Here is a 72,089-nt window from a genome sequence, read left to right as displayed (position 1 = left end):
GGTATGTGCAATGGTTGCTAGCTTACATCAAAAAAGTCAGCCCTTCTTGGATGCCCTCTATTCCTACAGCTGTGGTCGTGGGAGAGGTTCTCTATAGGGCGACCAGATGTACGTGTAGGGTAACACAGCAGAAAACAAAAAAATTCCGACCTACGCACCAGCCCAGGAGCACTATGGAGACTGCATACATGGTTTGATCTTTTTCGTTACCGACTCGTAGCGCAGCGGGAAGTAGAGTCGATGACGATCGGCGGTGCAGATCCCCGCAGCTAGGATTTTACAACCTCCCAACCGCGAGGATGTATACCCTCATCTGCCCCTCGGACAGCCCTCCGGGAGGTGGTCGAACAGTCCCCCAAACGGTGTCGCGGACAGCCCTTCGGGAGGACCTTCGAAACTCGGACGGTCACTCAGACAGCCCTTCGGGAGGACCTTTGAAACTCGGACGGTCACATGGACAGCCCTTCGGGAGGCACTCTCGAACTAAGACCAAAATTACAATCTCTCTACAGAGTTGCACACATACGGTGTCATCTATCCGGCAGGGCTTCGCCGTCCAGAACTAGTTCCTGCCGGAACCCAGACAGCCTTTCGGCTCTACGAAACTATTTCGCAGGGAGGGAGAGAAAAGCCAGATCATTGCAATGGCACTTGTATGTGAGAAAAGATTGAGTGTGGAGAGTGCCTCTCCACCTCTATTTATAGGAAAACCCAAGGGGTAGGCGACACATGAAAAACCCAAAAATGCCCACACTTTATGTCACACATAAAGGGCATAAAGGGATAACAAGTGGAGCCCCATGGAGGAGCAGCACCCTCCAACGTCCCACCTTCATGGGGGCCCCCAAAGGGGGTTCCTTGATCCCCAAGTCCTTCTAGAAGCCTTTTAGGAAAGGCCCCAAAAGGTGGCTTTCCATAAATATCCCAAAAAGCACTTTCACTATTCACGACGACATTTTTCAGCGTCCGTTCGAACTGAAAATATTTACGTGGGCTTAGAACATTTCCAGTACCCACTCAAATAATTTTCAACGTTTTCCGAAACAATTCCGGATTAGTGATTTTCATCTGCGAAAAGCATCTAAAGTGGTTCCGGCAGCTCCGGAGCAATTCCAGCTTTTATCCGGGAAAATTCCAGAAAGTTTCCAGAATGACTCTGGCACCCTCCAAGAATTATCAGGCATGTGCCGAAACCAATTTGACTTAATAGTATATCCCGAAACAACTTTTCGGTTTCACCGAAACTCATCCGATGACCTCTCTCTGCGAAACTTTTCCGCTGTCCGAAACTTTTTCGGTGATTTTCTCTCAGACTCCATGTCTAGTATTCAACAGATAGATGACCCTTAAGCGTGTGACCCTATAGGTTCGGTGAAGTATAGACATGACCCGGAACCCCTTCCGATCAATGATCAACATCGGAGCCGTGGACACCCATATTGACGCCTATACCCACACGAATAAATATTCGAGTGAACCTCCAGTTGCAGTGAGCTATTCCTGTTGCTTCACGATATGTCACAAACACCCGAGGTGAGATTTATTGCATCCCCGTGGACGAACAATTTGTCCACCATGCAAGTTACCTCGTTACCGGTTTTGTTCTCTTTTCTCGTTTCCGTGTTCCGGCATCCCAGTGATCAAATCACAAGGTGTCTGGCCAGACGATTATGGATACCGTAACACCGAGAGGGCCCGAGAATATCTCTCCATCGTCGGAGGAGCAAATCACAATCTTGAGCTATCAAGTTACTTGACATACTTTTCCATGAACCCGTAAGCCGCCGTAATAGCCACCCATTTACGGATGACGTTTAACAAACCCCAAAGTTCATGAAGCAAGCATGAAGAAACTCGATACTCTCATGGTCTAAGGAATCATGCAAACATTAACCATCTCTGTGTTATGTACCATTAACTTGTGACGAATGAATCTCATAGCATAACATCAATCCGGTTCGATTCAACACAAATGTTCTCTTAACATTGTGCCCTCAAAGTTGATGGCATAGACATGCCCATGATCAGGAAAACAATACATCATGCAACACTTGAGCTAGGCTTAGAGGCCAGACTAGGAATACTTCTTACCGTTTATTATTCCACACGTGCATATGAGTCTCCCTCCGAGCCTCGTGGATATTGCAGACTCGAGAATCATTGCAGTTATAGCATGGAACATAAACATAATTATGAACTTGGAGATAAATAATATCATTTATTATTGCCTCTAGGGCATATCTCCTACAGACTCCCACTTGCACTAGAGTCAATAATCTAGTTAATGCTAATGCACTTTACACCTATGGCATACCGGTGTAAAAAATGCTTCGCATGTGGTATAGCCTGATGTCCACCGGATCTGACAACTTCAGCTCCATGTGTATCTCTGCATATCCTCGCGTTTTCACGCTTTCACAAAATTCATATTTTGTGCGGACTTGGCTTTGTATATATGTGAATCATTGGTCGAAACCTGATTCCTCGGACTGAGTTATGGAGCAACTATCTGCAATAGTGTCCCATTGACCAAAGCCTTCTTGGAACCATACTAAGTTCATGAATGAACTATATGATTCAACATCTTTGTCTTTGTCGCTTCTAAAGAGGCAACATACTTCGCCTCTGTTATAGAATTCGCCACAGTAACTTGTTTGGAACAAATTCCAACTAACTGCACCACCATATTGTGTGTTACACAAAACCCTCAATTTAAATCGAAAATCGCATGGTGAAATGATGAAGATTGTATCGATGTAACCTTTTACAACGAACTCTTCATGATCTCCACTTGCGAGAAAATATGTCATCAGTGCTACTTTAGTACTCAATGATCCTTTTTCACTGTTGTCCCATGATCAGTACTTTTGATCACTTTGGTATCTATACTCGCAACAACTTGGGAGTATTGGACATATCTGGTTGTTTTACATACCATGGAATACATGATTAATCCAAACACATGAGTGTGTGGAATCTCCATCATGTATTTTGCTCATCAGTGTTTTGGGACACCGATTCTTGCAAAAATTCTTTCCATGTGACTTTGGCAAGAATCACTCCTTGTCGTTCTTAGTGCTGAAAGGTTTTAGCATCTTGTCAATATGTTTTTTTCCCAGCCCTATTACGTAAATTTATCTCCATAGATCATTATGCCTAATATCAAGGCTATTTAGCCCAAGCACTTCATCGAAAAACTATTTTCAAATGAAGTCCTAATTCATGTCAAGAAATTTATTTCCAATTAACAATGTGTCAAGCACACAAGGTTTTCAGAAATATTATTATGCTCCCACTTACTTTCTTGAAACCACAAGCATCTTCGTTACCCATTGATGAAGTCAAACCCCTTTGACCATTCCATCAAAAACGAAGATTCCTACTCCATTTTTCTCTCTTTTGTCCATTGTTGGAACTCTAAAGTTTGCATACTTACTAGCATACTCTGGACTGACAAAATACTTTGGATTGTATCACATACAAGTCCTAGGTTGTATTTCCATTTCATGGAAATTCTTTTGTCATCCATGTTTCATATCTCATGTTTGAAATATGTATTAATTGCTAGTTTAACCCGAACCGAATTTAAGCATTGCTATGGTGAGACAATCTCATTGTAGTCAACTCCTTGAACTTGTTCTTGCAACAAGTCGAGTTTAATGGATAAAACATTTTTATCCGTATCAGTTTTTAGTCCCATTACAATCCGTTAGACTTCAAGTCTTTCGGAGGGTTTATTAAGATTTAAATCTTGAATCATTTATGGAAACTAGCTCGGATTATATTGGCATTTAGCCAATTCTGGAGTCAGGGCCCATCAACGCTTCCTTGTGTATCATAGGTATACTGTTGTCTAACAACAATATCTTGTTTGCACACCTGAGAGGTTTGCACGAGCTTTGCCTACGTTGTTCAGCTGCAAGTTCGACCGAAGTCCATACATCTAATGTAGAGGCTTCCGTGTCAGTCGCAGTAGGAAACTCTGGAATCACTTCCAAGGTTCCTTTCCTTTAACGTGATGACTAAGATACTTGTTATCTCGTCGAGTTGCACTGTCCTCCCACTTACCCTTTTGCAAGAACTATTCTCTTTAAAAGCATACCGTTTTGTGGCAAAAATCCTTTGCCTCGGTATAGTGGTGGGGGAATACCCAATGACTTGGGATAACTTACAAAGTAGCACTTGTCTAATTTGGAATAGGTTTGTAACCTTTTACACAAGCTCCATATTCCAAATGTTAAGAAAAGATATAACATGGTTGGGCGTACCATACCATGCCATCATTTCAACAGACCTGATGGAGCTCTTTTCTGTGTAAAAGTCGCAGTCTCTAAAGCATTACTCTTTAAAAGTGATAATGGCAAATTTATTTATGTCATCTTTGATCTTACCATGTCATAAATGGTTTGATTACATCTTCACAGACATTCCACTCATAGTGGTGTTCCGGGAGGTGTAAGTTATGAAACTCTTTTCACAACTCATCAGACATTCGCTAAACTTGTAACTCAAATATTCCTTTCCGCAATCAAATTGTAGAAACATAATTTCCTTGTTACAATAACTTCTACTTCATTTTTGAAAACCTTTCGAATGATTTCAAAAGATCCAGACTTACGTCTTATCAAGCAAATATCCATATATCTACTTGATTCATTTCTGAAGATAGATTAATCCACTACTTGCAACAACATTTATTGAACTACACACATCAAAATGTATGATCACCAACAAGTTTGTTGCTCGTTCCTTATGGCCTGCGAATGGTATTTCAGTCACTTCACTTTTCGGAGGAAAGTTGCAAGTGTCAGATGATTAAAAATCAAACGACATCAAAATCCATCATGATGGAATTTTTCCGTGCAGGTTTCTCCAATGTGACCAAATGTAGTGCCACATATGTGTGGTATTCTCATAGTCTTGCGACATTTAGCGTCAGTGTTATGGATGTATCATTTTACCATCAATATTCATAACATGCATCCCATCTAGGATGGAAGCATGGCCCTTCATGTTATTCATAATACTGAACAACAATTGTTCTTTTATGAACAACCCTTTTGCAATAAACATTATGCAATGGGCTAGAGTGTAAGAAACTCTAAAATGAATTATGAAAGTAAACCCAGAGGTATTGTATTATTATCAATATTCATAACATACATCTCATTCATAATGAAAGTATGGCCCTTGTGTTATTCATAACATCGAACATAAAAAGTTCTCTTATGAACAACCTTCTTGCAAGATACCTTATGCAATGGGCTAGAGTTTGTAAAACTCTAAATGAATTATGAAAATAAATACAGACGGCAATACACCGATGGAAGGTATAGTAACATTTACTATGTTCCTTGTGTATACCTTAACCTCGTTTCTGGCTAGTCTTTTTAGGCCATAGTAGCTCTTACATTGATTCGCAACAGAATGCAATCAAGCGGGTATCTTTGTGATTAACTCACAATACCCAAGAATTAGTGATTAACATGTTTAACCATAATTCCCAAGAACTATATCTTTGACCAGCCTACTATACATCAAAAACTTGTATGACATTCATACATGAGCTGGATATTCCAGTCATCTCTCTTTCTACCTTTATACTTCTAACTGTTTAACTTTTAGTATTTCTCCTACTTGCAAAAGAAGCACCCAACTTAAGAGTGGCATTAGCCCCGGACTTCCTAGGCGTGTAAGTCATACTAACACCCTTTGGACACTTCCTTTCTCTTTAAGTTGTTGTTTTATTCACCTTTCATTATATGACAGGCGTTATTCTGGATCCCTTTCCCAACAGTCAAATGCATAGTAAACACTTTTACTAATACTTGCAAACAAACATTGCTTTGTTTGTATCTGAAAATAATTTTCAGTTCCATGAATATCATATAACTATCCCAACTTTCGAAGTTTGGGTTTCATGGAAGCAAACATATTCCATTTGACCGTAACAGAATTCTAGCTTTTGGATCGAAGGACGGGAGTCACATGATCCATAGCATTAGCGGGAGGATACGGAAAGCATGCGATAGGACAAAATCCTTCTCGGCACTTTTGAGGACAATCCTCACATTACATTACCAAACGTAAAGTTTTAACCAGATATTTAATAGCTATTCAATTTTAACAGGGAAGGTGGAAACACGAGCCATTATTCTACAACTATTTTGCAAGAAACACTTAGACAGTGTTCATAATTAATTGCACTGAGAATTAAACAAGTTATTTCTATAGTGCGCTCCCACTCAATTCAATATCTCTCATAATTGATTTAGAGTGATTCAAGATCCATATTTCTATTCGATGCCATTGACGGGTTCATCACTAATGACACGAATTTCAATCGGTAGGCCAACTTGCCGATCACATCTCTATGTGATTCTTGTTCATCTTTCGATGGGCGTGTTCCGAGCTCAGGACTCTCCTACCTGAACGTCAAAGACAACCAAGTGATCTTGCTGCGAGGTCTGACCTCACCTGCCTCATTCCTCTTGATTCGTTCGTGCTCATGTGTACATGGCGCACCCCAAAAAGATACGAATTTCAGAGGTGCTACACTTGGGTGAACACTAACTACTTTGATATTTTAAGTGAGAGATCACCCTAATAAAAAGCGACTACCGCGCAATCAAGAAGGGTGCATCATAAGGGATAAACATGTCCGGCAATTCATAATAGCATGATATGGTATAGCCCTTTCTGACGGGGAAGTATTTCATTCCTTCGTCTTCGGCATTCGCGTCAGTGTTCACCTTCACGAAGATTGCCACCACCTTCTCGATGCACCAGATAATATTGCTATCTCTATAGCTAATAAAATAAGTGCATTACTTAAGGTTGACACGCAGGTCATTAAAGTGACAATCATATGGCTCCAGCCATCATGCCGAATCATGACACGCAGGTCATGTTAATCAATTTACATCATATAGTCATCTCATACATAATGAAATTATTATGAGCACTGCTATACCACATCACATGCATATCCTGCAAAACCAACTTAGACGCCTGCAAAATTTTATTTTTCGTGGCTTCTAAGGTTTTGACTTAAACCGCAGCTACCAACGTTTTATCATCAAGTATGATTATTCAAGTTGCTAGATTAACATCTCGGGGTGTATGAAACACGAGATAATTAAATCTCGAGCCCCATACTAAACTTCGTCATACGCATGACCCCTGTGCAGATCATATCTGCAATGCCCTTTCATCTGCGAATTTCATCTTTCTTTTGACTACGGCAGAACCCAAAGAACTGATAGCACTTCCATGATCAATCAGGATCACGGATTGCCAGAACTTTGTCAAATTCCACCATGCTGTCTCGAGATTGAGCAAACGCAAATTCTAGGGAAGCAACAAGAACGTCGGGTAATAGATTTCATCTGTCACCCGCATAAATAATTTTCAGCAATAGATCTCATCTACTACCTAATTATATTATGCAATACCCATACATCTCCATGTATTCTAGATCGAAACCTGCATCTACGCATAGCACGGCTCTTGATGCCACTGTAGGGTAACGCAGCAGAAAACAAAAAAATTCCGACCTACGCACCAGCCCAGGACCACTATGGAGACTGCACACATGGTTTGATCTTTTTCGTTACCGACTCGTAGCGTAGCGGGAAGTAGAGTCGATGACGATCGGTGGTGCAGATCCCCGCAGCTAGGATTTTACAACCTCCCAACCGTGAGGATGTATACCCTCATCTGCCCCTCAGACAGCCCTCCGGGAGGTGGTCGAACAGTCCCCCGGACGGTGTCATGGACAGCCCTTCGGGAGGACCTTCAAAACTCGGACAGTCACTCAGACAGCCCTTCGGGAGGACCTTTGAAAGTCGGACGGTCACATGGACAGCCCTTCGGGAGGCACTCTCGAACTAAGACCGAAATTACAATCTCTCTACAGAGTTGCACACATACGGTGTCATCTATCCGGCAGGGCTTCGCCGTCCAGAACTAGTTCCTGCCGGAACCCAGACAACCTTTTGGCTCTACGAAACTATTTCGCGGGGAGGGAGAGAGAAGCCAGATCATTGCAATGGCACTTGTATGTGAGAAAAGAGTGAGTGTGGAGAGTGCCTCTCCACCTCTATTTATAGGAAAACCCAAGGGGTAGGGGACACATGAAAAACCCAAAAATGCCCACACTTTATGTCACACATAAAGGGCATAAAGGGCATAAAGGGATGAAAAGTGGAGCCCCATGGAGGAGCTGCACCCTCCAACGTACCACCTTCATGGGGGCCCCCAAAGGGGGTTCCTTGATCCCCAAGTCCTTCTAGAAGCCTTTTGGGAAAAGCCCCAAAAGGTGGCTTTCCATAAATATCCCAAAAAGCACTTTCACTATTCACGATGACATTTTTCAGCGTCCGTTCGAACTGAAAATATTTATGTGGGCTTAGAACATTTCTAGTACCCACTCAAATAATTTTCAACGCATTCCGAAACAATTCCGGATTAGTGATTTTCATCTGCGAAAAGCATCTGAAGTGGTTCCGGCAGCTCCGGAACAATTCCAGCTTTTATCCCGGAAAATTCCAGAAAGTTTCCAGAATGACTCTGGCACCCTCCAAGAATTATCAGGCATGTGCCGAAACCAATTTGACTTAATAGTATATCCCGAAATAACTTTTCGGTTTCACCAAAACTCATCCGATGACCTCTCTCTGTGAAAATTTTCCGCTGTCCGAAACTTTTTGGTGATTTTCTCTCAGACTCCCTATCTAGTATTCAACAGATAGATGACCCTTAAGCGTGTGACCCTATAGGTTCGGTGAAGTACTGACATGACCCGGAACCCCTTCCGATCAATGATCAACATCGGAGCCGTGGACACCCATATTGACCCTTATACCCACATGAATAAATATTCGAGTGAACCTCCAATTGCAGTGAGGTATTCCTGTTGCTTCACGATATGTCACAAACACCCGAGGTGAGATTTATTGCATCCCCATGGACGAACAATTTGTCCACCATGCAAGTTACCTCGTTACCGGTTTTGTTCTCTTTTCTCGTTTCCGTGTTCCGGCATCCCAGTGATCAAATCACAAGGTGTCTGGCCAGACGATTATGGATACTGTAACACCGAGAGGGCCCGAGAATATCTCTCCATCGTCAGAGGAGCAAATCCCAATCTTGAGCTATCGTCTCTTCTTCTCTTTTGGTGTATGCATCGAAGCTTTCTGGCATTGCCGACCGGTGATATGTGTTGACGGTACTTTTCTCACAGGCAAGTACAAGGGTCAGATCCTGACAGCCATAGGTCAAGACGGCCAAAATCAAGTCGTCCCACTCGCATTTGGTTTTGTGGAGAGTGAGAACATTGAAAGTTGGACATGGTTTTTTCAGGCAGTTGAAAATATCACTTGTGAAGGGGAAGCCCAATGTGTGCATCCTTCATGACAGGCATGCAGGTATACTCAGTGCGATAAGGACACTGACAAACCCAGGCCCTGAGGAACAAGTTCCATGGCCGGACTTGCAGAACCGTTGGTGCATGCGCCATCTGGGGGCTAATTTCTTCTCGCAGTTTAGAAATTAGAACCTAATGAATCTGTTCAAAAAACTCTGCAAGCAGAACCAGTTATGGAAGTACAATTTGATACGCGACAGACTTAATGTGTGCACGCAGAGACACGTGACGGACAGGAAAGCTGCAAGAGATGCAGCAGTTAGGGCACATGTTGAAGCAGTAGCTGCACAGTTGGCAACAGGAACAACGGCCGTGGAGGAGGAGCCTGTTGGGCTATTGGACCTGCCAGGCTTTGACCCACCTGGTACTAGGAGAAGGCTCGGGAGGTCGATTAAAACCTTCCAGCAATGGATAGAGCATGAGCCTCTGGAGAGGTGGTCTTTGCTACATGACACACATGGAGCAAGGTACGGTGTCATGACAACGAACCTCGCGGAAACATACAACTTTGTCCTCAGAGGAAACCGTACATTGCCACTTACAGCCATCGCTGAGGGTATTTTCTATGGCACCGTCAAGTATTTCAGAGATAGACGTCAAAAAGCATAGCAGCATATCTGCAACAACCCGAATACACGTTACTGTGAAAGAGTCACGAAGTACATGGACAACAAGATGCAAAAAGCTAGGTCACACACTGTAGTCGCCATCGGTAATCAAGAAAGAAGGTTTGAGGTCCGCTTAACCAACAACAAATTCGAATGTGCAAATGAGTTGAGGACGCATGAGGTGAAAATTGGTAATGAAGCCTGGCCAACGTGTGAGTGCACATGCAACAAACCAAAGTTGCTTCACCTACCTTGCTCACATGTCTTGCAGCTTGCGGGCAGCTTGGAATGGATGCAATATCGTTTGTGTCTCCATTTTTTCTGAAAGAGTCTGTCCTCAATACCTGGACAGGTGAGCTGATGGGTTTTCGATCAGTGGGTAACTTCAACAGCGTCAACCCCACTGAAAGGCGTTACATTCCAAACCCAGAGCATATGCATACAAGTAGAGGCAGACGGCAGTGTCAGCGCATCCGGAATGATATGGATGAATCTGAAGCAGGAGGTCCGACTAGGCAATGCATTCTATGCAATGAATTTGGCCATAGGGACACTAATTGTCCCACTTTCATCACTGGGCATGGACGAGGAAACCGGGGACGAAGAGGAGGTAGAGGAAACAAAGGAGTAAGAGGGAGAGGAAGAAGCTAAACTAGAAGTAGTATGTTCTGAATTTTTTTTTAAGTGTGGCACTATGTTCTGAATTTGTATTAAGTGTGGCATTATGTTCTGAATTTGTATTAAGTGTGGCACTATGTTTTGAATTTGTATTAAGTGTGGCACTATGTTCTGAATTTGTATTAAGTGTGGCACTATGATCTGAATTTGTATTAAGTGTGGCACTATGTTCTGAATTTGTATTAAGTGTGGCACTATGTTCTGAATTTGTATTAAGTGTAGCACTATGTTCTGAATTTGTATTAAGTGTGGCACTATGTTCAGAATTTTTATGTGCAGGAATATCGGGACTGTGGTTGCTGAATGGGGACATTGATAGGGGTCATCATGCTGCGATATGTTATGAGCGCAAGCTTGAGCCTCTGGTCACTCGCACTCCTAAGGAGCACTGGATGATACACCCAGGATGGGTTCAGCGGTGCGTGCTTTATTAATTTGCAAACTGACATGCATATTAATGGGAGACACTAGCTGAAATGTTCTCTGATGAAGGTTGAAATGGGCCGGACTTTTACCTTTCGCGCGTCTGGTTGAGTCTATCCCGGGTGAGAAACGCCTCACCATCGACTCCTCCTTGTTGAGTTGCTTAGTGGACCGTTGGAGGCCAGAGACCCACACGTTTCACTTTTGATGGGGAGAGATGGCTCCTACTCTAGAGGATGTGTCACTTTTGCTCGGACTACCGTTGGCAGGTCATGCCATAGGACCATTGGACGCACCGGCTGGTTGGGAGCGAGGTCTTACACAATGTTTTCATGTTGTTTTTCCGGATGCTCCGGATCCGGTATGGGAGCATCATGGACCTAAGTATGAGTGGTTGCTCAATTTCCAGGTTATTTCCCCTAGCTCTTATCTTCAAGTTATCGTGCATATGGTTTTACAGAAAATACCCGCGGCTAACTAAAACTTTCGCTTTGCTTAATGCAGATCCAGAAGTTCCGGGCGCCATTGAGTGTGGAACAGATCACTCGGAGCCTGGAGGCCTACTTAATGTGGCTTTTCGGAAAGGTGATGTTCACAGAGAACCATGTCACCACTATTAGCACGCTCTACATCCCCTTGGCACTTGAGATAGCGAGTGCTCAGACGGCAGATCAGATCAGACAGAGGAGTTGGGCTTCGGCGGTCTTAGCGGCTACATACCGAGGTATGTGCAATGGTTGCCAGCTTACATAAAAAAAAGCCAGCCCTTCTTGGATGCCCTCTATTCCTAGAGCTGTGGTCGTGGGAGAGGTTCTCTATAGGGCGACCAGATGTACGTGTAGGGTAACGCAGCAGAAAACAAAAAATTTCCGACCTACGCACCAGCCCAGGACCACTATGGAGACTGCACACATGGTTTGATCTTTTTCGTTGCCGACTTGTAGCGCAGCAGGAAGTAGAGTCGATGACGATCGGCGGTGCAGATCCCCGCAGGATTTTACAACCTCCCAACCGCGAGGATGTATACCCTCATCTGCCCCTCGGACAGCCCTCCGGGAGGTGGTCGAACAGTCCCCCGGACGGTGTCGCGGACAGCCCTTCGGGAGGACCTTCGAAACTCGGATGGTCACTCAGACAGCCCTTCGGGAGGACCTTTGAAACTCGGACGGTCACATGGACAGCCCTTCGGGAGGCACTCTCGAACTAAGACCGAAATTACAATCTCTCTACAGAGTTTCACACATACGGTGTCATCTATCCGGAAGGGCTTCGCCGTCCAGAACTAGTTCCTGCCGGAACCCAGACAGCCTTTCGGCTCTACGAAACTATTTCGCGGGGAGGGAGAGAGAAGCCAGATCATTGCAATGGCACTTGTATGTGAGAAAAGAGTGAGTGTGGAGAGTGCCTCTCCACCTCTATTTATAGGAAAACCCAAGGGGTAGGGGACACATGAAAAAACCCAAAAATGCCCACACTTTATGTCACACATAAAGGGCATAAAGGGATGACAAGCGGAGCCCCAGGGAGAAGCCGCACCCTCCAACGTCCCACCTTCCTGGGGCCCCCCAAAGGGGGTTCCTTGATCCCCAAGTCCTTCTAGAAGCCTTTTGGGAAAAGCCCCAAAAGGTGGCTTTCCATAAATATCCCAAAAAGCACTTTCACTATTCACGACGACATTTTTCAGCGTCCGTTCGAACTGAAAATATTATGTGGGCTTAGAACATTTCCAGTACCCAATCAAATAACTTTCAACGCGTTCCGAAACAATTCCGTATTAGTGATTTTCATCTGCGAAAAGCATATGAAGTGGTTCCGGCAGCTCCGGAGCAATTCCATCTTTTATCCCGGAAAATTCCAGAAAGTTTCCAGAATGACTCTGGCACCCTCCAAGAATTATCAGGCATGTGCCGGAACCAATTTGACTTAATAGTATATCCCGAAACAACTTTTCGGTTTCACCGAAACTCATCCGATGACCTCTCTCTGTGAAACTTTTCCGATGTCCGAAACTTTTCCGGTGATTTTCTCTCAGACTCCATGTCTAGTATTCAACAGATAGATGACCCTTAAGCGTGTGACCCTATAGGTTCGGTGAAGTATAGACATGACCCGGAACCCCTTCCGATCAATGATCAACATCGGAGCCGTGGACACCCATATTGACCCCTATACCCACACGAATAAATATTCGAGTGAACCTCCAGTTGCATTGAGCTATTCCTGTTGCTTCGCAATATGTCACAAACACCCGAGGTGAGATTTATTGCATCCCCGTGGATGAAAAATTTGTCCACCATGCAAGTTACCTCGTTACCGGTTTTGTTCTCTTTTCTCATTTCCGTGTTCCGGCATCCCAGTGATCAAATCACAAGGTGTCTGGCAAGACGATTATGGATACAGTAACACCGAGAGGGCCCGAGATTATCTCTCCATCGTCGGAGGAGCAAATCCCAATCTTGAGCTATCAAGTTACTTGACATACTTTTCCATGCACCCGTAAGCCGCCGTAATAGCCACCCATTTATGAATGACGTTTAACAAACCCCAAAGTTCATGAAGCAAGCATGAAGAAACTCGATACTCGCATGGTCTAAGGAATCATGCAAACGTTAACCATCTCTGTGTTATGTACCATTAACTTGTGATGAATGAATCTCATAGCATAACATCAATCCGGGTCGATTCAACACAAATGTTCTCTTAACATTGTGGCCTCAAAGTTGATGGCATAGACATGCCCATGATTAGGAAAACAAAACCATCATGCAACACTTGAGCTAGTCTTAGAGGCCAGACTAGGAATACTTCTTACCGTTTATTATTCCACACGTGCATATGAGTCTCCCTCCGAGCCTCGTGGATATTGCAGACTCGAGAATCATTGCAGTTATAGCATGGAACATAAACATAATTATGAACTTGGAGATAAATAATATCATTTATTATTGCCTCTAGGGCATATCTCCTACAGTACGTGTTAATCAGCCTATAGCCGCCATGTTTGATGCTGACGGCATCGACATGCCTACTTTTGGTATGTGTTGGACACGTCGCGAGGTATGTATCGTGTTATAGTTTAATGTAACTTTTGTGTGCACCAGAGATAGTTCAATGCTAGCGGCTACTAACATTTGTTTTTTGCAGAGACGCTTTGCTAGTGATCAGACCAGGAAGGCATACACGGCATTGAACGAGCAGTTCGATACGTACACTGGGGTCATCTGGAGCCCTACACGGAAGCAGCCATAAATGCGAGATACCCTGGTGGTATGTCTGTGCTATGCACAAGGGACCGAGATTACTGGATGACGAAATCGAAGATCATCTTTGATTTCTTCGTCGAGGAGATGGCATAACAGAGGGTTATGAGGCAATTTGGTCTTCTGCAGTTGGAGCTACCACCCCCTACAGAGAACCCGGTGCCAGCACACATCCACAGGTATTAACCAGTTTTTCAATGTTGCATCATCTTTCATATTACTCAATTCGAAGCATTAGGTAATGTTGAACACACGCCACAATTTTAGGACGACAAGGAAGGGCATGACTAGGACAACTGCTGACTGGCTAGTTAGACTAGAGCCGTATGTTATAGAATGGGAGATAGCAAACACACATCTATGGCACGAGAATCACAATTTTGATCTCAATGAATTCAATCTCTATTTGCGGCGCTACATGACCGGAACACGGTTACACATCGTTGAGAACTCTCACCCAGAGGAGATACATGATCCTACTCCGTCGGATATGTACCCGAGCTATGATACTTCGGGCTCTAGGCAGTACGCGGTAAGATATATTTTCTTTAAGTAATGTTGTCACATACTTTGACGTGCATACTTAATAATTGTCATGAAATTTGCAGGCTACCTTGACACACGAACTCTACGACGATGTGACCACCTTTGGACGATCATTGTCGTCTGGACCTCTTCTTCAGCACCGTGCTGTGCTACAGCCCTTCCTGGAACGAATGCAGAACAAAATATGGGCTGTCTACGAGGCTATCATGTGCACCCGGAGAAGCGACGTTGTTCAGCACCAGCACCAGCAGCCGCGTCCCTCCATACACCGACATCAACCATGTCCATGTCTAGCATATCAGTCGGCAACGAGGCCACCCTGTCCTGACCAACCTGGCAGTTCAACGTGGCAGCACCCGCAGCACTATGGTCCCACGTCGGGCTTTGTGTTTTCTCCACAGCCACAGCAGCACGGTCCCTCGTCGAGCTTCGTGTTTGAGCCAAAGCAGCCGTCACAGCCAGCAGGTATGTGTCTTCATATTTATTGTTTTAAATATTAATTGAGGCGACCTCATTCTTCATGACTTAGCGTTCCATCGTGCAGGAGCCTACGGATATCAGGCGTCTATGTCGGCGTCACATGATACGTGGGGGAGTGATCAACATCCCGAGGAGAACATACATGCTCAGATGTCGCAACACACCCAGTGGATGAACGTGTTTTCGACTCCTCCACCAGGCCCCACACAGGATACACAGCATGACCAGGGAGAGTCTGAGATTCCTCCCCGTCACATTAGGGCACCCGACAGGTGGGGATGGACGCCGCTTGTAGATCCGCCTCCCCGCCAGGCCAGACGTCGTCACTGACGCTTCTATCTATCAGTAGAGACATTACCATCTATTTATGTATGAGACTTATGTCTATTCTATGTATGAGACAAATGACTATGTACTTATGTATGAGACATATGCCACTCTATTTTAGCACTATGTTATCTGAACTACAACATCATATTTAGATAGAACATAATGCTCGTACAACAAGACAGTACAAACAACTAGATAGAACTACATCTAAATTAAACGGTACGTACGACTGAACTTACAACATACAGCATAAAAACTACATGAAGTCATCATCGTCATCCTCCATCGATGCAGAACTCTTGCCCTTCAACGATGAAGAACTCTTGCCCTTCGACGATGAAGAACTCTTGCCCTTCGACGATGCAGAACCCGGAAGCGGCGGCATGAAGATATCGTCTTCGTCCTCGCTCTCCTTAGTCCATAAACATGGATTATTTGATGCAGTCCTTCTGAAAGTTTCACTCTTCGGCTCCACTACCTTTTTCCACCTTTCATGCAACCTAAGAAGTTCTTTACGTACCTCCTCATAGGTCCTTTCAGGCCACCCAGACCTACGTAATTCGTGAGCCAACTCATTCATTATGGTGTCACTACCGGTGAGTTCGTCCCATGGAACTATCCTATTGTCAATCCTGAAATCGGTAGCTAGCCTCAGAAGAGTCCTGCTCATCCCAGGGTGAAAACTACAATCGAAAGGATAATGGTACATCTCAACTACACTACACTGGAATGCTTATCCACCTCCGTCTGAAGGGGGTTTTATAGGTAGAGAGGAGAAAATGGCAGGAAAGAACGACTACGGTATGGCGTGAAAGGGTTGGCGGGAACATATGGCGGGAAACGGGTGGCGGGAAAAAGTTGGCGGGAAAATATTGAGGGGAAAGGGTTGGCAGGAAAGAACGACTGCGGTATGGCGGGAAAGGGTTGGCGGGAACATATGGCGGAAAACGGGTGGCGGGAAAAAGTTGGCGGGGAAATATTGAGGGGAAAGGGTTGGCGGGAACATACGGCAGGAAACGAGTGGAGGGAAATGGGTGGCGGGAAAGAGTTGGCGGGAAAATGTTGAGGGGAAATGGTGCATGCATCAGTCGGCCCACAGCAGGCGAATTAGTCCCTATCGGCCGACAGATGGCCGACTGGATCCAGTCGGCCCACAGATGGCCGACTGGGCCTGAACTTGTGGCCGACAGGCCAATCAGCCAGCAGTAAGCCGATAGGCCTCCAGTCGGCCTGCTGTGGGCCGACTAGGTCCAGTCGGCCAGCTGCGGACCGACGGTGTAGTATTTTGAAAATTATTTTTTTGGCATAATATTTGTGCAAATTAATAAAAAAATTATTATTTAAAAAAAATTAGCTCACTACTAGCCTGGCCAACCGCCTTCGGTGGAGAAGGCAGCCACCACCACCATGCCCGGGCCAGGAGACACGGACGTCCTCGTGCCGCGAAGATTACCCAGGGGGATCTCCTCTTGCCGTTGTCGAGACGAGGCGCAGCTGCAGTGGATCTCGATCTAAACCTCTCAGGGCCAGATCAGATCTCATCGCAGCCAAAATTGCATCCGCCAACGGCCGCCGGAGATCTCCTGGCCACCGCCAACCCGTTGCGCACTGCCATTGGAGTAGGAGGGAGATGGATGCCGCTGCCCCCACGCGTTACCGCCGGCCGAGGACTGCGCCGCCGCCGCCGCCTCGCCACAGGGGCTTCGCCCCGCGGCATCCTCAGCGACGGCGGCGGTAGTGGGAGGCGATAGAGGGGGAGGGCTGAGGGCGGTGTGGACGGGGACTCCCCGGGGGCGGGGCGGCGCCGCCGCCCGGGGGAGAGAGGTCTCAGGCCATATCCAGCTCTCTCATTCAATGATGTGTGGAAATATTACAGCAGGAGCGCCATTTTTCAATGAGTGATGACACCGGAAGAAAATCTGCCACAGGAAAGAGTTTAACTTGAATTTGACTCTTTTTTATCATGTGTAGCAATTGATGCATCCCACATAAAACCAATGGCATTGTTTCCCTATTCTTGAGTATGGACGAGCTTGTTTCTTTCACATTTCCCCCTTGAATGTATGTGACCAGAAAGGTTGAAATAAATACCGCATAACACGGTGAGCGAAGCTACTTGTATTTTGTGATGTCAAACGACATCACAAAGATGTGCTTAGCAAGCTAACCGTAAGCTATGGTTTAGGTGTATATGTCTACATAAATGTACAGTTTCGAGCTATTGACATCACAAGCTTTGTCTGCTAGCGCCGCCAGGTGAGATGCTCTTGGATTTGCAAGTGATGATGTAAAATGGCTACTTTTTAGGTGGAGTGTTCGCAATCCTCCAAGAATAAGGCTCCAGGATTCCCATGACCCTCAAACCAGCCACCTCGCCAGCAGGGACAACAACTGAGATTTCTATCACATCTTCCTTGCTCAGCTTTACCTTTACAGCCTCGACATTATCATGAAAGTTCTTCACTTTTGTTGTTCCTAGATTCAAACAGTTGGGCACTTACACTAAATAGACATGGCATTAGATGACATGTCTTCTACGTGAGAGCAATAGTGCATTTTTTCTATATATAGAACACAAGTGTTTAAGGCTATGTTTAGTTGCAGGATCAGATCCCCTAATGGCAATTGCGGAGCTTGGGCCAAAATATTGGAGACCCAATGGGTTGGGGGCTGGGAGTACAATGTTTGGGCCAATTTCACTGCTTATATGGGCCAACTGCAAAGTTTTTTTTGAGACAAGGCCAACTGCTAAGTGATTATCAGAGAAATCTTCTGGGATGGCGGGGCAGCGGCTAAGGTTGACTCTCACTAAGCTCCGCCACTGCCTAGTGGATCTAATCCCTGTAAGGTTTGGGTAAACCCCTTGTCTCCTCCCCACCCCACATGTAATCATTCGACTAGGGGGGTTGATCCCTCCCCACTTAAACTCTATTCGGTTGCTCCTCCCACTAGCAGCACTTCTCAACATGTCAACCATTAACAGTAATTTATTAAAACTAACTGGCTCAACACAATAGTAGTTAAAAATGATATGTATTGTTTCATTAAGCGAACACGAAACTGGATTAAAAGATTCATCAATCACACACCAGACTTGGTTGCTGAACAAAAAAGGCAGTGCTTCAATTACTGATCGGTGCACTTGCGAGAACTATCTCAACGATAGCACAAGACATGCTATTGCAATTTTTCATGGCATCATCAAATCTTACGTCGCAGATGAACAAGCGATGTCAAGTTAAAGCATGAATCAACTGAAGATCTTATATGAAAAGAATCAGAACAAAATATGCAAGCTAGCTTAAGTGAGTATTTCCCTTTTTCTCACAAGCTTATCAACATAGAGATATCTATCTGGCATAATAGTGCCATGAACACAGAAAATCATGGTCTTTCTTATTTGATCATAAAGTGTACTAGAATATGTAGTATAGCTACCGTTCAACCTATATTACTAATGCGGAAGGGAGAGTCGTCTGCAACGGTGCCAACAACCTAATTTGGTCATCACGGGAAGCGACACGGCAAGTTTTGAATAGCACAAGGAGACCCTATATACAATAAACACAAATATGCTGATACACCCACAAATTAATATCAGATTATATGAATCTCGTTAAATGATAAAAACAATGATTTGTGCCAAAGGTTTGCAACAATCAACTACAGCAGCTTTGATTGATAAAATTTTACACAAAATGTTTATAATATTGTACAATGTCTCCCACATAGGTTTCCTACTCGGTCTTGAGGCAACGGAAGGGGGGGTTATCGTAGAAAATCATCTGGGATGGGGGCGGCGGCCCAGGTTCTCCCCCACTAAGCTCCGCCACTGCCTAGTGGATCTAATCCCTGCAGGGTTTGGGTAAACCCCTTGTCTCCACCCTACCCCACATAGAATCATTAGACTAGGGGGTTGATCCCTCCCCAGTTAAACTCTGTTCGGTTGCTCCTCCCACCAACAACACTTCTCAACATGGCAACAATTTATTCAAGCTTTTTTTTTGCGAAACAACAATTTATTCAAACAAACCGGCTCAACACAACAACGGTTAAAAATGCCAGCACATCCCATAGTAACTCACCATGATGATATGTATCGTTTAATCAAGTGAACACAAGCTGAATTTTAAGATTCATATATTACACACCAGACTTGGTTGATGAACAAAAAAGTCATCCTGAATTACTCATCGGCACACTTGCAAGAACTGTCCCAACGATAGCAAAAGACATGCTATTGCAAATGCTCATGCCATCATCAGATCTTACATCGCAAATGACCGAGCGATGCCAAGTTAGAGCATGAATCAACCAAAGAGCATGTATGAAAATAAAAATCACAACACAATATCCATGCTAGCTTAAGTGAGTATTTCCCTTTTTCTCACAAGCTTGTCAACATGGAGATATCTATCTAGCTCAATAGTGCCATGGACAAAGAAAAAACATGGTCTTTCTTATTTGATTATAAAGTGTATTGGAATCTGTACTATCAGCTACCATTCAACATATATTACTCATGTGAAAGTGAGAGTCATTTGCAACGGCACCAACACCATGATTTGATAATCACCGGAATTGAAACTACAAGTTCTGAACAATAAAAGAAGACCCCATATACAATACGTGCACATGTGTCGATACACACAAATTTATATCAGATTATATGAATCGCATGTAGGGATGGCAATGGGTACCCATTATGCACGTACCCTGTGGGTAAAACCCTATTAGGGTAAGGGTATGAGACAAAACGTTACATAACCCATACCCGCGTGCCCATGTACCCTTATAAAATCTAACAAATATGGACAAATTATCTCTACACTTTGTCATGAGTTTGTCAACTTAAATTTTATGACTTTGTGCTAATATTTATGACTATGTGTTGATGTTTTGATGTATCATTGTTTACAAGAAAGTGTTCATTTTTATAGAATGTGTTGTTGTTTATAAGTATGTATTGATGTTACTATGTATTGTTGTTTATAAAATATGATTGTATGTTGTTGTTTATAATTATGTGATGCTCAAATTTATGTTATTTAAACATGGGTATTTTCACCCACGGGTACCCATTTACACCATCGGGTGACGGGTATCAAAAAAATTGTACCCGCTAGCGGGTATGGGTAATACAGGAAAAAATAAAATTGAAAATGTGGCTGCTGGGATTCATACCCACGTCTCCCAGGCCACAACGTGGAATTCTCACCACTAAACTACAACCACTTTATTGACAAAATTCTACACAAAATATTTGCAATATAGTACAATGTATCCCACACAGGTGACCTACTCGTTCTTAAGGCTACAAAGGGGGGTCTAGCAGGGAAAATCTTCTGGGTTGGGGGTAGTGGCCCAGGTTGGCCCTCACTAATCTCCGCCACTGCCTAGTGGATCAAAACCCTGCTTGCCTTCATCCTACCCCACATGGAAGCATTCGACTAGGGGGTTGATTCATTCCCACTTAAAGTTTGTTCGGTTGCTCCAGCAACACTTCTCAACATGTCAAAAATTATCAATAGTTTATTACAACTAACCGACTCAACACAACATCGGTTAAAAATAGCATCAGATCACATAGCAACTCATCACGATAATATGTATTGTTTCATCAAGCGAACACAAGCTGAATTTTAAGATTTATCAATCACACACCATACTTGGTTGATGAAAAAAAAGATCATGCCTGAACTACTCGTCGGCGCACTTGCGAGAATTGTCCCGACGACATCAGAAGACATGCTATTGCAATTGCTCGTGCAATCATCAGATCTTACATTGCAGATGATCGAGCGAAGTCAAGTTAGAGCACGAATCAACTGAAGAGCATGTATGGTAGAAGAAAAATGAACAAAATAAGTAAGCTAGCTTAAGTGAGTATTTCCCTTTTTCTCACAAGCTTGTTAACATGGAGATATCTATGTGTCTCAATAGTGCCATGAACAAAGAAAAACATGGTCCTTATTATTTGATCATAAAGTGGGCTGAAAATGGGGGGACGCTTGGCTGTCGGTGCATATGATCCCTAATGAACGGTAAATTCAAAATAAATAGTAAATAAAACTTAAAAATTCTGATTTTTTTAATAGATATTCTTGTTAGTGTAACAAGTGTGGTTGCCAATTTTCATGCAAAACGGGATGACGGTGCTTCGTCAGTGAAAAAAGAATAAATAAATGTAACATTTGGAGGTAACATTTTTCGTTTGACTTGTTGTTTTCCCTTTTTTGCAAATATCAAAATACTTGAGATTTCCTCCTAAAAATTTACAGATAGCATTTAGGTGTGACAATGAACACAACTATTTTTTCAATATTTTTTGGCATTTGCAAAAAATATTTTTGGTGGGCAGGAGCATATGCTCCCAAGAGCCGAATTGGATTTCCAGTAGGAAACTGTAGTATCAACTACCATTCAACTTGTACTACCGATGTAGAAGGGAGAGTCATTTACAATGGCGCCAACATCATTAGTTGATTATCACACGAAGTGAAACAACGAACAGCACAAGGAGACCCCATAAACAAGAAATGCAAATGTGCCCATACACACACAAATTCATCTCCTACTATATGAATCTCATTAAATGATAAAAACAATGATTTGTGCCAAAGGTTTGTAACAATCAAGAACAATTAACTTCAGACTCACTTGCACTTTTAAAAAAAATTGTGGCTGCTAGGATTCGAGCCCAGATGTCCACGGCCACAACGTGGAATTCTCACCGCTAAACTACAGCCACTATATTGACACAAATGTACACAAAACATTTGTAATATGTTAGAATGTCCCCCACACAGGTTGCCTACTCAATCGCCGGGCTATGAAACGTGGGTTTATCCCAAAAAAAATCTGGGCTGGGGGCGGCGGACCGAGTTGGCCCTCACTAAGCTCTGACACTGCCTGGTGGGTCTAACCCCTGCAGGATTTGGGTAAACCCCTTGTCTCCATCCTACCCCACATGGAAGCATTCGACTAGGGGGTCTGATCCCTCCCCACTTAAAGTTTGTTCGGTTGCTCCTCCCACTAGCAACACTTCTCAACATGGCAACAATTATCAATAATTTATTAAAACTAACCGGCTCAACACAACAACAGTTCAAAATACCATTAGATCACATAGCAACTCATCGTGATGACATGTATTGCTTCATCAAGCGAACACAAGCTGAATATTAAGATTCAACAGTCACACACCAGACTTGGCCGACGAACAAAAAGTTCATGCTTGAATTACCCATCGGCGCACCTGCTTAAGTGAGTATTTCCCTTTTTCTCACAAGCTTGTCAACATGGAGATATCTATCTAGCTCAATAGTGCCATGAACAAAGAAAAAAACATGCATGGTCTTTCTTGTTTGATTATAAAGTGTGCTGGAATCTGTAGTATCAGCTACCATTCAACATATATTACTCATGTGAAAGTGAGAGTCATTTGCAACGGCACCAACACCATGATTTGATAATCACCAGAATTGAAACTACAAGTTCTGAACAATAAAAGGAGACCCCATATACAATAAGTGCACATGTGTCGATACACACAAATTTATATCAGATTATATGAATCGCATGTAGGGATGGCAATGGGTACCCATTACGCACGTACCCTGTGGGTAAAAACCCTATTAGGGTAAGGGTATGGGACAAAACGTTACATAACCCATACCCGCGTGCCCATGTACCCTTATAAAATCTAACAAATCTGGACAAATTATCTCTACACTTTGTCGTGAGTTTGTCAACTTAAATTTTATGACTTTGTGCTACTATTTATGACTATGTGTTGATGTTTTGATGTATCATTGTTTACAAGAAAGTGTTCATTTTTATAGAATGTGTTGTTGTTTATAAGTATGTATTGATGTTATTATGTATTGTTGTTTATAAAATATGATTGTATGTTGTTGTTTATAATTATGTGATGCTCAAATTTATGTTATTTAAACATGGGTATTTTTACCCACGGGTACCCATTTACACTATCGCGTGACGGGTATGAAAAAAATTGTACCCGCTAGCGGGTATGGGTAATACAGGAAAAAAAATTGAAAATGTGGATGCTGGGATTCAAGCCCAGGTCTCCACGGCCACAACGCGGAATTCTCACCACTAAACTACAGCCACTTTATTGATAAAATTTTACACAAAACGTTTGTAATATAGTACAATGTATCCCACACAGGTGACCTACGCGGTCTTCAGGATACAAAGGGGGGTCTATCAGGGAAATCTTCTGGGTTGGGGGCAGTGGCACAGGTTGGCCCTCACTAATCTCCGCCACTGCCTAAAGGATCAAAACCCAGCTTGCCTTCATCCTACCCCACATGGAAGCATTCGACTAGGGGGCTGATTCATCCCCACTTAAAGTCTGTTCGGTTGCTCCAGCAACACTTCTCAACATGTCAAAAATTATCAATAGTTTATTACAACTAACCGACTCAACACAACATCGGTTAAAAATAGCATCAGATCACATAGCAACTCATCACGATAATATGTATTGTTTCATCAAGCGAACACAAGCTGAATTTTAAGATTTATCAATCACACACCATACTTGGTTGATGAAAAAAAGATCATGCTTGAACTACTCGCCAGCGCACTTGCGGGAATTGTCCCGACGACATGAGAAGACATGCTATTGCAATTGCTCATGGCATCATCATATCTTACGTTGCAGATGATCGAGCGAAGTCAAGTTAGAGCACGAATCAACTAAAGAGCATGCATGGAAGAAGAAAAATGAACAGAATATGTAAGCTAGCTTAAGTGAGTATTTCCCTTTTTCTCACAAGCTTGTTAACATGGAGATATCTATGTGTCTCAATAGTGCCATGAACAAAGAAAAACATGGTCTTTATTATTTGATCATAAAGTTGGCTGGAAATGGGGGGGCGTTTGGCTGTGGGTGCATATGATATCTAATGAACAGTAAATTCAAAATAAATAGTAAATAAAACTTAAAAATCTGAATTTTTTATAGATATTCTTGTAGTGTAACAAGTGTGGTTGCCAATTTTCATGCAAAACGGGATGATGGTGCTTCGTCGGTGAAAAAAGACAAAATAAATGTAACATTTGGAGGTAACATTTTTTGTTCGACTTGTTGTTTTCCCTTTTTTGCACATATCAAAATAATTAAGCTTTCCGCCTAAAAATTTACAGATAGCATTTTGGTGTGACAATGAACACAACTATTTTTTTCAACTTTTTTGGCATTTGCAAAAAATATTTTTGGTGGGCAGGAGCATATGCTCCCAAGAGCCGAATTGGATTTCTAGTTGGAAACTATAGTATCAACTACCATTCAACGTGTACTACCGATGTAGAAGGGAGAGTCATTTACAATGGCGCCAACATCATTAGTTGATTATCACACGAAGTGAAACAACGAACAGCACAAGGAGACCCCATAAACAAGAAATGCAAATGTGCCCATACACACACAAATTCGTATCCTATTATATGAATCTCATTAAATGATAAAAACAATGATTTGTGCCAAAGGTTTGCAACAATCAAGAACAATTAACATCACACTCACTTGCAATTTAAAAATAAATAAATTGTGGCTGCTGGGATTCGAGCCCAGGTCTCCACGGCCACAACATGGAATTCTCACCACTAAACTACAACCACTATATTGACACAAATTTACACAAAACGTTTGCAATATGGTACAATGTCCCCCACACAGGTTTCCTACTCGATCGCCGGGCTATGAAAGGTGGGTTTATCCGGAAAAAATCTTCTGGGTTGGGGGCGGCGGACCGGGTTGGCCCCCACTAAGCTCTGACACTGCCTGGTGGGTCTAATCCCTGCAGGGTTTGGGTAAACCCCTTGTCTCCATCCTACCCCACATGGAAGCATTCGACTAGGGGGTCTGATCCCTCCCCACTTAAAGTTTGTTCGGTTGCTCCTCCCACTAGCAACACTTCTCAACATGGCAACAATTATCAATAATTTATTAAAACTAACCGGCTCAACACAACAACAGTTCAAAATACCATCAGATCACATAGCAACTCATCGTGATGACATGTATTGCTTCATCAAGCGAACACAAGCTGAATTTTAAGATTCATCATTCACATACCAGACTTGGCTGACGAACAAAAAGTTCATGCTTGAATTACCCATCGGCGCACCTGCTTAAGTGAGTATTTCCCTTTTTTCTCACAAGCTTGTCAACATGGAGATATCTATCTAGCTCAATAGTGCCATGAACAAAGAAAAAAACATGGTCTTTCTTATTTGATTATAAAGTGTGCTGGAATCTGTAGTATCAGCTACCATTCAACATATATTACTCATGTGAAAGTGGGAGTCATTTGCAACGGCACCAACACCATGATTTGATAATCACCAGAATTGAAACTACAAGTTCTGAACAATAAAAGGAGACCCCATATACAATAAGTGCACATGTGTCGATACACACAAATTTATATCAGATTATATGAATCGCATGTAGGGATGGCAATGGGTACCCATTACGCACGTACCCTGTGGGTAAAAACCCTATTAGGGTAAGGGTATGGGAAAAAACGTTACATAACCCATACCCGCGTGCCCATGTACCCTTATAAAATCTAACAAATATGGACAAATTATCTCTACACTTTGTCGTGAGTTTGTCAACTTAAATTTTATGACTTTGTGCTACTTTTTATGATTGTGTTGATGTTTTGATGCATCATTGTTTACAAGAAAGTGTTCATTTTTATAGAATGTGTTGTTGTTTATAAGTATGTATTGATGTTATTATGTATTGTTGTTTATAAAATATGATTGTATGTTGTTGTTTATAATTATGTGATGCTCAAATTTATGCTATTTAAGCATGGGTATTTTTACCCACGGGTACCCATTTACACTATCGCGTGACGGGTATGAAAAAATTTATACCCGCTAGCAGGTATGGGTAATACAGGAAAAAAGAAAATTGAAAATGTTGCTGCTGGGATTCGAGCCCAGGTCTCCACGGCCACAACGTGGAATTCTCACCACTAAACTACAGCCACTTTATTGATAAAATTTTACACAAAACGTTTGTAATATAGTACAATGTATCCCACACAGGTGACCTACTCGGTCTTCAGGCTACAAAGGGGGGTCTATCAGGGAAAACCTTCTGGGTTTGGGGCAGTGGCCTAGGTTGGCCCTCACTAATATCCGCCACTGCCTAGTGGATCAAAACCCTGCTTGCCTTCATCCTACCCCACTGGGAAGCATTCGACTAGGGGGCTGATTCATCCCCACTTAAAGTCTGTTCGGTTGCTCCAGCAACACTTCTCAACATGTCAAAAATTATCATTAGTTTATTACAACTAACCGACTCAACACAACATCGGTTAAAAATAGCATCAGATCACATAGCTACTCATCACGATAATATGTATTGTTTCATCAAGCGAACACAAGCTGAATTTTCAGATTTATCAATCACACACCATACTTGGTTGATGAAAAAAAAGATCATGCTTGAACAACTCGTCAGCGTACTTACGGGAATTGTCCCGACGACATCAGAAGACATGCTATTGCAATTGCTCGTGGCATCATCAGATCTTACGTTGCAGATGATCGAGCGAAGTCAAGTTAGAGCACGAATCAACTAAAGAGCATGCATGGAAGAAGAAAAATGAACAAAATATGTAAGCTAGCTTAAGTCAGTATTTCCCTTTTTCTCACAAGCTTGTTAATATGGAGATATCTATGTGTCTCAATAGTGCCATGAACAAAGAAAAACAAGGTCTTTATTATTTGATCATAAAGTGGGCTGGAAATGGGGGGGGCGTTTGGCTGTGGGTGCATATGATCCCTAACGAACAGTAAATTCAAAATAAATATTAAATAAAACTTAAAAACTCTGAATTTTTTATAGATATTCTTGTAGTGTAACAAGTGTGGTTGCCAATTTTCATGCAAAACAGGATGACGGTGCTTCGTCTATGAAAAAAGACAAAATAAATGTAACATTTGGACGTAACATTTTTCGTTCGACTTGTTGTTTTCCCTTTTTTGCACAAATCAAAATACTTAAGCTTTCCTCCTAAAAATTTACAGATAACATTTTGGTATGACAATGAACACAACTATTTTTTTCAATTTTTTTTGGCATTTGGAAAAAAAATTGGTGGGCAGGAGCATATGCTCCCAAGAGCCGAATTGGATTTCCAGTTAGAAACTGTAGTATCAACTACCATTCAACTTGTACTACCGATGTAGAAGGGAGAGTCATTTACAATGGCGCCAACATCATTAGTTGATTATCACACGAAGTGAAACAACAAACAGCACAAGGAGACCCCATAAACAAGAAATGCAAATGTGCCCATACACACACAAATTCGTATCCTATTATATGAATCTCATTAAATGATAAAAACAATGATTTGTGCCAAAGGTTTGCAACAATCAAGAACAATTAACATCACACTCACTTGCAATTTAAAAATAAATTAATTGTGACTGCTGGGATTCGAGCCCAGGTCTCCACGGGCACAACGTGGAATTCTCACCACTAAACTACAACCACTATATTGACACAAATTTACACAAAACGTTTACAATATGGTACAATGTCCCCCACACAGGTTTCCTACTCGATCGCCGGGCTATGAAAGGTGGGTTTATCCGGAAAAAATCTTCTGGGCTGGGGGCGGCAGACCGGGTTGGCCCCCACTAAGCTCTGACACTGCCTGGTGGGTCTAATCCCTGCAGGGTTTGGGAAGACCCCTTGTCTCCATCCTACCCCACATGGAAGCATTCGACTAGGGGGTCTGATCCCTCCCCACTTAAAGTTTGTTCGGTTGCTCCTCCCACTAGCAACACTTCTCAACATGGCAACAATTATCAATAATTTATTAAAACTAACCGGCTCAACACAACAACAGTTCATAATACCATCAGATCGCATAGCAACTCATCGTGATGACATGTATTGCTTCATCAAGCGAACACAAGCTGAATTTTAAGATTCATCAGTCACACACCAGACTTGGCTGACGAACAAAAAGTTCATGCTTGAATTACCCATCGGCGCGCCTGCTTAAGTGAGTATTTCCCTTTTTCTCACAAGCTTGTCAACATGGAGATATCTATCTAGCTCAATAGTGCCATGAACAAAGAAAAAAACATGGTCTTTCTTATTTGATTATAAAGTGTGTTGGAATCTGTAGTATCAGCTACCATTCAACATATATTACTCATGTGAAAGTGAGAGTCATTTGCAACGGCACCAACACCATGATTTGATAATCACCAAAATTGAAACTACAAGTTCTGAACAATAAAAGGAGACCCCATATACAATAAGTGCACATGTGTCGATACACACAAATTTATATCAGATTATATGAATCGCATGTAGGGATGGCAATGGGTACCCATTACGCACGTACCCTATGCGTAAAAACCCTATTAGGGTAAGGGTATGGGACAAACGTTACATAACCCATACCCTCGTGCCCATGTACCCTTATAAAATCTAACAAATATGGACAAATTATCTCTACACTTTGTCGTGAGTTTGTCAACTTAAATTTATGACTTTGTTCTACTTTTTATGCCTATGTGTTGACGTTTTGATGCATCATTGTTTACAAGAAAGTGTTTATGTTTATAGAATGTGTTGTTGTTTATAAGTATTTATTGATGTTATTATGTATTGTTGTTTATAAAATATGATTGTATGTTGTTGTTTATAATTATGTGATGCTCAAATTTATGTTATTTAAACATGGGTATTTTTACCCACGGGTACCCATTTACACTATCGCGTGACGGGTATGAAAAAAATTGTACCCGCTAGCGGGTATGGATAATACAGGAAAAAAGAAAATTGTAAATGTGGCTGCTGGGATTCGAGCCCAAGTCTCCACGGCCACAACGTGGAATTCTCACCACTAAACTACAGCCACTTTATTGATAAAATTTTACACAAAACATTTGTAATATAGCACAATGTATCCCACACAGGTGACCTACTCGGTCTTCAGGCTACAAAGGGGGGTCTATCAGGGAAAATCTTCTGGGTTGGGGGCGGTGGCCCAGGTTGGCCCTCACAAATATCTGCCACTAGCTAGTGGATCAAAACCCTGCTTGCCTTCATCCTACCCCACATGGAAGCATTCAACAAGGAGGCTGATTCATCCCCACTTAAAGTTTGTTCGGTTGCTCCAGCAACACTTCTCAACATGTCAAAAATTGTCATTAGTTTATTACAACTAACCGACTCAATACAACATCGGTTAAAATAGCATCAGATCACATAGCAACTCATCACGATAATATGTATTGTTTCATCAAGCGAACACAAGCTGAATTTTAAGATTTATCAATTACACACCATACTTGGTTGATGAAAAAAAATATCATGCTTGAACAACTCGTCAGCGCACTTGCGGGAATTGTCCCGATGACATCAGAAGACATGCTATTGCAATTGCTCGTGGCATCATCAGATCTTACGTTGCAGATGATCGAGCGAAGTCAAGTTAGAGCACGAATCAACTGAAGAGCATGCATGGAAGAAGAAAAATGAACAAAATATGTAAGCTAGCTTAAGTGAGTATTTCCCTTTTCTCACAAGCTTGTTAACATGGAGATATCTATGTGTCTCAATAGTGCTATGAACAAAGAAAAACATGGTCTTTATTATTTGATCATAAAGTGGGCTGGAAATGGGGGGGCGTTTGGCTGTGGGTGCATATGATCCCTAATGAACAGTAAATTCAAAATAAATAGTAAATAAAAATTAAAAACTCTGAATTTTTTATAAATATTCTTGTAGTGTAACAAGTGTGGTTGCCAATTTTCATGCAAAACGGGATGACGGTGCTTCGTCGGTGGAAAAAGACAAAATAAATGTAACATTTGGAGGTAACTTTTTCATTCGACTTGTTGTTTTCCCTTTTTTGCACAGATCAAAATACTTAAGCTTTCCTCCTAAAAATATACAGATAGCATTTTGGTGTGACAATGAACACAACTATTTTTTTCAATTTTTTTTTGGCATTTGCAAAAAATATTTTTGGTGGGCAGGAGCATATGCTCCCAAGAGCCGAATTGGATTTCCAGTTGGAAACTGTAGTATCAACTACCATTCAACTTGTACTACCGATGTAGAAGGGAGAGTCATTTACAATGGCGCCCACATCATTAGTTGATTATCACACGAAGTGAAACAACGAACAGCACAAGGAGACCCCATAAACAAGAAATGCAAATGTGCCCATACACACACAAATTCGTATCCTATTATATGAATCTCATTAAATGATAGAAAAAATGATTTGTGCCAAAGGTTTGCAACAATCAAGAACAATTAACATCAGACTCACTTGCAATTTAAAAATAAATAAATTGTGGCTGCTGGGATTCGAGCCCAGGTCTCCACGGCCACAACGTGGAATTCTCACCACTAAACTACAACCACTATATTGACACAAATTTACACAAAACGTTTGCAATATGGTACAATGTCCCCCACACAGGTTTCCTACTCGATCGTCGGGCTATGAAAGGTGGGTTTATCCGGAAAAAATCTTCTGGGCTGGGAGCGGCGGACCGGGTTGGCCCCCACTAAGCTCTGACACTGCCTGGTGGGTCTAATCCCTCCAGGATTTGGGTAAACCCCTTGTCTCCATCCTACCCCACATGGAAGCATTCGACTAGGGGGTCTGATCCCTCCCCACTTAAAGTTTGTTCGGTTGCTCCTCCCACTAGCAACACTTCTCAACATGGCAACAATTATCAATAATTTATTAAAACTAACCGGCTCAACACAACAACAGTTCAAAATACCATCAGATCACATAGCAACTCATCGTGATGACATGTATTGCTTCATCAAGCGAACACAAGCTGAATTTTAAGATTCATCAGTCACACACCAGACTTGGCTGACGAACAAAAAGTTCATGCTTGAATTACCCATCGGCGCACTTGCGAGAATTGTACCAATGACATCAGAAGACATGCTATTGAAATTGTTCATGGCATAATCAGATCATACATCGCAGATGACCGCGTGATATCAAGTTAGAGCATGAATCAACTGAATAGCATGGGTGAAAAAAAATCAGAACAAAATATGTAATCTAGCTTAAGTGAGTATTTCCCCTTTTTCATAAGCTTGCCAACATGGAGATGTCTATCTGGCTCAATAGTGCAATGAACAAAGAAAAAACATGGTCTTTCTTATTTGATCATAAAGGGTACCGGATTCTGTAGTATCAGCTACCATTCAACCAATATTACTGATGCGAAATGGAGAGTCATTTGAAACGGTGCCAACACCATAATTTGATCACAGGAAGTGAAATGACAAGCACAGAACAACACAGAACACACACAGTCATATCAGATTGTATGAATCTCATCTGTAAAATATGTAATCTGGCTTAAGTGAGTATTTCCCCTTTTTTCATAAGCTTGCCAACATGGAGATGTCTATCTGGCTCAATAGTGCAATGAACAAAGCACGAACAAAGAAAAACATGGTCTTTCTTATTTGATCATAAAGGGTACCGGATTCTGTAGTATCATCTACCATTCAACCAGTATTACTTATGCGAAAGAGAGAGTCATTTGCAATGGTGCCAACACCATAATTTGATCACAGGAAGTGAAATGACAAGCACGGAACACACACAGTCATATCAGATTATATGAATCTCATTAGATGATAAAAGCAATGATTTGTGCCAAAGGTTTGTAACAATCAGTTTCATCAACTTTGAAAGGGAACCCACAACAATTATCTGTAGACTAACTTACAGTTTATGTGATATAGGGAAAAGAAAAAGAAAAATAAGATGTGGCTGCTGGGATTCGAGCCCAGGTCTCCACGGCCACAACGTGGAATTCTCACCACTAAACTACAGCCACTTTGGTGGTATAGTACAGAACACACACAGAACACACACAGTCATATCAGATTGTATGAATCTCATCTGTAAAATATGTAATCTGGCTTAAGTGAGTATTTCCCCTTTTTTCATAAGCTTGCCAACATGGAGATGTCTATCTGGCTCAATAGTGCAATGAACAAAGCACGAACAAAGAAAAACATGGTCTTTCTTATTTGATCATAAAGGGTACCAGATTCTGTAGTATCATCTACCATTCAACCAGTATTACTGATGCGACAGAGAGAGTCATTTGCAATGGTGCCAACACCATAATTTGATCACAGGAAGTGAAATGACAAGCACGGAACACACACAGTCATATCAGATTATATGAATCTCATTAGATGATAAAAGCAATGATTTGTGCCAAAGGTTTGTAACAATCAGTTTCATCAACTTTGAAAGGGAACCCACAACAATTATCTGTAGACTAACTTACAGTTTATGTGATATAGGGAAAAGAAAAAGAAAAATAAGATGTGGCTGCTGGGATTCGAGCCCAGGTCTCCACGGCCACAACGTGGAATTCTCACCACTAAACTACAGCCACTTTGGTGGTATAGTACAGAACAACACAGAACACACACAGTCATATCAGATTGTATGAATCTCATCTGTAAAATATGTAATCTGGCTTAAGTGAGTATTTCCCCTTTTTTCATAAGCTTGCCAACATGGAGATGTCTATCTGGCTCAATAGTGCAATGAACAAAGCACGAACAAAGAAAAACATGGTCTTTCTTATTTGATCATAAAGGGTACCGGATTCTGTAGTATCATCTACCATTCAACCAGTATTACTGATGCGACAGAGAGAGTCATTTGCAATGGTGCCAACACCATAATTTGATCACAGGAAGTGAAATGACAAGCACGGAACACACACAGTCATATCAGATTATATGAATCTCATTAGATGATAAAAGCAATGATTTGTGCCAAAGGTTTGTAACAATCAGTTTCATCAACTTTGAAAGGGAAACCACAACAATTATCTGTAGACTAACTTACAGTTTATGTGATATAGGGAAAAGAAAAAGAAAAATAAGATGTGGCTCAATAGTGCAATGAACAAAGCACGAACAAAGAAAAAACATGGTCTTTCTTATTTGATCATAAAGGGTACCGGATTCTGTAGTATCATCTACCATTCAAGCAGTATTACTGATGCGAAAGAGAGTCATTTGCAATGGTGCCAACACCATAATTTAATCACAGGAAGTGAAATGACAAGCACGGAACACACACAGTCATATCAGATTATATGAATCTCATTAGATGATAAAAGCAATGATTTGTGCCAAAGGTTTGTAACAATCAGTTTCATCAACTTTGAAAGGGAACCCACAACAATTATCTGTAGACTAACTTACAGTTTATGTGATATAGGGAAAAGAGAAAGAAAAATAAGATGTGGCTGCTGGGATTCGAGCCCAGGTCTCCACGGCCACAACATGGAATTCTCACCACTAAACTACAACCACTTTGGTGGTATAGTTTTATACAAGATTTCTGTAATACCTATCTCCTACACAGGTTTCCTCAAGTGTTCTTCTCAGTCTTGAGGCCACGAAAGAGTTGGTTGCCTGGTCACCGGTGACTTCGACCGCGAACACACTGATCCCCACACTAAGCGTACATGTCCCTATACAACCGGAGGATGCAGAATAAACTAATTGCTTTGAAATTGCGAATACGTAATTACCAGCCTACGAAGTTCCTGTAACCAGACAAGATCTATATGAAGCCGCATAGCCCCAATATTTGCAAAGAGTAGAATGCACCGGTGATAACCTTTGCAGGGAGGAACACTTTAGTCCATAAACATGCAAGTGGTTAAATCAAACCACTACTATTATACGTATTAAACAAACCTCGAGTATATAACCTACTCCGTCTCCTCTGTGAGACGGCAGACAGACTTCAGTCTGAAGCCCCAAGACGTCAGATTTCGGGTGGACTAGCGGCAGCTGCACCTAACAAACGAAGCCTACGAGCGAGCGCGATATCTGTACGCGGTGAAAAGAAAAGGGTGGAAAAAGGAAGGAAAATGGTGGGTAAATTTCGTTGGGTTCAGGCTGTGGCGGAGAGTGGCGGCCGCAGTGCCATAAGGGTTCTAGTCTAGACAAGCGTCGAGTTGAGTGCTATAAGAGGCTGTTCGGAATCCCTCCTCTTTGCAACTCCGCTGTGGAGCGGAGCGCATGCAGCTGTATTTTGGCGAGCGGCTAAAAAGGGTGCTCCACACACTCCGCTCCGTAGTGAATGATTGCCGAACACAGCTTAAATAGTCGTGTTGCTCTTTCCCAACGAATTTATGGGAACGCGCATTCGACCAATGTATTGGCGCACTAATCAGCAAACAGATTGCCGGCTCATATAGCGCCGAGTTCCAAACCCCCTGTGTTCGAATTTTGGCGCCCCCCGCATAGAATTTTACGGGTCCGACGCGTTTGCAGGGTCTGATCAGGCAGATTTTTTCACGCGGACAAATATTTTGACGGTTATTTTGCGAATCTAGATATCATACGGGGTCTCTTGCTAGAGATGCTCTAACGGCACTGTAACCGGGGCCAGTGCTGAGGAGCGGAGAGCATCCGAACATGCTCCAAGTATAAAGACCGCAGAGAGACTTCAGTCTGAAGCTGCCCCAAGACGTCAAATTTCGGGCGGACTAGCGGCAGCTGCACCAAACAAACGAAGCCTACGAGCGAGCGAGATCCGTATGCGGTGAAAAGAAAAGGAAAATGGTGGGTAAATTTCGTTGGGTTGGGTTCTAGTCTAGACAAGCGTCGAGTCGATTACTATAAATAGCCGTAATGCTCTTTTCCCAACTAATTTATGGGAACGCTCATTCGACGCGCACTAATCAGAAAACAGATTGCCGGCTCATATAGCGCCGAGTTCCAAACCCCCTGTGTCCGACTCTGTTGTACACTTCGACAAATACAGCATACACCTGCTCTTTATTCTACTTGCAACAGAATCACAGTACCATATAGTTACAGATTTACAGTTATGAGGCATGGGAACTACAATCAGAAAGGTTTGCTTAGACATTTATTTATTCTGATTGTTGTATCAGCCCTGGCGGTCCTTCTGAGTACCACCAAATATGTGCCGAAGGCAGTGTTGACGCTGTTCAAGCAGAAACCGTGCCAAGTGCCTCATATGCTGAACCTCACATGCGTGACCTCGTCGGAGCTTGCTGAGCCGTCTTCGGCGCGCCCTGCGGATATTTTGGCATGTTTAATTTCCAACAAGATTGATAGGCTTAACGTTACAAAACCAAAAGGATAGGAGCAACCCAATATTTCAATCAATTGACAGCATGCCCCAAAATGATTATGTCAAAAGATGCACGGCATGGGTAGGGGTCAGAAAATGAACTCCAGTTTGAACTTCTGCCATCACGCTGTTATCATATATCCACTTTTGGAACAACAACTATGAAACTTCTCACTGTTTAACAATAACCCAGAACATATCCCAAATAAAATCTACTCCCTCCGTCCCATAATATAGGACGCTTTTTGATACTAGTATAGTGTCAAAAGGACGGAGGGAGTACCTACTAATTTTCCAGCTTCTCAACTACTAGTACTATGCAAGTATTTTCCGTGTGTGGACGAACAGCCTTGAAAAAACAAGACTGATGACAGTTGCCGGTCAGATTTTTTTTTACTGTAAGTCAATAAATAATTTCCAGCAATGACACAGCAGACTATGTTAAACAAGTCATACACTGATTATAAATATGACAATCTTGAATATTTTATGTTTATCATTATTTGTATGTAAAATGTAATCACAAAATCTATATGCAACAAGTCGGACTTAGTCAGTCAGTTATGATAAGATAATCCATCAGAAAGAGTGAGAATGCAAGAGTGTACCAGTGGTCGGACGCTTTTCGCTCTCTCCTCCAAGTATGATGATGGTTTGAAGAAATCACCGTAAATTTCAGCCCATTTGCTAAGCTTTGAATGTATATAAGATGCTCCAACCGTATCAGCCCAGAAGATGAGGCCGCCCCTTCATTAAAAGACTACAGATTACAACTAATACTCCAAAGTAACCACCACACCTCCTTCAATTGACAGTAAAATTGAATGACAAAATACACATTGTACAGAGGACTACAACTAACAGGAACTGTATCCTACATTGGGTAAATTATAGGTTGCAGATATATTTACTAAACTAAAAACTGCTTGAGTATCACTAAAGCTATCAGCTAAACTGAGCAGAAGATAAGAACATGGCAATTTAAAAAATAATCAGCTATAGAGCTAACTCACTAGCTTCAAATGCTTGTTACAATTATATATATAGCCATGTAATATCCCCACTGTATAAGGGGTTTTCTGCAAATTTACCACACCTGCATGTGTATATATATTGACCTATGGCCTCATGGAAATACAAGTTGCATATTTCCTCACATGGTATCAGAGCTCACAGTTTAGGGGTTATTTTTTCACTCTGGACGCCGCAGCGCGTCCTTCCCTCGATCGATCTCGTCGGGTCGGTCTCTTCCAGATCGATTTCTCTCTCGGTCGATCTTCCCTCGGTTCTGCTTTTCCATCACCTCGACCACATACTCGCTCCAGCTTGTCCCTGCTCTCCTCCGATCGAAGCCCACAGCCGTCTCCCCCGCGTGAAGCCCGCACTACCATGCTCGGATTGAAGCCGTGAAGCCCGCACTATCCAGGATTGAAGCCACCTGCTTCCCTCGTGTGACGCCCACACTCAGACTGCCTGCCTGCCCCCACCCAGCTGGATGACACCACTTCCCACGCGCACCCGCCCATGCTCGTGTGCTCCCATGGATCTCGCCCACACCCACCCACTCGTGCTCTCGCCTACCGCCACTTATTCCCGCGCGTGCCTCTGTTTCTTCTCACGTGCACGCCAGCCGCTCACCCGCTACCGCTCCTAATCGATCGGCCTTAAATCTGTTCTGATATAAGACAGACAATGCTAGCCTACGTATGTACTCTCTGTGTCCCAAAAATATAGTGATTATTATGATTTTTCGAAGTCAGACTTTGACCAAGTTTACAGAAAATTTTATCAATATCTGGAATACCAAATCAACCATTGGTTAATCATGAAATATATTTTCATATGGTATATATTTGTATTATAAATATATATATGTATGTGTATATATACATACATATATATATATATATATTCCGATTAACTTGTCAAAGTTTGTGAAACTTGATTTCCGCAAAAACCAATGCGCACTATATTATGGGACAGAAGGAGTATTAAATTAGGTTCATTAGTTGTAAAAATAGCTTATAGCCAGCAGTAGAATCTCAACTTGTATATCAAATTTAATCATATTTCGAGTGAATGCAGATTGTCAGTGGTAAACTAGGATTTAGGACAGTCAGAGATAAGCAGCAGTTGCCTACCTGTACTTGGGAAAGCCCATCCCAAGGACAGATGCAATATCAAGATCAGAAGCCCTGATGACCACATTTTCATCCATGACCCTGCATGCCTCATTAACGACTGGGAAGAAAACCATCTCCAATATATCTTGATCCGATAAAGTAACAAGCTGCAAGCAAGTCAATGTATCAACATCAGAAAAACCTTCCATTAACAAATGAGATAGCACGCATTTTTTAGTAGATGCAGAAACAATGTCACAGACAGTTAGAAAGAGTGAAGGGAAACCTTTCCACCGAATATTGTCTTTGTCTGTCTTCTGTACTCGTCAATCACATGTTGAACACTAGGGTCAGGCTTTGGCTTCCCACCCTTCTCATAAAAGTAATAACCTTTTCCATTGATTTTTCCTGTAAAGTAACAGGGAAATTTCAATAGTGAAAAATGCATATATGCGAATGGTGCAGTAACTATTCCACTCTTAGTCATAGCTGGAGCAAAAGCATGTTCAGAAGCATACCCTGCCGTCCATCCTTTGCCATCAATTCCACTAGACCAGAGCGAAAATTCCGTGTTCCAAAGGCAGCTGCATATATATCCTTTACTGCCAAAGCTACTCCATATCCAGCTACATCTTGGAGTCTGCAGGGGAATGGAAACAGCCAAACATAAGAACTCATGTGAATCATGATTAATTTTTTTGGAACAGTCAATGGATGATGCCTGAGCACTGCACTGTTCTGTCCATTGTATAGCAAGTTAGCTAAGGCACAACAAGCATATCACAAATAAAGTGTCAGTAAATTATTTTGAAATTGACATGGTCTCTAAAGCAGAACACAACTTTCACCATCAACTTCTATTTAACATATACTACAACATTATTTAGAGTGAATAATGCTTGATCTATATATTTGTGCAGATATTATTGATTAAGTTCAAATTCTTTGATTGCAAATATTCTTTTTTTAGGTGGATTGCAAATATCCTAATAAGTTGCCCTTTTTTCCTTGAGTAATATTATCACAACTACATGCTCATAGACTCTTAGTGGACCATAAGATTATAGTAAAATTGCTCTGAAGTGGGTTGCATCCATTTTATTCTAGGTAAGTGAGCGGACAATACATACTGGAACATTTTCATCAAAAAATAGAAAACAAATTGTCTATAGTTGAATGGGAATATTTGCATGCTCATTCACATAAGGAACTTAATTTGAGACCATTGGCCATCATTCCACACATGAGCATAAAAACAGAGTCGAAGCACTTACTGAAAAGGTCCCATTGGCATGCCGAAGTTACTTATTACTCGATCAATTCTGAAAAGATCAATTCCAAGACTAACTAGAAGATGAGCAGCTTGTCCGTAAGGAAAAAATGTACGATTTACTGCAAAGCCTGTGCAGTTGCCAACCACAACAGGGACCTTCTTTATTATTTTCCCAACTGTAATGAGATCAAGGATAGCTTGTGGTGATGTCCTTTCCGTCCGGACAATTTCAAGCAAGGGCATAATATGAGCAGGGCTGTAAATAACATAAAATTAGCAAGTCGCCTTCTCAATAAGCAAGTAAAGCTTTAAGGAATGATATATCATCCAATTCAGTAAAATTCAAGGAGAGTTATTTCCACAATTCCATGTCTGTAACATATTTTCCGAACATTTGTATGAAAGTTCAATAGAAATAGCTTCTCATAACTTCCCAAAATAGATTCTTATAAGAACATATTGCAACATCTACTACCTTATGAAGGCATCTAACTTGAAATTGTGCTAAATCAAACAAAATTGCCCACTTGTCGTTTGGGACATGCAAACATCATTTTGCTATTGATTAAAGAGCAGAACAATAGATTATACATTTTTTTCCTGCAGGAATTGATGATGGTTATCCATTTGGAAGAACGGGTTATGATTTATTTTTGGATATTCCTTCAGAAATAATACTTGTGAAAAGGTTTTGTTCGGTCATTGCCTTGTGTTTGAATTGTAAGGAGTATTAGCATCGGAAAAAATTATCATGCAGTAAAGAGTCATCAAGAATAGCCCTGTCCTACATCTAGTAACTTTAGAATATTATGGAACTTCCATGAAAAGTTCACACATTAACACTTAGCGCTCAGGATAACTTCATTGTTAGCATAACAATCAAATTTCCTTCTATGTAGAATAAGTTTGCTGTCCCGCCGTAAATTAGATGCATGCAGTTAAATTCCAATATATGGTGTCAATGATTCGATAGTTACATGCATGTGTTAACAAATTTTATGATGTGAAGTGTTGACGGTTCCAGTAGCCTTCATTCATAAGTCCTAAGCACACTTCTTAAGTTGGAACACTGCTAGTTATCAGGGAGTGTTAAAAAATAACTCAAAAGAGAAAGACAAACCTGAAAAAATGAGCCCCTATAATTCTATCTTGAGAATTTGTCTTCTCGCCGACAATATTCAAATCAATGGTGGACGTGTTCGTTGCAAGTATGCAATGTGGTGGGCAGATTTTCTCAATGTCAGCAAAAATTGATTGCTTCAAAGGAACCTTCTCGATAACAGCCTACAAGAGAAGATCTGTGGCATCAGAACCTAACAAGCAAATGTGCTATGTGACTATGTAATAGATTGCATAACCATACAATGTTATCTATTAAAATTCCCTATAATAATTTTATGGAAACCTTCATAAGATTCATTAATGCACTACAATGTCATGAATATAAGTTTCACACACTAGAGGGACCCTAAATAATATGCACAACTATTTGTCTTGAGTAAATCATAAATTATATGAGGACAACCTCAATAACCATATCAACATCCTTGAAATCTGAATAATCCAATGCACCCTTGAGAAGTGATATTGCCTTGCTCATTTTATCCTTGGTCAGTGAGCCTCTTTTGACAAGGCCTTCAAGATTTCCTGTGCAAAAGATCATCGGTGTTGTTCAGTAACATCATTTATAATAACTTGATGTTTAAATATTACACCAACAAGAAATCAAAATCCAATATCCATCAGAAAGAAATTCCCAATAAATGCTACAGTAGTTTCACAAAATTGACCTGCTATTGTTTTTTGTCCCCTTTGCAAAAATTGAGGGTTTACTTCCTTGAGGACAACAGATATATTGCTAACAAGAAGGGCGGTTGCAATTCCAGAGCCCATAAGACCACCACCAATAACAGCAACTTTTCTTATTTTCCTAGGTTTGAGTTGAATATCAGTAACACCTGGTACCTAAAAAAATCAACTGTAAGAGTCAGACAGTGCACCAGGTTACAAATAACCAAAGAGGGCAAAACAAAAGTTGACACATCAAATGGCATCCTTGCAGCAATTTAGCTTTGATGTGTTCACATATGGCATGCAATTTGAGCAAAGCTTAGTTAAGATCATGCATCATACATATTCTGTAACGTAGTCTGGTTGCATGGTTAGTTAAGATCATGTATCATATTCTGTAACGTAGTCTGGTTGGATGGTGGTACAAACAAAAATTAACACCTACACAAATAAATGGACAAGAAATTAATTTGGGTCACAAAGAACAGAAGGGGAAATATTGCAGTAAGCATACATGTAGAAGTTTGAAAATAATTAAGACGCTCCTAGAAGGTGATAAGTCATCCATGACCTAAATAGGTACAACTGGCTTATATATTTGGATATTTAGCATACAAAGAAATAATATAACTGAAAATTCACCAGTTGATAATATGCAAATATTGCTACGCATTCCTACTATACGAATAAGTTAAGTATTTTTTTCAAACATGGTCGTGCATATGAGCTATGTGTTTGTTCTTTTTTTGCGGGGGAGCTATGGGTTTATTCAAATATGAAAATTACATGATTATATTTCAGAACCCGATATTTGCTTCTCACGTAGCAGAATTTGCTTCTCACATAGTTAATTTGAAGGGTGAAAAACTGAAAATGTCTTGAAGTACTTATTTGATTACATGAAAAATAATAACAGCTTGTAACGACATGCATCTGTGGGCAAAGGCTGTACTCAAAAGAACTTGTAACATTACATGTGATAGCACATGCTTGTATATATTGTTTAGTTATGTTCTACAACTGAAAAAACAAGATTAGCCATGATCCATTTTCTTTTTAATGGGTGATGGTAATTACCAAGGTTAAGGTAAATTAATTACACTTTTCATTTGTAAGGAGATCAAAGTTAACGGTAGTAGCAGGTTAGGAAAAAAAATACTATTTGTTACCAATACCGGCAGACAGTTTGGATGTGCCTGCTCTTACCTCTTAAGAGGTATGCTAGTGCATTTAGAAAGTTAAAAGAGCTCTAAAAGTTCTACTTTTGTTCTCTGATAGTAGAAATAAATATAACCAAGGAGTTGCAGATAGGCATTGACGCAGTGTAACTGCTTATAAAATAACTAAAAACAAAGGGTTGGAAGTATTTCCAAGTTAGGCTAACTATGTAATGCAAAATCAAGACAGTGGCAACACATGAGAAGTGAATCAGGAAAAGAGAAGGTAAATAGGAGGGCAACCTTAGTGGTGGAACGCTGGGCGAAAAATACATGGACAAGTGCCCTTGACGTTGTTGATAGTACCAACTCCTTGAAAACCTTGGCTTCCTGCATTATTTAGGTAGATTTCACCAAACACATGTATAAGTAATAAGAACAGAACGAAGAAACAATTGTTGTCTACATCAAAGTTTGTTAGTATTATTTTTAAGGCTCAGCCTGTGGTTGCTAAATTGTGTTGTGCTGAACTTGTTTTATAATATGCTGCTAAAGAAGCTGTGGAAGTAGGGATACAAACAGTAAACTAGATAAAACTGCGTAGATAAGCTGGATTAGCATAATCCAACACAATGCCGAATGGAGCCTAAGTCATGCAGAGCACTGATACCAACGTAACTGTCAAGTTAATTTGTTACCCTGGGCAAAATTCAGCTAAGAAATCTAAGTTCTTCTGAGAAACTGACTGTAGAGACATGGCTGCTTAGGGGCTTTCTTACCTTATGCTTATCAGCAATTAATAAATTAGGGCATATTCCAGCCTAATCTCTAGAAGTTCTGGGGAGATATGGTGCCCAGCTAAATGTTTGACTAAGAGAAGCACATAGATGGTATTAGAGTATGTACTAAGACAAATAGGAAATTCAAACCTTCACAACACCAGACTGGCCTCCATACAGTACACCTTCTTCAACAACATCTAGGCAGGCCTGGTGCTGTGGCATGTTTGGTGCAACCTTCTTTGCTTGTTGTCTTGCCATACTTAATACAGCACGAGCTTCAGACAGTGAACCAAGCCTATCTGTTCTGCCAAGAGATTTTATCCAAGGTTTGCGGTAATTTGCAATCTCCAGAGCCCAAAAACGTGACATTTTTATCAACTCATCAGGGGAGCAAAGAGCGTCAATAAGACCACGTTCTTTTCCTTCCTTCGCCGTAATGAACTTCGATTGCTGAAGCAAATGTTATGAATGCATTAATTATAATTGAACATGATAAGAGTAAGAAAGAACATAGGTTGACACTAATTTCCAGATGATCGTCATTACATCATGGACGATTAATACACACTGTGGTTCAAAAAAATATTGGGTGTCTAATATGTTCGGTGCTACATACATGTACCAGGCATTAACAATTTGAAATGAGATTCTTATTTATGCTTTAGTTTTTCAAAATTCATTGTTCTTTGAAAATCTTATACTATCATGGTTGAATATGAATGAATATAACTCAAGCCACTAACTTAAAATTGGCTTTCACTATTATATGCCTCTAGGTTAATGTACTTTGCATATGTTAATCAACTAAGGAGACGAAGTTTATTTGACGCAGCTAGGGCAGCATAACAAGTTACACAGAAGATAGATTAGACTTACCAGCATCATTTCTATTGCTTTGGGCAGACCTACAAGCCTCGGTAGACGCTGAGTTCCTACATGATAAGTGAAAAGGTTTCAGAACCCAATACAAAGCAAGCAAATAAAATCATTATTTCAAGCTGCCGGAAAAAGATGTATCCCTAATTCCCTACCTCCAAATCCAGGAATCACGCCAAGAGTTAGCTCTGGTAATCCAAGTTGAGCTTCAGGGGTAGATATCCGAGCATGACAACCCTGACAAATTTTTTTTAAAAAATTTGTCGTTTATAAGATAAACAGGACTTAGGTTCAGCTACAAGTTAAAAATGATAAATCACTGTAAAAATGTTCTATGGGATAGCAACAAAAATGAGAGACCATAATCAACTCTAGACCACCACCAAGAGCAAGGCCTTGAATTGCAGCAACAGAAGGCTTTTTGCCATCTACATGTAAAGAGGTTTTCACAATCAGGCCCAGATATTGTGATCTCAATACAAATTAGTGGTACCTAAAGAGTTCCATCATTCATAAATAATAATAGAAACTATGAAAAAACAAGAAACAAAAATGCCAAACCTTCCATCATGTTTGATACAAGATCAACAGATACATCAGGCATAAGTGACACATCTCCTGCAAAGTGCAAACCCATGTTCAATGTGTAAGAAAATAAAATAGTTTGTCCAAAAAAGCTAATGAAGACACCCCTTACCAGTCTCATGAACTTTTGTGAAGACATTGATATCGAAGCCTCCACAGAATTTCCCCGCAGCACCTATAAAATTTTAAAGTAATAATAATACAGAACAGCAAGAAGTATCAGAAATAGCAAGTTTCATGAATTGATCTTTTTTAACCCCTTGCCCACATCCCTCGAATGCACTGCGCCGGAAGGCCCCCTCTGTGTGTGCAGTGACAAAAAAGAAGTATGCCTCTTATTGTGGTAGGTCAGGCATAGTACCATATACGTCTCCTATCCAGATTATAGTCAGAGCATCTCCAGCCGTTGGCCCCCCGGGAGGGGCTGAAAATCGCCCCCTGGGGGCGCACCGGCGCTAAACCGCGCGCTGGGGGCGTGATGCCCCCCAGTCGCGGCGCCCACGTTTTTTTGAAAAACTTAAATACGGCGCAAACACGGCTCAAATTTAGCGCAAACATCGGCGAGTTCGTTCAAATTTAAACATATTTTACAAAAAAAGAAAAAAAAACTGCTAGGGGCTGCTCCTCGCCGTCTCCATCGCCACTCCTCGCCGTCTCCCTCGCCGCTCCTCGCCGCCCGCCGCCCGCCCTTGCAGTTCTACATGCCGAGGAGGCTGTAGAACCGCGTGTAGTCGCCGCCTCCGCCGCCGCCGTCCCTGCTGCATCCCTCCCCTGGTTGGCGCGGCGAGTTGGACGGTCCGGGGGCGTCCTCGTCGTCGTCGCTGTCGAGGATCACGACGCCGTGCTCGTCCTCGCGCCCACGTTTGCGGGCTTCTATCTCCTCCAGGGCCCGGCGCTGCCGGACCATCTCGTCGCGGTAGTAGTCGTCCCGCGCCCACTGTAGGGCCTCCTCGTCGGAGAAGCCGCGCCGGGCTATCTCCTCGTACTCCGGGGGGAGGCCGGGCTCCGGCTTGGGCTCGACGAGGACGAAGCAGCCGGAGGGGGGGTGGAGTCGCCGATGCGGACGCCGGAGCTGCGGGTGCGCGCGCTGACAGGCGTGTCCTGGGGCTCCGGCTTGACGGGGCGGAGGCAGGGAGAGCCGGACGAGCGGCCGGACGAGGAGGAGGACGCCCCGGGCCGCTCCATGCGCCTCGGCGTCCAGGAGGTCCCACGGCGGCGTGAGAAGGACGGGGGAGAGGGGTACTCGAGGCGCGGCGTGTTGCCGCCCTCGATGTACTCGAGGACGGCCTCCACGTGCGGCCGGGCACGCCCCACCACCGGCGCCGGCCCTCGGAGTTGAGCCTGCCGGAGGGCACGACGCCGTTCGTCGCCTCGAGCTGTTCAGCGTGGCGGCGGCGGAAGTAGGGCTCCCAGAGCGGGCTGTCGGGGGTGTACCGCAGGCCTTCCCTCGCCGCCCGCGGCAGGGACGCGCGGATACGTGCGATCTCTGCACGCCGCGCCGCCCCGGTGGGTGGTGGTGGCACCGGCACGCCGCCGGCGCTGATCCTCCACGCCCCGGGCACCCGCATGTCCGGCGGGACCGGGTACTCGGCCTCGAAAAGGAGGCGAGCCTCGTCCTCGTGAAGATGGCGGCGCGGCAGCGCGCGCAGCTTTGGCATTGATTCGCCGCGGGGAACGAGGCCATGAGGACAACGAAGCGGCGAGAAGAGAGTCGAGTCGCTGGCAAGGGGGGCCCGCGGCTCTTCGCGCCAAAAACGATTCGCCCGGCGCCCCCCAGCGCGCCGGGTTCGGGTTGGGTCCGCTGGCGCCAATTTCGGCCTGAGCCGGCAAAAACTGGGCCCTTGGGGGCGCGACTGGGCCGTTTTTTTGGCGCCGGCGGCCGAAAAATCGCCTGAGGGACCTTGTTGGGGGCGCGGCTGGAGATGCTCTCAGGCTATGTCCTTCCAGTAGAAGCACTTACACCCGCTCCCCATTTTCTGACCTGTGCAGAAGCAGGGGAGCTTCCGTGCAGTCAAAATTCTATGACAAGGAGCAGCTCCCTTCGTACTTCAGTTAACAATTTTAGCGAGATTCCCACTTTCAGCCAAGCGGCTAGCATCCTAAAAATAACTCGAGCAACGCTGACTGAAAAACTGAAGCAACGCCACCACTAAGATGACTGGGATCAGCACAAATGAAATGACACGATGGCGACAGCTCCAGTACCATCCTAATTGGTCCTAGTATAATACAGAAATAGCTGGGTGTTTATCGAATTTCACAGAAAACAAAACAAAATTGCTACTAGTACTTCCTAACATCAATTCGTCCAACAACTACATAAAACAGAGTCCACCAGCGAAGAGGATCTCACCGGTGAGCACGATGGCCTTGACGTCGTCGCGATCAGCGGCCTCCGCGTACTTCTCCTTGAGCCCCTGGATGACTGCACGGGGAGAGCCGAACCGGCGCACGGCATTAGACTAGCGGGAGGAGCCCCGACGGAAACCCACCCCAACCCCAAGAGGAACGGAGAGGAGGGCGTTACTGATGGGGTGCAGGGCATTGACTGGCGGGTTGCAGATGGTGATGAGCGCGACGCCGTCTGCGCCCACCTCCATGGTGACGCGGATCGACCCCGCCATGGCTGACCCGGCCGCGAGGACCTGGGGATCGATGGATCGGAGAGGGGGAGGGGGTGGGGGGAGAAGAGACGTGGAAGAGTGAAGCTACCGGCACGAGTAACCTGCACGTTTTGTTTTGTCGAGCTCGGGAGGAAGACGGATAGACGAGAGAGAGGGGCTGGGGAGTGGGACCGAGTCGCCGCGTCTGGTGGGTGGATCGGGTCGCGGATGTGTCCAGCGTGCCCGCCGCTGGGTCGAGGGAACACGAGTGTGCTCAACGCAGGTGAGGTTTTCCACGTGGGACCTTTTTTTTTAATTTTTGCCAGCAGTTGCGTCGGGTGACCTATCTCGGGCGCTGATCGGTCACTGGCCAGCCGTGCGATTGGGGCGCATGTGGTCGTTGGATGAAAAACTTGGGTCGTCTCTCCTTCCTATCTCCCCGTTAACCACCCGCACAATTCACATGTGACGCGTTTGGTAGGCTGCATCAAGTCTAATCAGACTTTAAAAGACTAAGTACTGAGCTGTTTGGTTCCCCTAACTTGCACGTGAAAGTGAAACTGGATCTTATGAAACTTAAAGCGCTCTCAGTCAGGCCCGCTAAAAACGCTCGGATCGATCGTTTTCCTAGATGCAGCCCGGCCTAGTGCAATTTACACTATAGGAAGGATGCGAGCTGATATCACGTGCTCCTGTCTTTAGGGTGCTTCCCATGCTCCAATTTCATTTTAAAAAATCGTTTTAAAATGTTTTTAAAAATCTGAAAAATACGTGAACTTTTATAAGAAAAAGTGACTACGACCTCTAAAAATTTCATATCCGAACTCAAAATGCATATTGAGAAACAAAGAAGACAAATTCAGATGTGAACATTGTCAATGTTGCTTTTGTCTTTTTTGGCACTGTTCATTTTAGATTTCACCTTTTTTTTCTAAATGTGCATTTGGAGTTTGGATCAGAAATTTTAGGAGTTGTAGTCACATTCCTTGTGAACATTCATATTTTCTTCTAGAAATTTGAAACATTTAAATTGTTTTTTAATTGGAGCATGGGAGCACCACAAGGATGTGAGCACCTGATATTTCCCTGCCAACTCGCCACGCAGTCAAAGCGTAGCCGACTTGTCGCAACTCGTCGCACAACGCACGAAGCATCGCTGACAGCCGACACGGCTCGACCGCACGCCGCTTGAAGCATCGCCATGCGCCGCTCATCGCTCCCGGCCACTGGTTGCAAATCCAACCCTTGCTGGTCGTAGTTGTCGCTCGCAACATTGCGGCGCGGCGACGGAAAGGCTTTGTGTGGCGGTGTTGCTCCTCGCAACAACACCATTCGTGTTGGTAGCATGTTGCAGCTTTCATCATCGCCGGTTGTAGCATACTAGCATTCAATGGCTAGTCGCACTTCCGCTATCATCGGGTGCAGCATTCAGTGGTTCTCTGCATCTTTTGTCGTTGGTCGTTGTAGCTTTCGGTGGCATCAGTCCCTTTTGCCATCGTCTGTCACATAGTGGCCGATAGTGACTATGGCATGGTGCATCTGCACAATCGGGCGGACCTGGAGGCGCTCATGACAAAGAACGACAGTGAGGAAAGGAAGTTGGTGTTAGACGTTAGGTAGAGAGTGGATTGTCACGCCGAGGGACAATAATGGATTGTGCTAGCAACGAGGGTTGAGGGGAGTGAGGGAAGGCATTATTTCACTCAAGAACCTTTCTTAAGAGAACTATAGGGCAGTAGCCCATTGGCTAGGTCAGTGGCACATCTGGATTGACTACAATAGGAATCTCGTCGAGTGTGCGGTATCCGGCTCTCTCAATATTAGATGATACCCCACCCCACATGTTGTTTACGGAAATGTTTTTGCAATATATTTAATAAGTTTAGTTTGTATCAAAACATAAATATTTGAAGTAATAATATGATAACTAAAACTAAAAATACATATGATTTATTACATTATATTATTGTATAGTTCCAAAGTATTTATTAAATACAAATAGCTTGATAGAGTGGAGCATGCATGTTTGCATGCTTGCATGTTGAGGTGGTTTTTTTAATGTTGCATGCTCAGGTGGCATTTTTGCATGTTAAGAGAAATAGATTAGTGAGGTTCGCTATTTAGATATAGTACAAGAGAAGACCCCGCACGTTATAGCTTGTGGATAATTGAATTAATACTATATGAGACAAACTAAGAATACATATTATTTTGTATTAAACTATTGTGTAGTCAGAAAAAATTTGAGTATAAGCAGCTTGATATAATAGAAAATCTTTTCCCATGCATGTTGAGTGGACCTTTGATGAGGTGTCATGTATGATAAAGTGGGATGCGTGCATATTAAGATAATAAAGATAGTGTGAATGAACTATTTAGGTACATAGGATAAGATAAGATATTGTGTATGGCCCCATCTCATTTTCTCACTTTTCATTAACCTTTTTTATGTTAATTGTTCTTTGTCCTATCAATAGAGAGACGACAAATTTGTCTAGATTTTAAACTCTGAGGCCTCCATGAAACTTGAAACTATGCACCGGACCCAAAAAATAGTTGATGTCAAGCATGATATCTGGCTTGTTAGTGTTCCAACATACCATGGAAAACTCACCCATGGACCAACCGGCCCCGACGCCTTGTCACATGGCATGGCAAACCCGAATGTCTTTGCTTCCTCCTCGGTGTGTAGGCCTCACCAAGATCATGAAGGTCACAATTGGGAGTGGGAATGATCCCTGAATTGATGTCAATGTTATGTGAAGAGCCTTTCTAAGCAATGTTATTGAAGTGTCGGTAGACAATCTTTTCCCCCATGCCCATGTTCGGTAACCCAACCATTGTTGTGTTTGAGATGATTAATGAAGTTCTTCCTCCTTATATGGTTGACACGAATGAAAATAGCGGGTGTTGGCATTTCCTTTTCTTAGTTTTTCTAAGGTTTTGTCGCTTCCTAGCTTTCTCAAGCACGACCAGCCTAATGATCTTTCTTTTCAAGTCTTTTAAGAAGGTCTCTCTCTTCCGGACTAAGCTCTTTTTGTTCTTGTGCCATATCTAGGTGAAGAATGATGACCTCGAAGGCCATCTGAAATTGGACCTTTGAGTTTGCAAAGAGGGTCTTGCTCAAGATGCATAATTTTTGGCTTGTTTTCTTGAGCTTATAAAATAGCCTTTGGTAGGACTCAACATTCCTTAAGTGATAACAATGATCAATCACAAAGAGCAACATGAAAATAATATACAAAAAACCAGAAAAGAGTGCGCAACTTTTGGCTTGTTCTCTTGAGCTTATGAATGCCTTTGATCAGGCTCGACATGACATGCCTTAGTGATGATAATAATCAAGGACACGACTAGGGAGCACACGTGTGCTCCCTAGCATTCCCGAGCACACACCCCAAATAGGTAAGATTTTGTCCTAATGCTATGATGTAAAATCCACTTCAAAAAAGAAAGATTTTATCCCATGTGTAATTATTTTGTGTGTTCAATTTTTTTTTAAAGTCATAACTTTTGAACGGAGCATCAAAATTAAGATCCGTTTTCACCGTTAGATTCTTGGCGATGAGCTATTCAAAAACTAGATCTCATATCGATATGTTTCGGCGAATTTTTTTTCTTCGCGCAACTTTGGTGCCACGGAGAGGCAACTTTTGTACTACTGTAGGCAACTTTCGGTTAGGGTGTATATCATGGTCACCTATCATCCAGATGTTCTTTTGAGTTGGCTATGATGACTACCAAATTGCCTAGCACACATGTAAGTTGTCTACCATGACTACCTATCAACTTTGCTACTATATGAAGCACGTGTTGCCAGTTTGCCTATCATGACTATGTATCAACTCGATGCTCTTATAAAGTTGGCTATCATGATTGTAAAGTTGCCTAGCGTCACCTTTGAATTTGCTTTTGATGAACTTCGTTTCTCAAGCAACTTTGCTACCACAGAGAGGCAACTTTTGAACTATAGTAGGCAACTTTCGGTTAAGTTGTGTATCATGATCACCTATCATCTCAATGTTCTTTTGAGTTGGCTACAATGACTACCAAATTTCCTAGCTTGACATATAAGTTGCCTAGTGTCAACTATGAAGTTGCTTTCGACCTTTTTTTGTTCTCTCAAGCAACTTTGGTGCCACGGAGAGGCAACTTTTGTATTAAGTAGGCAACTTCCGGTTAGGTTGTGTATCATGGTCATCTATCATCCTATTGTTTTTTTTTGAGTTGGCTACGATGACTACCAAATTGCCTAGCATCACTTGTAAGTTGCCTACCATGACTACAAATCAATGTTGGTGCTACATGACCCACCTTGTTGCTTATCATGACTTATGAACTCAATGCTCTTATAAAGTTGGCTATCATGACCTCAAGTTGCTTAGCGTCTCCTATGAAATTGCTTTTGACGACAAAATTCTGAAGCAACTTTCATGCCACAGAGAGGCAACTTTTGTATTAAAGTAAGAAACTTTTGCTTAGGTTGTGTATCATGGTAACCTATCATCAAAATGTTCTTTTGAGTTGGCTACGATGAATACCAAGTTGTCAAGCATGACATATAAGTTGCCTAGTGTCAACTATGAAGTTGCTTTTGACGATCTTTTTTCTCTCAAGCAAGGTTGGTGCCATGGAGAGGCAACTTTTGTATTACAGTAGGAAACTTCCGGTTAGGTTGTGTATCATGGTCATCTATCATCCTAATGTTCTTTTGAATTGGCTACGATGACTACCAAATTGCCTAACATCACTTGTGAGTTGCCTACCATGACTATCTATCAACGTTGGTGCTACATGACCCACCTCGTTGCTTATCATGACTACCTATGAACTCAATACTCTTATAAAGTTGGCTATCATGACCTCAAGTTGCTTGGTGTCTCCTATGAAATTGCTTTTGACGAAAAAAATCTCAAGCAACTTTCGTGTCACGGAGAGGCAACTTTTGTATTAAAGTAAGAATCTTTCGCTTAGGTTGTGTATCATGGTCACATATCATCAAAGTGTTCTTTTGAGTTGGCTACGATGAATAGCAAGTTGCCTACCATCACCTATAAGTTGCCTAATAAGCTGCCTACCATCACCTGTAAGTTGCCTACCATGACTACCTATCAACTTTGGTGCTACATAACACACCTCATCGCTAGGCTGCCTATGATGGCTACATATCAAATCAATGCTTTTATAAGTTGGCTATCATGAACGTCAACTTGCCTAGCGCCACCTATGAAGTTTCTTTTGATGAACTATTTTTCTTGTCAGATAGACAATTTTGGTGGACGGGGAGGTAACTTTTGAATTAAGGTAAGAAACTTACGGTTAGGTTATGTATCATGGCCGCCTATCAGTCCAATGTTCTTTTGAGTTGCCTAATATGACTAACAAGTTGTCTAGCATCACCTATAAGTTGTCTGCCATGACTATCTATCAACTTTGGTGATACATGAAGCACTTTGTTGCAATGTTGCATATAGTGACTATCTATCAACTCGGTCCTCCCATAAGTTGGCTATCATGACGGTCAAGTTGACTAGCATTACATGTTAAGTTGCCTTCGAGAAACTATTTCTTCGAGCAACTTTGATGCTATGTTGAGCAATTTTGGGGCTACAAGAAGCAAATTTGTTGTCAAATTGCCTATTGTGACTATTACTAAACGAATGATTTTCTAATATGGCTATCATGACTCTCAAATGACTAACATCATTCTAAAGTTGCTTTTGATCAACATTTTTTTCAACTCCGGGAGTTCAAGTCCACAAATATTACAATACGCCACGACCTAGCAGCCAGGAGTTCAACTCCGGGAGTCGTCGCGTTTGACCCGGCTCTGGCGTAGAGTTGATAGGGTTTGGAGCCGAAGTGTTATTGAACAAGCCCTAAATTCCCTTTTGTCCTGTTTACATCACAAACAAAGACGCATTAGCTTGCGCGAAGTTATCTAAAAAATCCCAACCACAATGAAAATCAATGTTATGAATTCTCTCATGGTAGTTCTAGTTCTAGGTCTAGTTCATGATGTTCCGAAACCATCAAATAGACCCCAAAATGTGATAATTTGCTAGAAGAAAAGGAGACCTAAAATCTGCAAAAGCCTGCTCATTTCTTTCTAGAATTGTGGTAATTACATTACATGTAGGCTCCCTTCCAAGATTCCTATCCACGACCATGTAGCAGACAAGGACTGACATGGAGAATCAACCTGTTCATTGTGCAAGCAGTTTTGCCATGGCAGTCGAGCAAGATGTGGTTCCACCACAACGTCACCCTCACTGTCTCGCTCACCGCCGCAGAACATCACCATGGTGCTCGACACCGGCAGCGAGCTGTCCTTGCTGCTCTACGCCAGGAACAACGTGATGTCCTTCGGCCCGAGGAGCTCGGCCACCTTCGTCGCCGTGCCCTGCGCCTCCGCACATTGCCGCTCCCGTGACCTTCCGTCGCCTCGGCCTGCAACGGGGCGTCGAGCAGGTGCAGCGTATCGCTCTCCTACGCGGACGGGTCCTCCTTTGACAGCGCGCTCGCGACCGACGTTTCCGCCGTTGTGTGCGGCGTTCCGCTGCATTGCTTCCGTGTTCGACTCGTCCCCGGACGGCGTCCCGAGCGCCGGGCTGCTGGGCATGAACCGAGGCGCCCTCTCCTTCGTCTCGCGGGGCAGCACCCCACACTTCTCGTGCTACATCTTCGGCCGCGACGATGCCGGCGTGCTGCTCCTTGGACTCCAACAGCGACCTGCCCACCTTCCGCCGCTCAACTACAAGCCCCTGTACCAGCCAGCCCTGCCGCTCCCGTACTTCGACGGCATCGCCTACTCCGTCCAGCTCATGAGCATCCGCGTCGGCGAGGAAGGGGATCGAGGCGACTAAGAGCATCTCCAGCCGTTCAGCCCCTCAGGGCGCCGAAAAAGAGCGGCATGGAGACGAACCGGCGCTAGATTGGCCCCTGGGGCGACCTAGCTCCCAGCCACTCCCCCAGGCGCTGCCCCCAGCCGCGGCAAATTCAAACGTAGTCTCATTCCCGCTCACAAAATAGACGCCACAAATCCAGCGATCAAGCGGTCGCAAGTTCGACGATCGAATGAAAAGTTCGGCGTACAAAAAGCAGAAAGGACGCGCGTGCGCATCAGACAGCGAGGTCGGCCTCCGGCGTCGGCGGAGTCGGCGTGCGCGGGCTTGGCGGGGTCTCTGTGCTAGGCGGCGTCGGCATGGCTTCTGTGCTACGGAGAGTCTTGGCGGCATCATCGCTCGGGCTTGGCGGCGGCGTCGGCGTGGGCGGCATTGTCGAGGGAAGCTGGTTCAGAATGAGGCCACGCTCACTACTAGAAAAGGCATGCTAGTGGCGCACCTGTTTTGCCTACTAATGGCGCACTACAGGTGCGCCATTAGTATAGCCCATGGCGCGCCATTACTAATAGAAGTGCGCAGAGTAACAATTTTTTTTCAAATATTTTTTCAGAATTTTTTTTCAAATTTTTTTTCGTTTTTTTCTTAATCTCGGGTCACTATGGCTTAATCTCGGGTCAATATCACCACCTCACTTAACAGGCACTTGTTGATATATCTACCATATCAATCCTATTAAACCTTGTTGATGTCTAGGACTTTGTTCATGTTCATGAGTATGATAAAATTTTGAAAAATATTTCAAACTTCCCGGTCATATTATGTATCATTTTTTGAAAAAAAATTCAAAACCAATTTTTTTTTCTGTTACTAGTGGCGCACAAACGGTGCGCCACTAGTAAGTTTGAAATTTTTTGCCTCTAGATCTTGAAAGCCCCGTAACTCTTTTTCTGTTAGGTTTTTGAGGATTTTGAAAATGTTTAACGGGGTTCCCCGGTTAAATTCGATGTAACTTTTCGAGTAGATGATTTTTCATATAGAAAACTTTTTAATCTAAGTTCGTATGCAAAAGTTATGCCCATTTTACAAATTCCAGAGAGATTTTGCAAATAAAGTCGAAATTCATATTTGTAAATTTTCCCAACAACTAGACCACATATCACATGGGAAACTTATTTTCTTTTATTTTTGACATTTTCATCATTTTCTTTTATTCTTTTAAAACTGAAAAGGCGGTCTACGGGGTGGGGGGGGGGGGGGCATTCGGTGGATTTTTTGGGTCAAGTTAGTAATGGCGCACCACTCCCACGGTGCGCCATTACTAATTTTGAAAAAAAAAATTAAAAAAAATTACTAGTGGCGCACCGTGGATGTGGTGCGCCATTAAACTAGTAATGGCGCACTATCCCTTGGGGCGCCATTACTAGTTTTGAAAAAAAATGAAAAAAAATTGAAAAAAAATTACTAGTGGCGCACCGTGGATGTGGTGCGCCATTACTAGTTTAACTAGTAATGGCGCACTATCCCCTGGTGCGCCATTACTAGTTTTGAAAAAAAATTAAAAAAATTGTTACTAGTGGCGCATCGTGGATGTGGTGCGCCATTAGTATTTGACACTAATGACGCACCAACACATGGTGCGCCATTAGTATATAGTAGTGGCGCACCACATGTCTGGTGCGCCATTAGTGTCCATATCATCTATAGCCCTTTTCCTAGTAGTGGCTCCGTCAAGTACCACGCCTTGACCGCCTCGTCGTTGCTCTGGAGCATGTCCGCCCCGCCCAGCGAGAAAGCCAGGTCGGTGTTTCTCTTCTTCGCGGCGACGTTGGTTCGGAGTAGGTCGAGCTTGACGGCGCTGCTCGACATCAACGCCGACCACCGCGCCTCGGTCTTCTCTTCACGAAGGGCGGCCCGGGCTTGTGCGTCGGCGAGGCAGTGCTCGATGGACTCCTGCACTCGAGCGGTGGCCGCGTCGGTGTGTTTCCCCTTCTTGGCACCTTTGTTGCCGTCCGACCGCCCTTCTAACGCGCCCGGAGTCGGCGCGTCCGGCTTGTAGGTCTCCTTGGCCTTGTCGAGGGTGCGCCGGACTTCCGCCCACTTCTCGCACTTGTCAATGCGCTTGTAAACGTGGAGGTACTTGAATTCGGCGTCGTTGTTGCCCTGCCGATACATGGCGAACATGAGCAGCAACTGCGCGGAGGAACAAACTGTTGGCGGGCGCACACGGAGAAGAGAGGCGGGAGACCGGCGTGCCATACCTGATCCTCAACGCTGGCGCCGCTCTCCGGGCGAGCCGCGACCTCCTCGACGATCCCATGCCATTTGTTGCACGCCCCCTGGATACGCCCCCAATGGTTCGCCATCACCTTCGCCCCACGCTGCATGTAGACGTCTTTAAAGTAGGGGTCGACGAGCTTGCGCTCGTCGAACTCGGCCTTGATGCGCTCCCAATACGTCTCGATGCTCTGGTTCATGCCGGTGGTCGGGTTGAGGCAGACAACTTTCCATGCTTCGGCGAGGCATTCCTCCTCCTTGGACGCCCACTTGATGCGCGGCTCGCCGGACCTGGCCGCCCGCTTCTTCTTCTTGCGCCTCCTCGCCGGAACAGTCGCCGGATCCTCCTCCTTCCCTTCGTCCTCCTCCTCCTTCTCCTCCTCGCCGTAGACGTAGCCGAGCTCGCCATCCATGCCGCCGCTGAGATCCACCGTGTCGTCCGGGGTGACGAACCCGGGAGACGCGGTGGCCGCGGCCGAGCCTGTCGCAATGATGTCGTCCATGTCGGCCTCGGACTCGTCGGTGTCGCCGAGGTGCGAGAAGGGCAGCGCACCACGGCGGAGAGGGGGCGTCGGGGAGGAAGCGTAGGCGGGCGGCGAGTAGTTGTATGGAGGGTACTGCACGCCGGCGAAGGCGGGCGAGGGCGTGCGCTGGGCCGGGTGTCCATGGGGGAAGGTGATGTTGGGGTTGAACCCACCGTGCGCGTCCCCGTCGGCGTAGCCCGGCGAGGGCGTGCATCCCCATGGCTGCGGCGACGGAGAGCCGACGCCTTGCTGGCCCCAGGGCGCGTACTGGGCGTCGTTGCCGGGTGGATTCATCATCCCCACGCGAGTCGCCTCGGCCTCGGCTTGGTCCGCCGAAGCCGCAGCCGCACGCGCCGCGTTGTCACGGGCCTTCTTAGCGATTGCCCTATTCCGCCGGTCGGCGGTGACAGCCTCCCGTCGCTGAACTTTCGCCCTCCACTCGACGTTTGTCATGCCCGGTGGCTTGGACGGCGGCGCCCTTGGCTTCCTCTGCTTCGGCTGGGCGACGGAGGCGGTCGCGGTTGACGCGGCGCGGGGGACGACGTACTTCTTCGGTGGCATGGCGGCCGGCTGGGAGACGAGCGGGAGGGAGATTGGCGGGAGGAATGGAGAGAATGGGAGGGAAGTGGGGAAAAGCGGGAAGAAACGGCGGGAAGAGGCGCTCGACTCGCCGACAGGGCGGACCCACGCGCCTTTTTCGCTTGTGCCGGCGCCCCAAGCGCCCCCCAGGGCACCGGGTTCTGCCTGGGTCCGCCGGCACCAGTTTCGGCCCGAGCCGGCGAAAAACGGGCTTCTGGGGGGCAACTGGGCCGTTTTTTCGGCGCCGGCGCGGCAAAAACGCCTGGGGAGGGCCTGTTGGGGGCGCGGCTGGAGATGCTCTAAATTGCAATCGAGCTGAGGATAGATAGCGACAGACGGGTTTTTTCTTCTTACCGCTGGTTGTTTGCCTGTCGCGTAGCGGGTGTGCTCGTTTCAGTCAAATAGCACGCGTGCACTTTTTATAATTTGGGAATAATCAATCACATAGCGCAACATGAAAATAATAACAGTGCCAAAAAAAAAGATCACAGAGCGCAACATGGAAATAATAACAGTGCCAAAAAAAAAGATCACAGAGCGCAACATGGAAATAATAACAGTACCAAAAAACAAAAGGGCCGCCACCTGCAAAGGAAGAAACTGTCTACTCATTAGTTTGGGTAATTTAACACCGGGTGCCACGGGGTTAGAATCATAGTGTAGTGCTCACCATATTCTGGTTATTTTGCTAGGTTTATTTGCTTTAACCCGTACGTGCCGCACGGGGTGTAACAGGCTCCCGAGCCTCACGTTATATGCGGCGAGGTGCTACGCTACGTTAGCGGTGTGGTACTAATTAAACATCAGCACAACACGCACAGGTACAGAAGACGGCCGGCGGTGAGACAACACACGTAGACGGCGATACGGAGGCAGTAACGACCGCTCCGGGCAGAGAGAGCGGCGTCCCGTGCAGCTGCGCGCGCGCGTCGACAGCGACCCCGGCCGGTGGCGAGACAACTCTGCCCACGCGCGGCCGCAGAATGCCTTCTTTTTTTGCGGGAAAGAACGCCTTGTTTTTTATGCTAGCTGCTGGTGGGCTGGGGTTAGCGTTGGGCCTTACGGGATGACTGTTCAGCCTAAGGACTTGTGACGTGAGCTTGGACTAGAGCCCAGACAGTTCAACTACCATTATTAAGCAAATAAAGTGTGTGGTTAGCCTAAAAACTTCGTTTAAGCTATTCTTAGAAAATATTTAAAAAACATATTTTATTTTACAGAAATCTAAAATACTGTTGTTTAGTTCTCAACATAAAAATTTATGTTTGCAGAAAATAAAAAAGTTCACATAAGTACATACAAATGTTTCATATGTAAACATGCAATGCAAATTTGAAAAACGTTCATGTCCAAATAATTATATTTTTGTATTTCCTTTTACATATTTCACAAAACTATGGATTTTTATAAAAATGTGTGCCATGTATTTAAAAAATATTCATGTATATGTACTTATTTTTTTTACATATTTTCTAATAAGGTACATGTCTTAAAAAGAAACATAAAATGAAAAGAAATAAGAGATAATAAATATAAAAACCAGCTAAAAATAAAAAAAATAAAAATGGTAAAAAAAAATTGGTGGATCCAGCGAAGACTAAAGAAATAAAGAAGAAAAACACCCAAAAATTAAGGAAAGATAGACACTTATACCGATTGCAACCTGGATATTATTTCTTACCATGGACGCCCACAACGTGAACATTAGAGCGTCTACAGTCGGACGCCCAAACCGGCCTCAAACGCTCGGGCGGCCAGCCAAATCACTGACCGGTCACGAAAATCTGACCCCGACGGGCGCCTTGAACGGGTCTCAAACGCCCGGGCTGACCGGCACCCCTCATATCCAGCCCAAATATGGGGTGGATATTGGGGCGCCCGGGCATGCCCGCCACGTAGGACTGACTATGGGGTCCCCATGCAGAAACGCCCTAAAACTTGACGCTCCGACAGACGCCTCCTTCGTCGCCACGTGGCACCGCTCCGGCTCGCCGCCGAGGCCAAAGCCAGCTATTTAAGTTGGCCGACGTCCCCCAACCCTAGCCCATCCACCTCCTCCCTTTCTACGCCGCCACCCGAGCCCGTCCGCCTCCTCTTCCCCGCTCTCCCACGCTCTCCCGCATTGCCATGGTCCGGCGGCTGATCACCACGTACACTATGCTCATGTCGGAGTGTCAGAGGCAAATCGCGAAGGAGACCTAGGCATAGCGCGCCGCCCGCATCGCTGTCGGGCCGCCTCCGGACTCGCCGGAGCATCGAAGGAAGATAACGGAGGAGATCCAGGCACGGCCCGCCGCCCGCATCGCTGTCAGGCTACCTCCGAACTCGCCGGAGCCGGAGGAGGAGCAGCTGGAGCGGAGAAGCCAGAGGAGAAGGCTGGAGCGGAGTAGCAGGAGGTGCCGGAGCAAAAGGAATTTGGGGGCTCGGCGTGGCTGCTGCAACCACGCGTCCACGGTCTCTCGCAGTGACTTGGGACGAGATCAAGCCGGTGGCCATAGCTAAATCCAGACAGAGAAACCACGGCAGAGCCGAACCAGCCGTCTTCCCATCCCATTTGGCACTCTCGCATCCACGGTAGAGCCTGAGCCGGCCCGCGCTCTGTCCCTATTTTTGGCCAACTTCGTTTCACTAAGGGCGCTTATAGGCCCCGGCGCGCCGGCCGAAAGTTTCGGCCGGTCGAGCCCGGGCCATTGGATCTGAGCCACGCGGCCGTTGGATCCAAGCAAAAAAAATGAATCACCCCCAGCTCTCTTCTTCTTCCTCGGGTAGTCGGTTGGATCCGCATGTCCCGTTCGGGGAAGCGCGGCGCCGCACCTCCTGTCCCCTCCGGTGGTCGTCGGTCCCCACCCTCGCCGGTCTTCCTCGTCGCCGCCGGACCCCGCCCTCGCCGGCCGTCCTCGTCGTCGGTCCCCGCCCTCGCCGGCCGTCCTCGTCGCCGGTCCCCATGCAACAACTCCACCTGCGTTGTAGCTCTTGACGGCGACGGTTGTAGCTCGGGCGCCGCCCCTCGCCATTGATGCTTGCTGCAGGGAATTATGTCGACAGCGGCCGTCAGTCAGTCAATACCATTTTGAATGGATATAGCAAAAAACTTCACCGGTTGTAGTAAAAAAAACTACGGGTGCAGCAAAAGTCAAACACCGTCGCCGTCTTCGCGAGGTCGCAACTCCGCCTTACCTGGATGTAGCAAAAAACTTCAGCGGTATTAGCAAAATTCTACTACGGTTGCAGCAAAATCGTCGTTGTCGTCGTCGAAAAAAACATCGCCTGATGGATGTAGCTAAAAACTTCGCCAGTAGTAACAAAGTCCAACTGCGGTTGCAGCTTCCCCTTGCTGTGCAGTTCCATTGAAGCTTTTCTGTCTATGGTTGAAGCTTTTTTTCAACAGCCGTTGAAGCTGTTTTAGGTGACGATTGCAACACTAGTATACGCGGGTGCATCCAGCCATGGCGGCTGACGAGGGAGCGCCTGGCCGTCGGCGATGGAGGTCGTGCCGGTGAGAGGAGCCTGGCCGCCGGCGATGGAGGTCGTGGTGGCCCAGTCGCAGCCTGGGAGGAGGGAGGGGATCCGCGTCCGTGAAGGCTGAAGGTAGGGGATGGAGCGAAGGAGGCGGGTCGGGGGCCACTGTGTAGCGTTGGCCAGCGTGGCGTGCGAGCCAATTCGGCCGGCCCACTGCTCCCAAACGTTTACCTTTCACTAATCACTAGCCACTAGCTCTCTTGCCTCCACGGCCCCGAGACCTCTCACTCCCCCGTAATGGCCAAGCAACGACGGAGCAGCGCCGGCGCCGGTAACGTCGCCTCTGACGCCGTCCGGCCGAAGCCGGAGCGGACACGGAAGAGCGAGCCGCGGGGGCGCCCCTCCCAGCGCACCTCCGCGTACCGCGGCGTCACACGGTATGCAGTGCTGTTTCCGATTCTTGCATCTTCTATTCTTCTTCCTCGCGCGGAGAGAAACTGACTTACGCGCGTGCGCGCTTGCGCAGACACCGGTGGACGGGGCGGTTCGAGGCGCACCTGTGGGACAAGAACACCTGGACCGAGCCGCAGAGGAAAAAGAAAGGGAGGCAGGAGGCAAGTTTATCTCGGTGAGCAGAGCACCCTCTCTCAGTCTATATATCTATCCCCAGCCTCGGCCGATCGGGTCGCAGTCTTGGCGTCGCTGAGATATATGAAAGCCGGCCGTGGTTGCAGGAGCGTACGGCGGCGAGGAAGCGGCGGCGCGCGCCTACGACCTGGCGGCACTCAAGTACTGGGGCCGCGGCACCGTCCTCAACTTCTCGGTACCGCATCCAATTCACTCCACTCGTGATATCCATTGATGCCGCCAGCGCCATGCCTAGAGCTAGCAGAATGCATACCTGACTTCTTGATTGGATTATGACGAACCTCTTGCAGCTGTCTAGCTACGACCAAGAGTTGAAAGAAATGGAGGAGCAGTCAAGGGAGGAGTACATCGGCTCGCTCCGGAGGTACACAAATAACTCCAATTTTTGGCAAGTGGTTCTGCCTGTCATCAGATCAGACGGCGTGGCAAAATGTGATGACACAAAAGATCTATCCTCATCTTATGGATTTGCTCCTCGCCTTTTTACGCAGGAAAAGCACTGGTTTCTCAAGAGGGGTGTCCAAGTACAGAGGCGTCGCAAGGCAGGGCTCATCTTGCAAGATTTGTACATACTGCACATCTTTCAGAGTCTTGCAAGAAAAACTCTGCGCGTATGCATGTCGGTTAAATTCAGAGATGTTTTTTGCAGGCATCACCACAACGGCAAATGGGAGGCCAGGATTGGGCGTGTGTTTGGCAACAAGTATCTCTACCTAGGCACCTACGGTAAGTTGCTGATCCTTTCTTAAGAGTGAAGACACAACTTTTATGGATGGATGAGTGGAATATGACAGGGATTGTTGAGTAAACTGACGTGTTATTGAGGGATATATTCTCTTTACCCGAGTCAGCATTGGCAACCAAAAGTTGCCCGTTTGTGTCGTTATTAGACTGGCTGTGGCATTTCTCTTTTGATTTTGAGACACGAGGGAAGTACAGAACTGGTGACGAACACTTCACCTTTTTAATTTTATTTTACCAAAGAGCCGGATCTATTATAAAAGTTCATCAGAAGTACAAAACTACTAACATAATAGAATTACATTAAGGTTTTTGGACCATTGAATAACCACTAACATTACTAAAACTAGCCGTGGATGCGTTGCTCCCCTACCAGGAGCCGGCCTAACCTTGTCAAACACAACCTGGAAGTCTTCATGCACGTTCCCTAAGGTCTAGTGCCTTGGGACACAATCATCGCCGTTGTACCCTTTAATCGATCTAAAATGTCAGACACTAGATCTCACAGGCGCACACGCATGATGAGAAACCCAGAACTCGCTGCCCTACGGAGACGATAATAATATACGCTGGCGCTCGGACTTCGTCCTGACTGACAACCTCAAAGATCGGAGCCCGAAAGACCAGCTCGAAGATGAAATACCGCCATTCACCCGAGTGTGAACTTTGCAAGGTTAGCTAACACCTCCCCCCCCCCCCCCTCGAGTGTGCGCCAGAATGACCCCGCGAAGGGGAGGCAGTCGACGAGCTGGCCTATCGAGCTAGGAGGGGATGAGTTCTTCGCCCCCGCCACTTTCACGATGGGGGAAGGGAAATATTGGATTATGGGATAGCATCTGAGAGCAAATACTTTACTACTCCAGAACTTTGTTGGCTTCGGTGCTAAGTGGGCATCATTATGCACTAAAGCAAAGAATGAAAAGACAACTGCTTTGTGTAGGAATTTCAACGAGTTTGAAAGCAAACATTTTCTTCTCTATGTAGGAGCACTGCCCACTCAGTTAGCAAGTTTTTGAATCGGTTAAGGCCAAATCCAAAATCTTTTGGGGATAAGATGTATCACAAGAAAACACATGCCAGGTATGTCGTGAAGTGCTATACATTTGTCAAGAGCAGTACAAGCCTTCCCATGTTAACTGCCAAAAAAAAAAGTAGCACCAAGTGACGCATCAGCACTTGCATCATGTTACAACCATATCGTTATCTTAAAATATTTTTTCCAATGTATCGTAATCTTAAACCTTGATCTAACTGCAATTGGGCATCCATAAATCGCCATGACACCGCACCAGCTTCCCACTCCACTTTTCTCGAAATAAAAACAAGCTTCCCACCCCACGGTCACTCCTTGTGGGCAGCAAGGTATGGTGGAGCCATGGAGCAGAGGAGCTCGGGGCTCCTCAACCACGAGCTCTATCAGCACGGCTAGGCTCGCGGACGACGAACAAAACACATGCTTGTTTCAAAAAAGAAAAAAACGAACAAAAACAGGCGACACGAGAGATTGGCACGGTTTCCACCACCACCAGGGATGTGCTTGCCACGCCACACGTCTGATCCACTGCACGAAAACGTTCCAACCAGTCCCTCTCCATGGGGACCTCCCCGCTGAGTCCCCTGCAAGAAATATAAAAGCGTCCAAAACAAAATGCTTTTATATTTCTTTATAGAGGAAGTACGTTTTTATAATGGTTTATTTGTGTGAAATAAATTATTTTACCACTTTCCACTCATAAATGATGATTTCAATTTTCCGTGTGGCTGGCAGCAACGCAGGAGGAGGCAGCAATGGCATACGACCTCGCTGTGATCGAGCATCGCGGCCTCAACGCCGTTACCAACTTCGACGTCAGTCGCTATATCAAGTGGCACCACCATCGCCACAACCATGCCAACGACACAGACCAACTTCCCGTCCGCACGAGCCAACCCCCCACCATTGATCTCAATGTCACCGCCCTCCGTGATAACGATCGATTGCAACAACCACAGGTGAGTCCGCCGTCTTATGGCTAATTTTTTTTAAATAATACATTTTTTTAAATTACAGAAATAATACGCAAAAAAAAGATTTTTTAAAAATAATACACCATCGGCCTACTGCAGGCCGACAGAGCCCAGTCGGCCCACAGCAGGCCGACTGGTGGCCCATCAGTTTGCTGCTGGCCGATTGGGCTGTCGGCCACCAGATTCAAGCCCAGTCGGCCTGCAGTTGGCCGACAGGGTCCAGTCGGCCTGCAGTACACCGATAGGCCTGTAGTGGGCCGACTATGCTCAGTTGGCCTGCTGTGGGCCGACTGGTGCATGCCTATTTTTAATAATACATTATGATATTTTTTAAAAGTATATATTTTAACACGTTATGAATACATGGTAACATTTCTTCAAATACATTTTTAATGGAAATATCATTTTTTTAAACCACACAACATTTTTTAAAATGTTTTTCTGAAATTTTCATAAACTTTTTTTAGAAACACGCGAATATTTTCTTAAAATGTCATGATCCATCTAAACATTTGTTAACCCACGTGATATGTGAGTATATTGATTGTAATATCATCTTATATTATGGGATGAAGGGAGTACCATTTTGTACAATGTCATGGATATTTTTTGGAAACACGAGAATATTTCCAGCAAAGGTGACGTACATTCATTTAGTGGCACGAACCATTTCTTATCATATTTTCCAAATAAATTGCATGCATTTTTTGAAAGGCGGGAACCTTTTTCCATTGTGATGAACATTTGTTTTGAAAGTTATCGACATTTCCAAACTGCGCTTTTCCCGCCACCCATTTCCTGCCACCCATTTCCTGCCACCCATTTCCCGCCAACCAATTTCCCGCCACCCGTTTCCCTCCTCCCATTTCCCGCCAACCTTTCCCGCCATACCGCAGTCGTTCTTTCCCGCCATTTTCTCGTCTCTATCTATAAAACCCCCTTCAGACGGAGCTGGATAAGCATTGCAGTGTAGTGTAGTTGAGATGTCCCATTATCCTTTCGATCGTAGTTTTCACCCTGGGATGAGCAGGACTCTTCTGAGGCTAGCTACCGATTTCAGGATGGATAATAGGATAGTTCCATGGGACGAACTCACCGGTAGTGACACCATAATGAATGAGTTGGCTCACCAATTACGTAGTTCTGGGTGGCCTGAAAGGACCTATGAGGAGGTACGTAAAGAACTTCTTAGGTTGCATGACAGGTGGAAGAAGGTAGTGGTGCCGAAGAGTGAAACTTTCAGAAGGATTGCAGCAAATAATCCATGTTTATGGACTAAGGAGAGCGAGGACGAAGATGATATCTTCATGCCGCCGCTTTCGGGTTCTGCATCGTCGAAGGGCAAGAGTTCTTCATCATCGAAGGGCAAGGTTTCTGCATCGTCGAAGGGCAAGAGTTCTTCATCATCGAAGGGCAAGGTTTCTGCATCGTCGAAGGGCAAGAGTTCTTCATCGTCGAAGGGCAAGAGTTCTGCATCGATCGAGGATGACGATGATGACTTCATGTAGTTTTTATGCTGTATGTTGTGAGTTCAGTTACGTGCCATTTAATTTAGATGTAGTTCTATCTAGTTGTTTGTAATGTCTCGTTGTATGAATATTATGTTCTATCTAAATATGATCTTGTAGAGTAGGCATATGTCTCGTACATAAGTACATAGTCATTTGTCTCATACATAGAATAGACATAAGTCTCACACAGAAATAGATGGTAATGTCTCTACTGATACATAGGAGCGGCAATGACGACGTCTGGCCTGCCGGGGAGGCGGATCTCGAATGACAAATGCATCACATATAACTCGGTTTCCTATAGCAATGCAACTGAACAACCCTTTTCCATTCCCATTCGCTCAGCATTTCTTGAATCTTGCCATCATCAGTTATGTCAATCAATTTTCTTTCCCCAGGGCCATCTGAATGCTTCCTGCTGACGTAGTACACAAAATCGTCTTCCTTCAACCCTTGCTTCAACATGAATTTAGTCTTCAACCAATCAAAAGTGAGGTCCACTTCACTAACTTGCACAACACTTGAAGACAAGCCTTGGACATGAACAATAGGGCTAAGCACCCACTGAGTACCCTCAGCCATCTGCAACACGCAAATCGCATTGAGTACCTACCCTACCCCTTAATATCCCCACTAACAAATATTAGACATGTCTATATATTACGAAGCTATATATTACAGAATATTAACGGAGCAACTAACACAATTCACCCTCCTATAATTATATTACGAATATTTGCCGTAGCAACTACAAATATTGACAGATTAATTAGTTGACATCTAAATATATTAACAAATACTACCGGAGCACCTACGAAAAATAAAATGTGGGCTTAAATATACCCTTGAAGCGTGCGTGCGAAGGATGAACGACGAACGGCGGCCACCAAACTGCCGGTGCTCCGGCTCCAACGAAGAACGACGAACAACAGCTTCACCTCCACCACAGTGCTCCAATTTCACCACCAGCACACTGCAATGCTTATGCAGCTCCGTCTGAAGGGGGTTTTATAGGTAGAGAGGAGAAAATGGCGGGAAAGAACGACTGCGATATGGCGGGAAAGGGTTGGCAGGAAATGGGAGGAGGGAAACGGGTGGCGGGAAACGGGTGGCGGGAAAAAGTTGGCGCGAACATATGACGATGATGACTTCATGTAGTTTTTATGCTGTATGTTGTGAGTTCAGTTACGTACCATTTAATTTAGATGTAGTTCTATCTAATTGTTTGCAATGTCTCGTTGTATGAATATTATGTTCTATGTACATATGATCTTGTAGTTCCGATAACAGAGTACTAAAATAGAGTAGGCATATGTCTCGTACATAAGTACATAGTCATTTGTCTCATACATAGAATAGACATAAGTCTTACACAGAAATAGATGGTAATGTCTCTACTGATACAGATACATAGGCTCATGCTCTATCCACTGCTCGAAGGTTTTAATCGACCTCCCGAGCCTTCTCCTAGTACCAGGTGGGTTAAAGCCTGGCAGGTCACATAGCCCAACAGCCTCCTCCTCCACGGCCGCTGTTCCTGTTGCCAACTGTGCAGCTACTGCTTCAACATGTGCCCTCACCGCTGCATCTCTTGCAGCTTTCCTGTCCCTCACGTGTCTCTGCGTGCACACATTAAGTCTGTCGCGTATCAAATTGTACTTCCATAACTGGTTCTGCTTGCAGAGTTTTTTGAACAGATTCATCAGGTTCTTATTTCTAAACTGCGAGAAGAAATTAGCCCCGAGATGGCGCATGCACCAACGGCTCTGCAAGTCCTGCCATGGAACTTGTTCCTCAGGGCCTGGGTTTGTCAGTGTCCTTATCGCACTGAGTATACCTGCATGCCTGTCATGAAGGATGCACACATTCGGCTTCTCCTTGACAACTGATATTTTCAACTGCCTGAAGAACCATGTCCAACTTTCAATGTTCTCACTCTCCACAAAAGCAAATGCCAGTGGGACGACTTGATTTTGGCCGTCTTGACCTATGGCTGTCAGTATCTGACCCTTGTACTTGCCTGTGAGAAAAGTACCGTCAACACATATCACCGGTCGGCAATGCCTGAAAGCTTCGATGCATACACCGAAAGAGAAAAAGAGACGATGCAAAACCCTCACAGTTGGGAACTCTGGCATGAACATGTCTTGGATATCGATATAGGTGCCTAGATTCCGCTGCTGCAGGGTGTGGAGGAGGTGGACAACAGAGTCATATGCATCAAAATAAGAACCAAATCTCCTCTCAAGCGCTGCATGCTTAGCCCTCCAAGCCTTGCCATAAGAAATTCTGTACTTCAACCTGGCGAACACTTTTGTCTGCACTGCCTTCACTTCCATAGCTTTGCCTTGCACTATCTCATCGTAAAACAATCGAGCAATAAGCGTGGATGAAAGGTTGGCATGATCTTGAGGGATGCAGGGAATAAGACAAGTGTGATTAACTAAGTCACTTATCACCCAACTTGTGCCATACTTAGGGAGAAAGCCGTGCACCCTTGCGGGACAATCTGCATTCTTGCATACCATTGTGAGGAATTTCTGACTGGACACCTCAGCTTTGAAAACCCTTTGCGTGGACATTGCCCAATTAATTATTGCATCCTTCAGGGCTTGCTTGTTCGGATACATAGCACCCGTCGCAATATTGTTCTGGTGATATTGCCAGGCTGAATCATGTCCATCATTCACGGTCATTGCAGATGATAAGTCATGATTCCACCATGCAGGATTCGGGACCTCCTCTGCATTTTCTTCTTCATCTGACTCGTCAGAATCATCGGCATGACCCCTTTCAACATCGGTGTCTTCTTCTTCCATCTGGTTCTGCATGTGCCCATCTACCTCGTCAGCGTCCACCTCGCCATTGTAATCACCATCGGCATTTCCTCCTTCTACCTGACTACTCTGCCCTGGTTCATAACCATAAGCATTTCCTCCTTCTACCTGACTGCTCTGTCCTTGTTCGTAACCATAAGCATTTCCTCCTTCTACATGACTGCTCTGTCCTTCGTAGCCACCCTCCCCTTCATGTGCAGTGACCTCCTTCACGACGGGAAGCACTAAAGCAACAGGATTGCATCCCCTTCGTTCACAACCTTGTAACCACCGCACCCAATCGGAGTCTCCCTCTATTGGCCTCAAATAAAAGTAAATTTTTGAACTTGACCGTGTCCACAATGCATGAACACCGACGGTGTGTGTTTCAGTATCAAGACCTAAACTTGCCGCAATCCATTCTTTCAACTGACTAACAGACTATATTTGTGGTGCGCCGATTGCAACCTCTATGTGAGTAAATTCACTCAGATCTGCTCCCAACTCATTTGTTTGGACAGTACCAGGACCATAGTAAAATCTCAACTTCACTACATCGGACATCTCGACTCACCTATTTTTTTTCAACATAGAAATACAAGTATTAGACATGTCTATATATATATATTACCAGGACCATAGTAAATAATATAATAAATAGGCCCATGTTTACTAATAATAAATAGGCCTCAAATAATAATAATAATATAACCGACAAATATGATAATTCAGTTTATTTGAATTATATGGCCATGTTGATGTATTTTTTATTTTAATCTATGTTAAAATAATTTAGAAAAAGGCATGCGTCTTATTTCTACGATCATGTAAAATTCTTCCTTGCAAAGAAGTTTTTTTGTTAAACTACAGCGTGGCCATTTAAAAAAAAACAGTGTGGCATTGCTTGTTATGGGTTAAACTTTAGAAAATACGCATAATAAAGGTTAGCGGGTAATCCGCTTCATATTGGCATCGGGTACGGACTGAAACGTTTTTTAACATGTAGTTCTACTTTTCCTATTTTTTGCTTGCTTATTAAATTTTCATCATACTGACATGCTATGCACATGCCGACCCCAACTCTTCAAAAAAAAACTTGTCTCTTCTTTCCAACTTTTTATTCATGTTTCCAACTTCTTATCCCGCACCTGTGTACGTGTCAAGTATTAAGCAACAACTTATTATCCCACTAACAACTAATACAATTCACACACCTACAACTATATTACGAATATTTGCCGTAGCAACTACAAATATTTACGTATACTACCGGGGCAAATAACAATAATCGCACACAAATTTATTTTCACATCGAACGAAGCGTGCGTGCGAACGAATAATATTTATGTATATTACCGGGGCAAATAACAATATTTCCGCATACTACCGGGCCAAAAAACAATAATCACACACAAATATTTACGTATACTACCGCGGCAAATAACAATATTTACGTATACTCCCGGAGCACCTACGAAAAATAAAATGAGGGCTGAAATATACCCTTGAAGCGTGCGTGCGAACGAAGATCGAAGAACGAAGAACCACGAACGAAGAACGACGAACGACGAACGACCTCCACCACCACCACCTCCACCACCTCCACCACCTCCACCACCACCACCACCTCACCACCCCAACTGCCCCAACGACGAACACTGCCCCAACTTCACCACCACCACCTCCACCAAAATGCTCACCACGACCACCACGAGCTACCCCGTCAGTAGATCGACACCTCTTTTGGCTGCCCTAAATGAGTTGAACCCATTCACGGTGCCAAAATCGCGAAAATGTAGCTCATTTAGGTGTACAAATGTGTGCCATTTTTCTGTAGAGAGAGGAGGAGGAAGAACACAGCAGAATGAGCCACGGGAGAAGAATAATGGAGGAAGGAGAGGATATGGGCGGGCAGGGGAGAAGAAATAATGCAGGAAAGAGAGAAGGAGAGGATAAGGGCGGGCTGGCCAGCGCGCGTCAGGTCGGCAGCACCCTGTCGGCCACCAGGTGGTCGATCGGCGGGCGGCAGGCCGACAGGGGCGCACCACGCCGACAGGCCGCTGCCTCCCCCCTCGCGACGTGGCACGACCAACCACCGGCCGCCGCGTGGCTGCCCGGCCTGCAGTCGGCCTCCTGTGGGCCGACTGGGCTCAGTCGTCCTGCAGTGGGCCGACGGTGTATTATTCTTGTAAATTCTTTTTTCTGCATATTATTTCTGTAATTTTAAAAAAATTGTATTATTTAAAAAAATTTAGCCGTCTTATGCGGCGTCGGCGTCCGAGAGGAGCACCGACTCGCCGTCTTCGTCGTCGTGTTCCCCCTCACCACCATCACCAACAACCCAGCAACAGCTGAAGCCTGAGTACAGCAGTGGCACTTCGCCGGCGCGGTGCAGCTTCCCGGACGACGTGCAAACATACTTTGGTTGCGACGACGACGACAACAGTGTCGACTACACGGAGGTTGACACGTTCTTATTTGGGGACCCGGGCGTGTGCGCTGCGCCCATTTTCCAGTTCGAGTTGGGCCTTTGATTTGAACATTTCAATTTTTATATGAAATGGTCTTTGCGTCGTGTTTATAGATGCGCAAAAGGAATTGGCTATTGCAGCATAATGCAACATGCAGCGTTCTTCTTTTCTTTTGGAGGGAATGCTATTGGGCGTACTTTATTGAAACTTAAAGAATCATTACATCATCGACAATGTCTGTAGTAGTAAGAAGCTAGGAAGTCATCGTCCCAAAACACATTGGATTACAAATCATAAGAAAATCTAGCTAAATTTTGCGCCTTTTTATTAGCATCCCTTATCAAATTTCACTAACCAATCCTGAAGGCTTTCTAAAAAAATGTTGGCAAGGATTTGGAATGTGGAGGAGGCTATGTCGCTAGCTAGTTGGTGTTAAGAGCATCTCCACTCGCGTCCACAACAGGCCCCTCAGGACGTGTTTTTTTCCGCCGACGCCCAAAAATCCCCCGGTCGCCCCCAAGGACACCGAATTCCGCCGGTTCGGCCCATTTTTTGGCCCGGCGATCCCAGGCCGAACCGAGCGCACTGCCGGCACTTGGGGGCTCCGACAGAAGGAAAATTGGCGCGTGGGCCACCACTGTCAGATGAGAAATGACTTTTGCCCGCCCAGATTCGCCCCGACCGCTGTAGGACGCCACTTCCCCTTTTGGCGCCGTGCCGATCCCGGCGCCACCCACCTGCCCGCAGCCGCTGCTTCGCCACTAGAAAGGACATTTCCCCGCCGGAAAGAGTGGGTTTCGCCGCGACAGCCTTCATCCCGCTCATGGGCGAGCTTTCCAGTGCTCCGGTCACGAAGGCGGGGGATACCAGCGGCTGCGCACCCACCACACCAGCCAGGTGTTCAGCGATGGACTCCGACGATGAGGAGGCATTCACGGCGCTGCTGGAGGAGGAAGCCGAGGCCGACACCCAGGACGAAGAGCACCTCGCGATCCTCGCCGCTCTGTTGGCTTGTTCGCGAGCAATGCAAAGCCACGGCGAGGTGGCTCGGCGCCG

At 44.5% G+C, this 72,089-nt stretch overlaps 1 protein-coding gene, 7 non-coding genes and 1 pseudogene across 8 annotated transcripts; 1 reads left to right on the top strand and 8 right to left on the bottom strand.

Annotated features, from left to right (window-relative positions):
- Positions 1-25,331: 25,331 nt before the first annotated feature.
- TRNAH-GUG (transfer RNA histidin (anticodon GUG)) lies at positions 25,332-25,403 on the bottom strand. Its single transcript has one exon. It is a non-coding gene; the product is annotated as a tRNA-His (tRNA).
- A 1,313-nt stretch (positions 25,404-26,716) lies between these two features.
- On the bottom strand, positions 26,717-26,788 carry TRNAH-GUG (transfer RNA histidin (anticodon GUG)). The gene has a single exon. It is a non-coding gene; the product is annotated as a tRNA-His (tRNA).
- Positions 26,789-29,617: 2,829 nt separating this feature from the next.
- TRNAH-GUG (transfer RNA histidin (anticodon GUG)) lies at positions 29,618-29,689 on the bottom strand. The gene has a single exon. It is a non-coding gene; the product is annotated as a tRNA-His (tRNA).
- A 1,445-nt stretch (positions 29,690-31,134) lies between these two features.
- TRNAH-GUG (transfer RNA histidin (anticodon GUG)) lies at positions 31,135-31,206 on the bottom strand. The gene has a single exon. It is a non-coding gene; the product is annotated as a tRNA-His (tRNA).
- A 1,382-nt stretch (positions 31,207-32,588) lies between these two features.
- Positions 32,589-32,660, bottom strand: TRNAH-GUG (transfer RNA histidin (anticodon GUG)). Its single transcript has one exon. It is a non-coding gene; the product is annotated as a tRNA-His (tRNA).
- Positions 32,661-33,161: 501 nt separating this feature from the next.
- On the bottom strand, positions 33,162-33,233 carry TRNAH-GUG (transfer RNA histidin (anticodon GUG)). The gene has a single exon. It is a non-coding gene; the product is annotated as a tRNA-His (tRNA).
- Positions 33,234-34,095: 862 nt separating this feature from the next.
- TRNAH-GUG (transfer RNA histidin (anticodon GUG)) lies at positions 34,096-34,167 on the bottom strand. The gene has a single exon. It is a non-coding gene; the product is annotated as a tRNA-His (tRNA).
- Positions 34,168-35,546: 1,379 nt separating this feature from the next.
- Positions 35,547-47,341, bottom strand: LOC123143868 (peroxisomal fatty acid beta-oxidation multifunctional protein). Its single transcript, XM_044562868.1, has 18 exons — positions 47,083-47,341; positions 46,909-46,980; positions 44,668-44,730; positions 44,532-44,588; positions 44,331-44,398; positions 44,126-44,207; positions 43,971-44,026; positions 43,242-43,544; positions 42,616-42,702; positions 41,155-41,329; positions 40,890-41,011; positions 40,485-40,648; positions 39,366-39,620; positions 38,610-38,731; positions 38,378-38,499; positions 38,110-38,258; positions 36,577-36,715; positions 35,547-35,909 (listed from the first exon to the last, which is right to left on the bottom strand). The coding sequence occupies exons 1-18, from the start codon at positions 47,177-47,179 to the stop codon at positions 35,862-35,864; spliced, it is 2,181 nt and encodes a 726-aa protein (XP_044418803.1). The 5' UTR covers positions 47,180-47,341; the 3' UTR covers positions 35,547-35,861.
- Positions 47,342-61,089: 13,748 nt separating this feature from the next.
- Positions 61,090-65,193, top strand: LOC123141232 (AP2-like ethylene-responsive transcription factor At1g16060; annotated as a pseudogene).
- The last annotated feature ends 6,896 nt before the right edge of the window (positions 65,194-72,089 follow it).

Source organism: Triticum aestivum, chromosome 6D (assembly GCF_018294505.1).
Source record: "Triticum aestivum cultivar Chinese Spring chromosome 6D, IWGSC CS RefSeq v2.1, whole genome shotgun sequence".
Taxonomy (NCBI): Eukaryota; Viridiplantae; Streptophyta; class Magnoliopsida; order Poales; family Poaceae; genus Triticum; species Triticum aestivum.
Note: the sequence above shows the minus strand (reverse complement) of the source record. Positions and strands in the feature narration are given on the sequence as shown.

Excerpts from the sequence above, each read along its gene's own strand:
- LOC123143868 (XM_044562868.1), bottom strand. The coding sequence starts at position 47,179 with ATGGCGGGGTCGATCCGCGTCACCATGGAGGTGGGCGCAGACGGCGTC. Across the intron at positions 38,500-38,609 it reads GGCAAAGGATGGACGGCAGG|GAAAAATCAATGGAAAAGGT; the intron begins GTATGCTTCTGA and ends GTTACTTTACAG. Across the intron at positions 36,716-38,109 it reads ATGGGCTTTCCCAAGTACAG|GGGCGGCCTCATCTTCTGGG; the intron begins GTAGGCAACTGC and ends CTTTTAATGAAG.